The following is a 72,089-nucleotide window of genomic DNA, read 5'->3' on the forward strand; positions in this document are numbered from 1 at the left end:
AAAGGCTCCCACCCTGTATGAGAATAGTAAAATGAAGGCTATTCTGGCACTAAGTGAGATTGGAAAGAGGTTGAAACTCGGGATAATGCCGATTCCTTCTGAGCTGGCTACCTCAACACGGCTCCTTTCTGAAAATACATCTGGCTTTTAAGGAAAGCTTCTGGGTAGAGATTTAGGATATACATTCTCTCTCATAAAGTCATTGAGAGACACACAGTAGTGTCAGTGACTAGGGCATGTTTAGGATCGCAAGCCATGCGATTTCTATGTACCCCGTGTGAATCTTTGTGGTGATCGGTGTTGGGTGTGACGGTTTGCTAGCTACCACACGTCTGTTGGATTAAATGTGTAGAACCATTGGGTAAGGTACAGGGAAGTTGTGTGCTCACTGTTCCTTTTATTTCTACACTATAGAGCGGGGCCTTATACTCCCGAGCGGTTGCCGGGTGAGGTGAGGCCATCACCCACACAAAGCTGGGTGAGTATCACTTAGAGGAAATGCCTCAATGTGATCAAGCTAATATGCTTTTCAGAATGCAGAATGTAAATTATTCTTGCAGGTGTGTCTGCACGGTCTCTGTGTGTGTACGTAGGTGGGTGTGTTTGACAGTGGTATTGTTTGACATATTGTCTTTCTGTTTTTGTCTCTTGATAGGAAGAAGACATTTTCTTTCCCTCCAGTGGACATTTAAGTATTCTAGTTCCTGGTATATATGTAACTTTGTATCAGTACATTTTTGTTTTTCTACATTGAAACACATTATATGTAGTTGCAGTAGCCTAAGTTTTACCATAGGTCCTGAAGAAAGCTGGCTAGATGCCTTTAAAGCTGAAACATGTCGACCACACTACACAGCGCCAAAGAGTAGTATTACTACTCGGCGTGTTTTTAATCTTTGACACTTGGACTTCTATTCTAATGCTCTTTGGAGTCTTGGTAGTCAATTTTACCTATCACATTTTTTTGAGCACTGCACTGTTTTCATTTACACAACTTTAGGGTGTCACATTAAGACTATGTCACTGACAACCTTTCCCGCATCGACACTATATGGTCGGAATTGGGAAGGTAAGATCAGTAATTCCCACGTGACGTGAAATCCACCACATGGGTGGTCTGATGGGAATTTCTTCAGCCTTTTGTGACTAACAGTCTTTACAATTTTGCAATCCTTTGTCTTATGCACTCACCATTAGTGCCTCATGGTTGCCTTTGCAGTTACACACCGTCTACAGACCTGGTCTGCTCTTTTGTGTGTTTTGAGCAGCATTTGTTACCACTAAAATTAACTCGAAAATTAGTTTAAAGTTGATTTTTTTTACCGGAGTGAACTGTTTGGGTAAGTTATGAGTGCAAACTGCATCTATTTTATTTTTTGTTTACAGAGGAAATGCCATAGAGAGTGTCTATGTTTAAGACTCTAACAGCTAGATTCATGAAGCCAAATTGTGATCGCAATAGCTGCGAAAATGCTATTGCGATCGCAATATGATGAAAAGGGATTCAAGAAAGTAAATAGCGAAATCGCAACTTTATTTTTGCGAAATCGCTATTAAAATTGCAGAATCCAGGAAGAAGTACATTAGCGAATCTGTAATAGCGAGAAACCATGGATTCTGCAAATAAAATTGTGAAATCGCAAATAAATCGCTATCGCAATTCATGAAAAATCGCAAATAGCGAAAATACCCAAAATCGCATTTTGCACCGCGCAAATTAAGGAGAACCCAAACCAGGTGGTAACCAGTAAAAAAAAAAATTCACATATGAAAAAACTCTTGCAAACTACCAACAGGTGCTGGCTTGACCAAACACACTTAAGGACATGCAGCTGAAGCCTGAGGACTCACACAATGCCAGGACTCTACATGGTGGTCAGGCGGCGAAGGCTACAGCGAGCAGCACCGAACAGACGACGTATCCAGGAGCGGATATTCCGTCAGCGGGTCACCCTACTGGGCCAAACCAGAGAGCAAATCTACACCAAGTACCGGCTAAATGGGGCAATGATTATCAAGCTGATCCGGGACCTAGACCCCCTCCTGCAGCACCCAACAAGGAGGACCAATGCCGTTCCCACCCATGTGCAGGTATTGTGCAGCCTGCACCTACTGGCCTCCGGAAGCTTCCAGGGTATAGTTGCTGTTGCAGGGGGAATATCCCAGCCCACCATGTCCCGCTCCCTAAGGAGTTTCCTGGAGGCCATGCTGACCCGCCTACCCCACTACATATCATTCCCCACCAGCCAACAGGACTTGGACGACACCAAACTGCAATTTTACAATGTAGCACAATTTCCACTGATCATAGGATGCATTGACTGTACCCACATCCACATCTGCCCACCAGCACAAACGGAATACATGTATCGCAACCGCAAGTCCTACCACTCCCTCAATATACAGATGGTATGCAATGCAAAGACAATAATCACGGACATAGTGGCACAGTACCCGGGGAGCACACATGACTCCTTCATATTCCGGCACAGTGGCATTCACACATGACTGTCCAGGGGAGACTTTGGTGAAGGACACCTACTGGGTAAGTACACATGCCACACAACAGTACATTGTGATAATGACGCTGCGCGGCACAGGCACTCACCCTCTGCTCCTATCATGCAGGTGACAGCGGCTACGCTCTCCGTGAGTACCTCCTCACCCCATACCGCAACCCTGCAACACCACAGCAACGCCGTTACAATGCAGCACACATACGCACAAGAAATTGCATTGAGAGGACATTTGGCCTTTTGAAGAGCAGATTCCGCATACTGCACAAGCCTGGTGGGGCCATCAAATACGAGCCTGAGGTCTGCTGCCGCATCGTGGCCGTGTGTGCTATCCTACACAACATTGCTACCAAGCGCAGGATACCTGTCGACATCTCTGGCAGTGAGTCAGAAGGGGACAATCGACCACCTGCACATGTGCGTCACGCACGCGACGAGAATCCAGCAGAAGGACACAGGCGCAGCAACAAAATCTGCATGAACTATTTCTAGTGCACCCACTCCCCACACCCATTACTCAACTCATGCATGACAACATAAATGATGACATGAGTCACTTTGCGTTAATCAGAATTTTTGTAATTGTTACTGCACAATAAACTGGGCATTCTGAAAACTTGGAAAAGTATGACATATTGCGTCATATGTCAATATGAGTCTGTATGGCATGCGTGTTACGTCAGCATGTGGCCTCATGTCAATGCACAACAGTTCAGTGGCGCCTCCGGGTAGTTGCCCCTGACCTCCTCTCAACGTCCTCCTCCAGATTCTGCTGTGCCGCAGCGGAGGGTCTGCTGCTGCGGCGGGGTGCTATGACCGGTGGTAGGGACTGGCTGCTATGGCTTGATGTTGCCTCACTGGTGCCGTCTGCCCCCCGCCTGGCAATGGCCAGTAGCCTGCATGCCCTGCATGGCTGTTGATATGTTCTCCAGGGCTGTTGCGACGTCCTGGCAGCACTGGACCATTTGGACCTGCATGGCCAGGAAGCGTAGCGAGAGCTGGGAGGTGGCGTTCCCAATAATATGGTTGGACCGCATGTATGCCATTGCCGACAGGCGGGTCAACAGTTGGCGGTGTCTGCGGCGATTGAGATGCCGCTGCCTGGTCATTGCCTGTGTGTTGGCCTCCACAGCTGCTGTCATTTGTGCCACATTACGTGCGGTCTTGTCCAGTTGGAGGTGGATGGAGGCTAGATGTCGGGCCTGTGTCTGGTGCACACTTAGCATCCTGCGCTCAATGTAGAGCCCACCTGCACGCACGATTCTGCCCCTGCCAGCGCGGGATGTGTTGGTGCGCGGCTCCCTAACCAGACCGCTTTTCTGGCTCATCACAGCCGCAGGGCGGCGGGTTGGTTGGCGACCTGCTGCTGGTGTTGCAGGCCCCACTGATGGCTGTGTGCAGCGTGGTGGTACAGCAGCACCTGTTGTCACGGGGGTGGCACGGGCCACAGGGGCGGGTGGTGGGATGACCGCTGTTGTGGCAGCTTGCCCTGATGGTCCGGGCTGTGGGATATGATGTGTATCCCCCTCCGTGTCCTCCGTGTTCTCCTCTATCACCAGGGCCTCGCTAACTGTGCTGGGGACATCAGCGCCACCTGTGATGTAAAGTGGACATTGATTAGTGACATGTTCCGTACACAGTTAGGCTTGCTACATGCATGCAGACTACCATTCCCTGATTTGCTGCAGGATTGACTCTCACTGGACAAGTTAGGCTTTATGGTACACGATGGTAATTGTGGCCAGACTAAATGTCCCAAAATGCAATTGCGCTATGGTGCTGTACTTTGGCTGCATGATTAGGGTTTGTTATGGGATGCACTGGAGTCATGGACATTGTTAGGGGACAGAGGGTTGCAGTCGCATGGCACTTACCTGGTGTGTCTTGGGTGAGTCGGGAGGAGTCAAGCCGGGTCACACCCACGCAGGCCTGTGGATTGATGGTCTCCTCCACTTGGTCCTCCAGTAGTGTGTTCGGTGGGACAGTGGGCTCCCCTCCACCTGTCGCAACTTGCTCCCCCAGCCTCTCAGCAATCTTTTCCTTTGCCCGCCCTCTTAAGTCATACCTGCGCTTTTTGAGCTCGTCCACCGAGCGCTGGGTCACCCCCACGGCGTTCACTTTGGCGCGGATGCGCAGCCATATGCGCCTTTTGTCAGCCTCTGGAACCCTTCGGGAGTCTTTGCCAAATAGGCGGTTGTGGTCCTTAGAAACTCCTTCGATGAGGTGTTCGAGCTCCTGCTCTGAAAACTTAATTTTGCGCTTCCTCCCACTGGTGGAACCGCCTGCTGCATCCTGTGACATGCTTGCCACTGTGGTGCCTTTGGGAACACTGGAGGGGAGCTCAGCAACTGCTGCCTGTACTTCAGCCTCTCACTGCTGAATGAGTGTGGAACCTGCCTACTTCCTGGTTGTGATGTCATCACTGTGCTCAGGATGCGACTTCCCGGTTTTGCGATCTCGCAGTTAGCGAGATCGCTATATGCGATTTCGGTAATTGCGAAATCGCAATTTCTACATGGGTTTCAGCGGATTCTGCGATTTTTTACCGATTTCTGGGGTCTCGCAATCGGAGTACAGCAGGAGACACCACAGTGGCAAGCATATCACAGGATGCAGCAGGAGGTTCCACCAGTGGGAGGAAGCGCAAAATTAAGTTTTCAGAGCAAGAGCTCGAACACCTCATCGAAGGAGTTTCTAAGGACCACAACCGCCTATTTGACAGAGACTCCCGAAGGGTTCCAGAGGCTGACTAAAGGCGCATATGGCTGCGCATCCGCACCAAAGTGAACGCTGTGGGGGTGACCCCGCGCTCAGTGGACGAGCTGAAAAAGGGCTGGTATGACTAAAGAGGGCAGGCAAAGGAAAAGATTGCTGAGAGGCTGGGGGAGCAAGTGGCGACAGATGGAGGGGAGCCCACTGTCCCACCGAACACACCACTGGAGGTCCAAGTGGAGGAGACCATCAATCCACAGGCCTGCGTGGGTGTAACCCGGCTTGATTCCTCCCGACCCACCCAAGACACACCAGGTAAGTGCCATGCGACTGCAACCCCCTGTCCCCTAACAATGTCCATGACTCCAGTGCATCCCATAACAAACCCCAATCATGCAGCAAAGAACAGCACCAAAGCGCAATTGCATTGTGGGACATGTAGTCTGGCCACAATTACCATCCTGTACCATTAAGCCTGATTTATCATACCCCACAGCTCGGACCATCAGGGCAAGCTGCCACAACAGCGGTCATCCCACCACCCTCCCCTGTGGCCCGTGCCACCACGTGACAACAGGCGCTGCTGTACCACCACGCAGCCACCAGTGGGGCCTGCAACACCAGCAGCAGGTCGCCAACCAACCAGCCGCCCTGCGGCTGTGAGGAGCCAGACAAGCGGTCTGGTCAGGGAGCCGCACACCAACACATCCCGCGCTGACAGGGGCAGAATCGTGCGTGCAGGTGGGCTCTCCATTGAGCGCAGGATGCTAAGTGTGCACCAGACACAGGCCCGACATCTAGCCACCATCCACCTCCAACTGGACAAGACCGCACGTAATGTGGCACAAATGACAGCAGCTGTGGAGGCCAACACACAGGCAATGACCAGGCAGCGGCATCTCAATCGCCGCAGACACCGCCAACTGTTGACCCGCCTGTCGCGGTCCAACCATATTATTGGGAACGCCACCTCCCAGCTCTTACGACGCTCCCTGGCCATGCAGGTCCAAATGGTCCAGTGCTGCCAGGACGTCGCGACAACCCTGGAGAACATGTCAACAGCCATGCAGGGCATGCAGGCTACTGGCCATGGCCAGGCGGGGGGGGGGGGGCAGACGACACCAGTGAGGCAACATCAAGCCATAGCAGCCAGTCCCTACCACCGGTCGTAGCACCCCGCCGCAGCAGCAGGCCCTCTGCTGCCGCACAGCATAATCTGGAGGAGGACGTTGAGAGGAGGACAGGGGCAACTACCCGGAGGCGCCACTGAACTGTTGTGCATTGCCATGAGGCAACAGACTGACGCGACAAGCATGCCATACAGACTTATATTGACATATGACACAATATGTCATACTTTTCCAAGTTTTCAGAATGCCCAGTTTATTGTGCAGTGACAATTACTAAAATTCTGATTAACGCAAAGTGACTCATGTCATCATTTATGTTGTCATGCATGAGTTGAGTAATGGGTGTGGGGAGTGGGTGCACTAGAAATAGTTCATGCAGATTTTGTTGCGGTGCCTGTGTCCTTCTGCTGGATTCTCGCCGCGTGCATGACGCACAAGTGCAGGTGGTTGATTGTCCCCTTCTGACTCACTGCCAGAGATGTCTACAGGTATTCTGCGCTTGGTAGCAATGTTGTGTAGGATAGCACACACGGCCACGATGTGGCAGCAGACCTCAGGCTCGTATTTGATGGCCCCACCAGTCTTGTGCAGTATGCAGAATCTGCTCTTCAAAGGGCCAAATGTCCTCTCAATGCAATTTCCTGTGCATATGTGTGCTGCATTGTAACGGCGTTGCTGTGGTGCTGCAGGGTTGAGGTATGGGGTGAGGAGGTACTCACGGAGAGCGTAGCCGCTGTCACCTGCATGATAAGAGCAGAGGGTGAGTGCCTGTGCCGCGCAGCGTCATTATCACATTGTACTGTTGTGTGGCATGTGTACTTACCCAGTAGGTGTCCTTCACCAAAGTCTCCCCTGGACAGTCGTGTGTGAATGCCACTGTGCCGGAATATGAAGGAGTCATGTGTGCTCCCCGGGTACTGTGCCACTATGTCCGTGATGATTGTCTTTGCATTGCATACCATCTGTATATTGAGGGAGTGGTAGGACTTGCGGTTGATACATGTATTCCGTTTGTGCTGGTGGGCAGATGTGGATGTGGGTACAGTCAATGCATCCTATGATGTGTGGAAATTGTGCTACATTGTAAAATTGCAGTTTGGTGTCGTCCAAGTCCTGTTGCCTTGTGGGGAATGATATGTAGTGGTGTAGGCGGGTCAGCATGGCCTCCAGGAAACTCCTTAGGCAGCGGGACTTGGTGGGCTGGGATATTCCCCCTGCAACAGCAACTATACCCTGGAAGCTTCTGGAGGCCAGTAGGTGCAGGCTGCACAATACCTGCACATGGTTGGGAACGGCATTGGCCCTCCTTGTTGGGTGCTGCAGGAGGGGGTCTAGGTCCCGGATCAGCTTGATAATCATTGCCCCATTTAGCCGGTACTTGGCGTAGATTTGCTCCCTGGTTTGGTCCAGTAGGGTGACCCGCTGACGGAATATCCGCTCCTGGATACGTCGTCTGTTCCGTGCTGCTCGCTGTAGCCTTCGCCGCCTGACCACCATGTAGAGTCCTGGCATTGTGTGAGTCCTCAGGCTTCAGCTGCATGTCCTTAAGTGTGTTTGGTCAAGCCAGCACCTGTTGGTAGTTTGCAAGAGTTTTTTCATATGTGAATTTTTTTTTTACTGGTTACCACCTGGTTTGGGTTCTCCTTAACTTGCGAAGCGCAAAATGCGATTTGGGGTATTTTTGCTATTTGCGATTTTTCATGAATTGCGATAGCGATTTATTTGCGATTTCGCAATTTTATTTGCAGAATCCATGGTTTCTCGCTATTACAGATTTGCTAATGGACTTCTTCCTCGATTCTGCAATTTTAGTAGCGATTTCGCAAAAATAAAGTTGCGATTTCGCTATTTACTTTCTTGAATCCCTTTTCATCAAATTGCGATCGCAATAGCATTTTCGCAGCTATTGAGATTGCAATTTGGCTTCATGAATCTAGCTGTATGCCTATTCCAGTCCTGTTCTCCATGGGGCATATTATCAAGATCGGCGTTAAAATTATCGCCGCTTTAGCGGCAGAAAACTGCCACCAAAGCAGCGATAATGGGCTTGATAATATGCCCTTGAGATTCCAATAGAAGCCCATGTTCACACCAGAACACAGGTGTTGGACCCGGCCCGTTGGGCAGGTTCACCCCTAGACTTTTTGCTTTTTCCTAGCCTGTTTATGGAACCTGGTGTTGGTGATTTTAGGCCTCTGCGCACTTTTTCACTGTGGTACAGTGTAAAGTGCTTGAGCTCTCTGTGAATGTGTGGTGAGTGACCTGCCCTCCCATAGGAATGAATGGGGAATATGTATGCCCATGGTAGTTCCTGATGTGTGGGGAGTGCAGGGGCGATTTTGGTATGTATGAACCCGTGAGAGTGAATGCTGCAAAATGATGTATGCGGCATGACTGTGTCTAGTCTAGAAGTACTACTTTTGGAAGTTGGCATATTTGTGTAAGTTGGTGCTAGCGTGTGATTGGCTGGGGAGCCTGGCCCAGAGTGCCTGGGCCTGCTTTTGGATTGACTGTCTGGTTTGAGGATGACAGGGGCTGGAGAGCCCAGGAGGTTGTCTGAGTCAGCCCATGAATGAAAGGCAGCATCTGCTGCCAGGGAAGTGGGAGGAGATGGCACCTGATAAGTGAAGGGCTGTTCCTGCCTGACTACAAAGCTGGCTCCACCTCCCGCTGGGTGACTGACACCTCTGTCCCTGATACTGAAGGGGACTTCCCTCTAAACCAGTCTAGCTGGTTCTCGCACTGCCTGCTTCAAAGGACTTCAAAGGCTTTTTCTGTGTATAAGAAGGGGCTGTGTCCCCTTCCAAAATGTTCTTGTTTCTGACTTGAATCTACCAGGGGCGGGCGCTGCCCAGCCCCTGGATGCCTGGAGGACTTCTGGGGGGACCCCTCTGCCTTGCCTGGGCTGAGGGGGGGACTTTGCTGAACTTTCTGCCCCCCTAAGCACCTTGAAGTGCTTTTTCTTGGCTATAGCGCTTGGGAGCGCTGGATTCGTCTTTCTTGGCGCAGGGAGTGCTTTGGATTTCCTTTGGCGCTTAAGAGCGCTTTATTCCTGCTCCTGGGAGCGCTGTGGGTCGTCATGTAGCGCTGGGAGCGCTTTATTTACATTGCGAGTGCCCACCTCGCTTATTTGTACTTTTATTTCATTTCGGTATTGCCGATATTCTAAATGCCTCCCCGCCTGCCTAGCTAGAGAGGGGCCGCCGCGCTGCCCGCGGCGACCCGGAAGCGCTTGGCCGGCCGACCAATCCGGTCGCGGCCGGCCGGAAGTCCCGCCCCCGCAGCCCGGGTGCCGAGAAATGGCGACCGCGAGCCCGGGGAAGGAGAGAGAAGAAGAAGGACGAGTGATGGCGGCTGGTCTGCAGGGCTCCCGTGAGCGGAGGGAGCCCTGCAGCGAGAGGAGCGGCCTGCAGACACGAGCGGAGGGGGCGCGAGGCGCATTGCCGGTGCCTGCCCCCACCGCGAGGCTCCCCGAATGGAGGGAGAGCCTCGAGTGCAGCTGAACTTGCAGGCGGGGCTCCGTGGTGGAAGAGGAGCCCCGCGCTGCCCAGAAGAAGAAGAAGCAGCCCGGAGGAGCCCCGCCCAGGAGAGCCCGGTGAGTTGAAGGGCTGGGGGGCTCCGTGTGGACCGGGGGAGACGGGGCAGTGCTGTTGCTGCTCTGTGAGGGGGCAGATGGAGTTTTGTGGTGTCGGGGCACATTACCGGTGCCCGCCCCGCCCCAGTGGGCTGCTAACATGTAGGGCGGCCCCAGATGGCAGCGGGCCGCCCCACCGAAGAGAGCACTGTTGGTGTTGAGCCCTGAGAGAAGCTCGTGGGGGCATTTTGGTCTGTTTGGAGCCCGAGGGGCTCCCTGCTGCATTTCTTTTGCTCGAGTCCCCGGTGAGGGACTCCAACGACCCCCGCAGTTGAGAGAGCCTGTGTGGCTCAGAGGGGCCATATTTTGTCCAGAGCCTGTGTGGCTCCAGCGTGGCGCAGTTTGCGCCTGAGGGCTAGTGAGAGCCCTGCCGCAGTTCTGCATCTCAGCTGCCCAGCAATTAGTGGGCGGCTGCACCGTTTAGGCGCAATTTCAAGAGAGTCCCTGTGTGGGACAGAGAGGGCACAGTGGTGCCCGGCCTTCACAGTTGCCCAGCACTTTGTGGGCAGCTGCCACGTTTAGGCTTTTTGTACTCTGTGACTGGCGCTGCATGGCAGCGCGCCCTGACATTGGACACAGGGCATCTGAGCCCCAACAAGGCCAGTTGGCCTAGGGACTGCCACAGGTAGTGGCTTATGTAGTGTTGGCGCAATGTGATTTCTATGCTTTTTAATAGTCATTGCTAATGTGAGTTTTTGCGCTATTGATTTATTATGCACCTCTGAATGTGTTATTACATCATGTGTGTTTTCTTTCCCTTATTACTCCTCTGAATGTAGGTTTATTGCATCATGAGTAATGTATTCTTTCTTAGACCCCTAAATGTGGTTATTCTTAGGTGGTTGTCTTTTCTACTCCTCTGAATGTAGGTTTATTGCATCATGAGTAATGTATTCTTTCTTAGACCCCTAAATGCTGTGTGATACTTAGGTGGTTCTGCTTTCTTAGTACAGGTGGTCCTAGTAAGGTCCTGGTTCCTGTTACCAGTGGTTACTGGTTGTTATCTTTGATTATTACTTGATATTCTACATTTTATCTAGAAGTGCTATATCTGAATATGACAGTGGCCCTTGTGGCCCTGTCTTGTGTACATAGGGCCCGATTCACAGAATGAACTTAAGACTCAATCCTAAACTTACTACTATTTTGGTATTCACAGAATGCACTTACTACTTTTAGCATTCACAGAATGAACTTACTACTTTTGGTATTCACAGAAGTTAGGATTTTGTCTTAAGTCTGTCTTAAGTCTGTCTTAAGTTTGTCTTAAGACAAACTTAAGACAAAATCCTAACTTCTGTGAATATCAAAAGTAGTAAGTTCATTCTGTGAATGCCAAAAGTAGTAAGTGCATTCTGTGAATACCCAAATAGTAGTAAGTTTAGGATTGAGTCTTAAGTTCATTCTGTGAATCGGACCCATTATCCCTGTGAATATTGCCCGTGCCAGTTGGCACCATGTATATGTGTGATTTTATCTGATGTGTTTTTACAATACAAAAGTTATTTTTATAATAACCTTGTGTGGAGTCTCTTCTGTGGTGTGCCTAGTATGTTGTTGCTGTTGTGCGCTGGTGCAAATGCTTTACACATTGCCTCCGAGTTTAGCCTTACTGCTTGAGCCAAGCTACCAAGGGGGTGAGCAGAGGTTATCTTGGCGTGTGACTTCCTTGCCCTGACTAGAATGGTGGTTTCTGCCTGGCTTTGGCGTCAGCCTTAGCCTACCAGAAATAGCCATTTCTAACAACAGGCTTCTATGAGAATTCACAAGGTCATATTATCAAGCCCATTATCGCAGCACTAGCGGCAGTTTTCTGCCGCTAAAACGGCAACATGTTCTTTGTTCAGCCCATGGTTATTTTGTATTTGGGTTCTGGGGGGAATGTGTCACTCTTCCTTTGTTTGATATAACTCCATGGCATCATCTAGCATTGAAATTTTAACTTTTTGGGGAACATTAAGTTCAGCACAGTATTTGCAAAATGGTTGTTGTCCAAGGTGACATGCCCCACTATTTTTGTTTCTTTTTTGTTTATGTTTTTCATTGTGTTTTCTTTGTTGCTGGATGGCTCCAAATTTGGACTGAAGGGTCTAAACAGGCCAATGTGGATGTGAATAAAGGAAATAAGGACAATTTACATTGGGGTTGTTGCAGTTATATATATTTCTCCCTTTTCCTTGTGCTTTTGTGAATTTGTAGTCCAGATTTGTCATTATACTGTAGTGATTTACTCTTTAGGTCTTGTCTGCTGAATACCATTGATTAATTTACTAATACATTGTTCACATTCTCATTGCTATTGTACTAGAGATCTTTTTTATTTTAGGGGCTTTTGTGGGGCATTGAATGTATTCCAAAATGAGGCTATTTTTTTTGTCTGCATGTTCCTGTTAGTGGCTAGGTTAGGGGTGGCTTCCGGAGTCCAGATCCATGTAGCCAGATATTTTATTTTGTCACGTTTTCCCTATGCGGTTGTCCGCTATTTTTTGTGTCAGTTTGTGTCTGTGGGAGGTGGTTATTTAATGTTTTTCTACAGCTTTTAAGAAGTATACCAGGATCAAGTGCCAATGACGTATTGGCATGGGAAAAAGGAGGAGTGGGCAAAACTAAGCAGACTGGCAATAAAGTATATAGTATGTCCTGTTCAGAGTGCATATCTGAAGCAGGTGTTCAGTGCATCTGGGCAAATGGTCACTGTCAGAAGGACCAAGTTGGGCATCCTTCCTGTCAGTAAACAGGAGTCAGTGCTCCTCTGCCCTAAACAAGGAATTGGTCCTGTTTATATTATAAGCAGCACCCATGTGGCAATGTCACAACCCTCCTCAGACCACAATTGTTTATTCTAATTTGACAGTATTATTACCTCCCTGTCAATAACAATAACGGCATTGGCACATTGAACTTTATCACTTGTACTGAATGTTCAAGGCGTTGTGATAGTGTACCTACGAAGTAGAAATGTAAGCAATGACAATTCCGAAAATGTTATCCTGCTTTGTCACACAAGCAAATGTATGTCAAAAATCATTGTATGTGAAGAGAAGGCAACTTGAGAAACATAAACATGTAAATGGTGGTGTTCCTTACCAGGCCCATCCTGCCCATATGACACCCACTGCTTGCACTTGAGTCGATAAAAGCTATCCCTAGACCACAAACTAAAATATAACATAACATAGGCTTGCTTTACCTACGAGGGTTGTAGGTATGATAGTAGTAATGATGGTTCATAAGATTCTAAGCTATTTTGCAGTTACTATCATAGCTTTAATGCTATACCTGTTTATAGAGCAATGTGTACAAAAGAAGCTTGAGTAATGTCATTAGTGATGTTATCAATGCTTGCTAATAAAACCTACCTGTGAGAGCATCTCGCCCAGTGGACACCTCTTCTTTTTCACAAAAATATGGCCGGTCCGGCTGTGAGATGGCTCCACCGCAGGATCAAAGCAGGCCTGCTGCTGTTTACTTGGGCGGTGTACAGCGGGATAGGGGGTGCATTGAGCACATGATAATGACTTTCTGAACATTGTCTCACATAAAGACCTTTGTTTATTTGGCAGTGATGATAGCGACCCACATGGGGTTGTATCTGGAATTCCAGTCCCAGCATGCCAAGTGAACAGGAACTCACCTGAGAGTGATCATGCAGGATTTGGGGATATACTGGGCAGTACTTGCTTCTCGTCTCTCCTTGCAGTTCGCCTATGAAGAAGGGCGTAAAAAAAAGCCTGAAACGCGTCGGCAGAGAACTGATGGACTGTTTTGTTCACTAAGCAATTATGTGCTTTGCTAATAAAACCTACCTGTGAGAACATCTCGCCTGGATTTAAACTCCTAAATTTACCTGTGATGTAATGTCTTTGTGTAAGACTTTCTGTGTATGTACTACATGGGTCTTGCTTATGGATTCATGTTAACTGAGTATTCCTGTTAAGAATGTTATGATGTGGGGCTCATAGAATGTTTTGTTATGAGATAGGAGTTGAACTGATGTTGGCAGCGGACAAGCTCCTGCATGTTCATCCTCTGGTATTGTGTAGCTCTAATGGTGAAATATATAAATACATTTGTCTGAGTGTGACTCTGGTTTTGTCTCCCAAAAACTATTAGTGATGACTATAGTTACTGTGCATTTCAGCAGCCTCCAAGCTTATGGCTATCTTGTAGTCCAGCTACACGGAGTACCTATTTTCTTACCGCTGTTCCAGGTTCAAGCGGTGATTGATGTCCGCATTTTAATTCTTTTCCTCTGGTGCAGGGGTGAGTGCACCATGCTTATTTGATTATCCATTGCCGTGGATTTCATGCTGCTTATCATCCAATTCAAATTCTGATGCCGATTGACAGAGTGCCGTTGTCCTGGTATGTACTTTAGTGATTTGTTTGATGGTGAGACTGTTTTATGACCTTGACTCTGAATGAGCAAAGTTGTTTCCTCTCTGTTCAACTCAGAGTGTAGTCTGTCCCTGCATCTTTTTAAAGGGTTGGAAGGGCCACCATCTCTTGGAAGAGGATTTGCTCTGTTTCCTCCATCTTGTTAAGTCTGACACAAATATCAAACGTTCTACACTTCGTCACCTCGCAGCCACTGCTTGCCTTTACCATTGATTATCTGCAGGGGACCATATTTGCTGAGGACAATCAGCGTGCTAGTTTGGCTGGCAGAGGTGGCTATGGTAATCTCTTAGAATTTTGTGCACGTATTGATCTGCACACCCATTTTAATCTGTAATTTATATATTTTTTTCTATTTGATGCACATACTTATTTTTATGCTCAGACAGCTGGCGTCGACTTACGGTGTTAATGTACACTGCGAACCCATGAGGAATCAAATCCATGTTTAAGTGGTATTCTCAAAGTAGGCTTCCCCGATAGGCAAGTCACAATTTAATGGTCACTGCCAGAGTACGGAGGAAGAGATGGGGAGGCAGAGCTTTTTCGTTTGCAGGGGCCAAGTTCAGGAACACCCTACCCCTCCATCTGACCAGTATGACGCTCCATATACCATTTAGGAAGGCCTTGACAACCTGACTGTTTATCTTGTGACTGACCCCATCATCTGGTCATGCTCAGGCAAACTATAGGTAGTGGCAAAAAGCGCATTGACGCCTTTTGGGCAACTGTTGCGCTATACAATTCCATATAATATCATATCATACGCACACCGGTCCTTAGAGGATATTTAGTGACTCTCACTCTTGCTCTGTAACAAGTGTATAGCACAGTCAGAAAACCCTTCAGTTTGTACACACCTATTATATAGCATTTATGCACAGCCTTGCAGAAATTCATATAATTCATTATGCATGTTATATAGGTGATATGCATACTTGTTCTATGAACAAGTTAGTCTAACACACGGAAATTGTATAACAGATGGTATAACCGAGGTGTCGTTGCTAAGTATTTCTCAATCATTTCATAAGTTTCTAATGACTGTCGTGTTTCCTTGTTGAGTATTTAACAAACGTTTTTGCCGTCAGTACTGCTCAGTTTTACTGCTCATATACATTAAAAGCTACTACTCCTTCTCCCTAATTTTTGGAAACACCATGTGAGCCACCAGTGTCCGGTGTCCGGTGGGAAGTGTGGTTTGATGCTTTTGAGACTTATCTGTGAGCCATTGGTGCCTCAAGGTTCAGGGCTCAGAGGAAACAATTTTACTGTTACACTTATTGGGGTTTGAGGGAATATCTGTTTGCAAGCACTCACCAGAATTTCCACAGAATGAGGATGAAGATCTCGATTAATACTCCAAAGTGGTCAAGAAACTTAAATTACGTTTAGATAAACAGCCTAGCTAAATAGTTTTGTGGCACAAATTTTTCAAGCGTAAGCAAAGTGCTGAGGAGGATGCTGATGCTTATATTTCTGTGCTTTGGAGTTTTAATGCTAAGTTTCAATGCAACAATTTTTGTGATAAACTCATTAGAGATCTGTTTGTGTGTTATTGTAAGGACAAACAAATTTGACAGAAACTACTGGCACTAGGGTCACTCAATGAGACCATCATGGTGGCCAAAAGCATCGAGATTTCACACATTTCTGTTAGAGAATTTGACGCTAAGCCCATTGAATATGTAGGTGCTGTAAAAGTGGAAAGATCCAGACAGTCAGCTACCTATAGCAAAAAGAATGGGAACTGTTAAAGTTATGAGATATGAGAATTTGCCTGCAATGAATGTCAAGTACTGTTTAAGGTGTGGAAGTCCTCCACATCTTAAGGGAAGTAGATGACCTGCTGCAAAAAAGTTGGTCATTTTCCTAAAGTTTGGCAGAAGAAAAAGAATAGCAAGAAGTTAGTTGCATCTGTAGTTGATTTTGATGCAGATATGTGGGGCATGCAAGGTCTGGTACTAGCAATTGATGATACTGTATCTAACTCATCAGGGCATACCATATGGGGGGACCACAGGTTGATGGTCCTGCCATGTGTGTTGATCTGGTGGCTGACATTCATGTGGGAGATAAGTTGTGGAAGTTCCAAGTGGATTCTGGAGGTAGGATCCCCATGCTAACACATCACCTGTTCACAGAAGTGTGGGGTGATAAATCTTTACTCCCTCCTGACCAGTCTCTTGTTTCATATGAAGGCCGGACAATTGAGCTAAACGGCTATATTGAAGACAGTAATAAATTTAAAGGGAGGAAGATCACAGGCATTGTATATGTGGCTGTAAAGGGTCTTAACATTTTAGGTTGGGTCTAAAAGGGACAATTTGGTATGATCCTCAAACCAGGTGCTAAAGAAAAGGTTCTAGTACTTGAATGTGAGGATGTGGCGCTTTAATGGAGATGTAAATTTCCCACAGTGTTTGGAGAGGAGCTTGGTAAAATATCTTGTTTTAAACAAAAAAACAGGTAGAAAAAAGGTGTTGAGCTGGTTTAACACAAGCTTAGAGGGGGTCCTTTCAGTGTCAGGGATGATCTTGAAAAATAACTCAGAAATCTGTGTGAAAGGGGGATCATTGAGATGGCAGAATCATTACTCTGGCTTCCTCCTATAGTTGTGGCACGTAAAAGGTGTGGCCAATTTAGTGTATGTGTGGATCTTAGATCCTCTCATAGAGAATTTCCGGTAGATTCTCCATCCCTTACCCAGAATTTCTGATTTATATGCATGTACTGCAGGTGCTACCATTTTCTCCAAACTTGATCTAGCAAGTGCCTTTCATCAGGTGGAACTCCATCCATCTACAAGACACTTGACTGTAGGCGTGGGCGGAAAATCCGTTCCGCTCGCGGATTTTGCGGATTTTCGGGAAATCCGCAATCCGCGAGATTTGCGAATTTCCCGCAAAATCCGCAAATCCGCGAGCAGCGGATTTTGCTCGCACTGCTCGCACTGTTAGCGTGAGTTCGCGCCCCGCGAATAAGTGCGAAATTGCAGAAATACGATCTTGACAAAACTGAAAGTAACTACTTACCAGGTTCAAAAGTTCAGGCACATCATTAGTAGCCATTTCCTGCAGTGCTTCCTGAGGGGCCCCTCCAGAGTTCAGTTGCCAGTTGAAACTATTATGTGACCCTGCTCTGAACCTCAGAATAGTTACACATATGCCACAAAGGTCCTGAATTACAGCTAAGGGAGACAAGCAGGAGCCAGGCTGGAAGTTAAAATCCATTAATCAGCCCCTAATTCATTATTGTCAGTTGGGGCAGGGCAGGTGTTGTAACTAATTTTGCAACAATGAAAGCACTTAGCAAGTGCAAAAGATCACTAATCAGGGCGCACTAAGGAAGCAGGTGCCAGCTAAAAAAATATTCTGTGACACATTAATCAGCCCCAAATTAATTCAGGTCACTTGAGGCAGGGAAGGTGTGCTTTGCTTTGCCGAAAATAATGTACACTGGACAACCAGAGGGTGTAGTGATGAAACAGAGGGTGGCATGGGTGGGCCAGAGGGTGGCATGAGTAGTCAGAGAGTGGCAGTGGTGACAGAGAGTGGCAGTGATGAAGAAGAGTGTCCCAAACAGGCTGGACACGTAGAAACAACAAGTTCGCAAAACTTGCGACCCGACAGGTAAGTTCGCAAATTGCGAAATTGTAAAAACCCTCGCGAACTGGCAGAAACACGGGCGAACACAAAAAAAAAAAAATCCGCAAATTCGCGGGAATTCGCGGATTTTGCGGATTGCGAATCCGCAAATCCGCAAAATTCGCGGATTGCCAATCCGCAAAATCCGCTCATGCTTACTTGACTGCATTAATTTCCTACATTGGTACATGTCAGTACCGTAGAATGTCTTTTGGTCTGGCCTCTACAGCCTCTGTCTTTCAGAGAGTCATGTACAACCTGTTGAATATTTGTGAGGGGGGTCCTGGTATTCCAAAATGACGTGTTGGTGTTTGCTAAGAACGTTGAAGCACACAATGCCATTTCCCAACATGGAATAGAGATTTTCAAAGATCTTGGAGTGGTGTTAAAGATGGAAAAATTTATCTGCAAAGAGGTGGGGCATCTGGATCATGCCATTTATGAGGACAGTTTTAGACCCAGTCCCGGTTCATTGTTGGAGCTCCACCTTCTACTGACAAAGTGGGGGTCAAGTCGTTCCTGGGCCTGTGTGAGTTTTATTTAGGTTTTATTCTTGATTTTACCACCATAGTAATGCCGGTTTGTGACTTTCTAAAATAGGTACCACATTTGTATGGTATGAGAAGTGTGATCTGGCGTTTCAACAGATTAAGATCTTATTGAGCCAAAGTGAAGCTCTCAAGTCTTTTGCCCCAAGGTTTCCTTGCTACCAAGTTGGAATTTGGGCTACCCTTACGCAGAAGGATGAAAGCAAGGAAGAACATACGTTACTTACCTGTAAACTGTGGTTCTCCAGTATTGGTGTCTTTCATAGATTCACATGCTTGAATATTCCCCGTCGTCGAAGTGGGAGCCCCACTGTACATAAAATAGCAGTAATATATGCATATATTAATAAAATTATTATAATTATAAAAAATACATATATATATAAATACAGTAAATTCAAAAGTACCATAGAACTGCATAGGCCCATAGAAAGCCTAGGGGAGAAAACTCAACTTGGTAACATATCAGTGTCCTTATGTTTTGGTCCAAATTCCAGCCAATCAGGCTGCAGTTCCCTCTAGAACCTTCTCCTCAGAAGCCCAAGACCTCAGATTTTTGTAGCACAGAGTAACCAAAGTGCCTGAGGAGAAGAGAGCCTCTGAGGGGAGGATGGGAGGGTCGCATGTGAATCTATGAAAGACACCAATACTGGAGAACCACAGTTTACAGGTAAGTGACGTATGTTCTTCTCCAGTATTAGGGGTGTCTTTCATAGATTCACATGCTTGAATAAGAGTAGAAAGCAGTAAACATAATATAAGTCATAAAGGTAACAGTAATTTCAAGCATATAATAGACATATCATATTAAAGAGAGATAACCTTTATGACAGGATGGGGGTAGCAACAGAGGCTCACCTTTAATGGAAAAGATTTCGCAGCACCGCTTGTCCTACTGCTGCATATGCGGCATCTGTTGACTGCAGACAGTAGTGCTTCGTAAAAGTATGGCTGCTCGACCACGTAGCAGCTCTGCAGATGTGTCGCAGAGGTACCCCGGCAAAAAGGGCAGTAGAAGCTGACACAGCTCTAGTTGAATGAGCACGTACTGGAGCTGGAAGAGGCTTGCCAACACGCTGATGACAGAAGGCAATAGTGGAAGAAATCCACCTAGTAATAATTTGTTTGGTAACAGGTTGTCCTTTAGAAGCCGGGCCATAGGCCACGAACAGTTGATCAGATTTCCTGAAGGATGCAGTGCGCTGAGTATAAACCTTGAGGCAACGTTTTATATCCAGAGAATGTAATGAACATTCCCCAGGAGTTTGTGGATCCGGAAAGAAAGTCTTTAAAATGACCGGTTCATTGAGATGAAAATCACTGGGAACATTCGGAAAAAAAGTAGGATTAGTACGTAGTGTAACAGCCTCCTTTGAGAACTGGAGAAAAGGAGGTTGAATTGTGAATGCCTGAATGTCACTGACACGCCTAGATGACGTCAAGGCGAGCAATAGGGCAACTTTCCACGTGAGGAATTTCAAGCTTGCTGAATGGATGGGTTCAAAGGAGGTAGGAGGAGCCGAGACAAGACCAGGTTTAAGCGCCAAGTAGTCGGAGGATGTCAAATGGGTGGAAACATTCGGAAGAGACCTTTGAAAAACTGTTTAATAATTCTAGACGAATATTGTGAGGAAGAGCCATCATGACGGAAGCGGGATAGAGCCGCTAGAAAGACCTTCAGAGTGGAGTGGGAAAGTCCTGATTTTGCAGGGGATAAGAAGAAAGGCAGAATCTGTTCTGGTTTAGCGGTCATCGGATCCAAGGCCTTGGTATGGCACCAGACACAGAAACGCTTCCATTTCAACTGATAGGTTTTAATGGTGGAAGGAGCACGGGCGTGCGCTAACACCTTTCGACAGTCTGCGTCGATGTTCAAACGCGCAAATTCATGGTGCTCAGGTTCCAGGCATGAAGTTGGAGGTATGCTGGATCCGGATGGCAAATCCGCCCCTGCTGCATCGTGAGGAGGTGAGGCAACGGATGAAGCGGAATTGGCTCGCTCTGGGAGAACAAGAGAAGGTCCGGGAACCATGGGAGCCTCGGCCATTTGGGTGCAATCAAGATGACTTGACAGGGTTGAAGCCACATCCTGTGCAACAAGCGTGGAATCAGAGGAAGCGGAGGAAAAGCGTAGCTGAATGCGTTCAACCAGCTGATCGAAAATGCATTCCTGCTCGACTCTCTGTGGGGATGAAGACTTGCAAAGCGTTGGCATTTCTTGTTGGTGATAGTCGCAAAAAGATCTATCTGCGGATGGACCCACTGGCGAAAAATGAACTCCAGAGTTGGTTGATTGACTTCCCACTCGTGGTTGTCCGAGAAAGACCTGCTGAGTGTGTCCGCCAGAACATTGGAAACACCTGGCACATGTATGGCAGTGAGATGAATCTGGTGATGAATTGCCCAATTCCATATCTCCTGTGCTTGTTGGGAAAGCAAAAGGGACCTGGTGCCGCCCTGCTTGTTCAGGTAATGCGTGTTGTCTGTTCTCACCAGCAGAGACTGACCTTGAACGATCCGTTGAAAAGACTTCAGAGCCAGGAAGATCGCCAGAAGCTCCAGGCGATTTATATGTCAAGTGCGTTGGACCGCAGTCCATTTTCCTTGTACCTTCGAGATGTGCTCCCGAGCCCTCCAGGGATGCATCGGTTATAAGCATCAGAGTTGGGGTAGTGTCTTGAAAAGACCGACCTTTTGAAATGTTTGGAGGGTGAGCCCACCACTCCAGAGCCTTTTGGATGCGGGGTGTAAGAAGGATCTTGTCGTTGAACGATCCTGAAATCTGCTTCCACTGCTTGTCTAACTCCTCTTGGATGACCCTCATATGAAGTCTGCAGTGGGGAATCATCTGTATGGCAGAAGAAGCCATGCCGAGGAATGATTTCAACATCCGGACTGAAACGTACAGTTTTGACTGGAGGGATCGTACCATCTGGAGCATATGGTCTTGTCGTTCCTGGGAGACAAAAACCATTGCCAGATGAGAATCTAGAGAGGCTCCTAGAAAATCTCGCCATTGAGATGGGTGAAAGTGTGACTTCTGGCAATTGATGGAAAGGCCCAAGTCTTGAAACAGGGAGAGGCAAGACTGTGTATGCTGGATTGCCAGTTGAAGATTCAGAGCCTTTATGAGACAATCGTCCAGGTATGGATAAAAATGTATGCCTCGTAGGCGTAGAAAGGCAGTTACCGGGGCCATGATCTTGGTAAAGACCCTCGGTGCTGAACGGAGGCCGAATGGTAGGACCTTGAATTGGAAGTGCAGGTGTCCGACTGTGAAGCGTAGATACTTCCTGTGTCTGGGGTGAAGTGGCACATGGAAATATGCGTCCTGGAGGTCGATCGTTGAGAAGAATTCCCCTGGATTGAGGTAATGCAGGATTTGAAGCATGGTTAACATCTGAAAGGTTTTGCAAATGAAGAATTTGTTCAGGGCCCGTAAATCCAAGATTGGACGCCATTCTCCCGACTTTTTCTTTACTAAGAAAAACCGGGAATATAATCCCTTGCCGCGTTGATCTAGCGGCACTACCTCGATGGCCCCTTTTTGGATCATTAATTTTACCTGGGCCAAAAGTTCTTTGAGGTGGGGGGAGGGTGGCCCTGAAGGTAGATGAGTGAGAGTGAATTTTGTGAACTCCAGGGTATGGCCTTTGGAGATAACGTCCAGGACCCATTGGTCGGAGGTGATTTCGGACCATTTGCATCAGTATTTTGAGATTTGACCTCCAAGATGCACAGTTGGCAGACAAAAGGAACTGAGACTGTCACTGTTTTTTGTTGTTTGCGCCACCTCTATAAGTTGTTTTCCGTTGGTATGGTCTGGAGGAAGACTGACGATTCTGGTTTTGGTAAGAACCTCTCTGCCGGTTATCACCGTAGGTATTGTATGAGCGATACTGGCCTGATCCACGAAAAGTAGAGGAGGCACCGCCTCTACCTCGTGCCCCCCGAAAGGGCCGCTTTTTGTATTGGAGAGTAGCCAAGGACTTTGCGGTATCAGTGTCCTTTTTGATCGCCTCAAGAGCATCGTCTACATGCTTGCCAAATAAAGACTCTCCATCGTAAGGCAAGTCGAGGACTTTTGCTAGTACTTCTAGGCGAAATGTTGTAGATTTCAGCCAGCCTTTGGAGCCTCAAGACTGCAGCCCCAGCTAATTGGTGAAAGCCTGTGGATGAAATGTCAAGCACACATTCGATAATTTCAGACTAAATTACCTCTCCCTCTTGGATAATAGCCTGCGCTTCTGCACGGATGGCCTCAGACATTTGAGGAATCAGTGCGGCAATCTCGGACCACATTTGGCGGTCGTAACGGCCCAGAATTGCCAAGGTGCTTGCCGCTCTGACAGTAGTGGCCGCCATTGTAGTAAACTTTTTTCCTATAGAGTCCAACTTGCGGCCTTCCTGATCAGGAGGAGACGTGAGTGGTGTAGCTGGATTACGAGATCTTTTCTGTGCTGCCTGAGTAATAACAGACTCTGCTTTTGGCTGTGACACTAAACAGGCTGGAGCGGACGCTGAAGCCTTATATTTTTTGTCTAATCTGGGCAAGACTGCAGGTACTGAGTTGGGATGTTCCATGAGTTTAAGACCCTCTGACCAAATAAAGTCAATAATTGGAATTGCGTGGGATTGTCTTTGTGAAACGTCCTTAAAATCATACAGGAAGCATTCACTTTCATGTTGCTGTTTCTCGACAGTGAGATGAAAGCGTTTCGCTGCACGCACCATTAAATTATGGAAGTTTGCAATGTCCACTGGAGGCGATGCAAGAGGTGAGGTGGGCGGAGTGGAAGGTGTTTGAGCCCTGTAATTGTCCCACTCATTCATATCGACATCATCGTCGTCATCAGTGTCGTGAGGAGCAGGATCCTCATTGCCAGTGTCAGGTCGAGTTCTCTCCGGTGATGCGGGTGGAACCGGATCTGGTGCCTGTAGGGGTTGAGGTTGAGGCTGGGGAGGAGGTTGTGATGCTGGGGGGGCAGGTGTAGATGGAGGAAGCCTGCGGTTATAGTCATCAAGCATGTGCTGTAAATTTTTGACTAAAGATAAAGGTATTTGTGTAACAGGTTCTGAAGTTACTGTCTCTGCTTTGTCAACAGGAAATAAATCATTCCCACTTTCGACGTATTCCTTTTCGTCACCCTCATCACTGTACTCCTGGCACTTAATGTGCAAGTCAGATGGACTAGATGCCTGTCCAAACAGTTGTTCCACCTCCGATTCATGGCCGGATTCTTCTCCACCTGATTGAAACAATTTTTCAGGAAGACGTGCTCCACTCCTTATTGGACTTATTTGATTGAGAGGCAAAGTCTTCAAGGCAGAAGCAGTAATCACTGTAAAAGTGGTAGCTGAGGCCGGAGGAGGATGAGATGCCGGCGAGCCTGTTGATGTAACAGCAGTAGTCGTATGGCCAACCTGAGGCGCAGAATTTGAAGATTTTTTCGTCGCCGACGAGCTAGCCGTAGACGGAGACGTCGTCGCTGATGGGATGGCCGTTGATGAGGTTGTCGTCGACGTTGATGGGCCCGTCGACGAGCTTCTTTTAGATGATTTCGTCTTCGTCGTCGGTATTTGCTTCGACGACTAAACCGTCGACGGAGTTCGCGTCAACAAGGATTTCTTCGTCGACGGCATCAACTTGACACTCGTCGACGAGATCTTAACAATCGACGTAATGGGTCTCGTCTCCTGGGCTGTCGTCGACGAGGAGATCGTCGCTGATGCAGCAGTGGAAGACATAGAACATGTCGTCGTCGACGTAGAGGTTACAGATTTCGTCGTCGCTGAAGATGTCGACGGGCGCGTCAACAAGCCCGTCGATGAGCCTATGCCGGATTTCTGAGAGGAAGGCAAGGCTTTGGGCGCAGACGTCAGAGAACTAGGTCCAGTAGACGTGCCCTGAAGCAAATCCTGTGGGGAAACAGTCCTGGAGGATTCCAACAGTCTACTCTTCTTAAGAAAAGGAGATGGAACCTCAGTTTCAGACCCACGCTTCTGAGAGGATCTAGAAATGCCTGAAGAAAAACTTTCCACATCAGAAACCACAGACTCTGATGTCTTCAACTTCTGTAGCCACAGAAGGAGACGGGCCTCTCTATCCCTCAGAGTCGTGGGAGGAAAAGTGCGACAGTACTTACAGTTCTTAACCTCGTGGTCTGGGTAGAGACAGTAAATGCATTTACTGTGAGGATCCTCATGGAAAAGGCGCAGTTTACCACAGGAAGGGCAAGCTTTAAACAAAGATTTCTTATTTGAAGACATTTTGAAGAAATAACAGGTAAATTTGAAGAAAAAAACTGAGCAGAGCTCAGGGAGACTCCCTTCACACGACGTGCGGTAGAAAATCTGAGGTCTTGGGCTTCTGAGGAGAAGGTTCTAGAGGGAACTGCAGCCTGATTGGCTGGAATTTGGACCAAAACATAATGACACTGATATGTTACCAAGTTGAGTTTTCTCCCTTAGGCTTTCCATGGGCCTATGCAGTTCTATGGTACTTTTGAGTTTACTGTATTTATATATATATGTATTTTTCATAATTATAATAATTTTACTTATATATGCATATATTACTGCTATTTTATGTACCGTGGGACTCCCACTTCGATGACGGGGAATATTCAAGCATGTGAATCTATGAAAGACACCCCTAATACTGGAGAACTTACTATAGCTTTTGCATCTAGGGTGGGACTGGAGGCAGAATTGCAGTATTCAGTTATTGAGAGAGTGTTGCTGGCCTGCTGCCAGACCACTGAGAAATTCTGCTTGTTTATGTGGGGGGAGAGGTTTTGAGTTGCAAACAGATCACAAGCCTAACACATTCTGAGTGTGGGTGGAAGCAAGTGTTGCTCACCTCGTATTTTAAGGTTGTCTACAAATTTGATACAATTCCAGTTCAATGTAATTCATATTCCTGAGGGAAGGAACATCACAGGGGATTCTTGCTCCCGCTTTCCTTGAAAGACTGAGGATGACAGTGATGTAAAAGTGAAATTTTCACATTTTTTGGGCGAAGATTTTAAAAATTGTCTAGTGGTTTGCCTAGAAATTCTGGAGTTAAAGGTTTGTTCTGAGGAAGAATGGAGGAAAACGATGTCATATGAACAAACTTTGCTGCAAATTATAGACCTAGCCAAGGTAGGTTGGCCTAGGGAGAAGGTCCTTTCACAGTTGTTACAGCCATACTGTAAAGTGAGTGATGACATTTCTGTTGTAGATGGTCTTGTATTACGGTCAGACAGTTAATCCCTCCGCACAGCATGAGAGGGAGTATAATCAGAAATTCTCATTAGGGTTATCTTGGGTCTTCACTTACCAACAGACGCATATGCAATTTGTTTTAATAGCCAAGAATGGACACTGATGTAGATGGCTTTGTCATTTTCAAGTCAGCCGACAAAAGATTAAAGGTGTCAAACCCTCCCCTTATGCACATTGAATGTCCATTTGGATCATGGGTTTAGCTGGTTACAGAAATCAATGACCTTGTAGAGAGGATAAACTGGATGGTGGGTGAGTGCACCAGGTGTGCCAAAAGTGTCAATCTTGACATGGTGAAACCTGTGCGCAGGATGCTGTGGTTCAACAGAAGTACCCCTCACTCCGCCACCATATTCTCTCCTTTTGAATATCCAAGAGGTGGGAAGGCTAATTCCAGTATGCGTCCTGCATGGATGTCAAGATGGATAAGATAGGAGGCTGATGTGGAGTGGTTGATCGGTTTGGTGAAGAGAATTGTGGAAAAACTGGTATGACAAAAGGAAAGGTGTCAAATTGTTTCCAGTCAAAGTTGGTAACTTGGTTCATATTAAGTCTGATGTCCATGTCCAGATAGGAAGAAGTACATTCAGCAGTCCTGCCAGGGTGTAGAAAATTAGTGGGAATGTCATTAAAATTAGTGGTAGACATTGATGTAATCAAACAAAGGTTGTTAAGGTTGGAAACGTGCCGGATGAGTGTGATAAGTGTCAAAATTGATCAGATAAAATGGTTCTAAAGAAAATGTGTCAACCACCCGATGGAGGTCAAAAATATGGTGATCCATCTCAGGATGTTAGTAAACAAAATGGACTTCAAAATGTTGATGATTCATCTCAAGTCATTACTACAAGCAAGAGTTTTATAACCATTGTCAAGCCAAGCAGGTTTGTTTGTGCACATATATGTGTTGTTTCTGCTATACACGTTGCGTGTGTCTGTGTATTTCTTTGCTTTCGGTGTTTTGTGTAGCTGTTTGTGTTGTTCTGGTAGAAGGGAAGATGTGTAATACTTTCTATGTATGTACTACTTGGATTTTACTTCTTAACTCTTTAACTGAGTATTCCAGTTAAGAATTAGGCATGGGCGGAGTTTGCGGAGTTCTGCTAAACGTAACTCTGCGAAGTCAAGAAAATTCTGCAGCGATACGCAGATCTCCACAAGCAGCAGAGTGTGTTACATCGCAGTTCACACTGACTTTTAGCACTGGATGATTGTACCATGCTGTAAAATTAGCGCAAACTGCACCACGCACAGCTCATGAGGGGTCTCCTTCTTTCTGCTGCTCTAGTAGATGTTCTACTCGAGCAACAGCTTTCTCAACGTGAACACGGAGGTTTCTCAACATGAGCAGTAGCAACCATACATGACCGCCTGTGTTGAGAAATCTCACAGAGAAGTGGTTTGGAGTAAGTTTTCCCTCGCTTTTGCTTGAAAAACCTAACATTGGTGAGTGTGACTGAGGAAAAAACTCCTCCTCTGAATTTTTCAGAACTTCACGCGCTAATGCAGAACGTGGAGTGAGAAAAACTCTGAGCGGAGTGGAATTTCATGCCCAGGCCTGTTAAGAATGCTATGATGTGCGGCTCATAGAATGTTTTCTTATGAAATGTGACAGTTGAACTGGTGTTGGCAGCGGAGGAGCGCATGCTTGTTTGTCATCCTTTACAATGTAGCTCGATTGGTGAAATAAGAACATAAATATTTTTAAGAGTGGTACTGGTTTGGTCACCACACTTTTGCAAAGAAATAAATATAAAATGTAAATAATACTAAACATAACTTACCAGTCACCATCACTTACACACTGAGCAGGGTGAACAGCTACAGCTCCATGTCCAGAATTTCAGCCCAACCTGTCTCAGAATGTGACACATACTGCACCTCTCTCTGCTCCACAACAGGTTCCACTCCGCCACACTATATCCCTTGCAGGACCTGCTATCTGCTGCCAATATGAGGGGGAGGTGGTGCAGTACAAAAGGAAGGTCTGCCACCTTCTCCTCACAAGAAGTGTTGCAGGGAGCCTTCAGGAGATGTTGGTGTGTCCGAGGACCCATTGACATCTTCCGTCATGACTTGGGAGAGAAGAGAGGCAAGGAAAACATAACGCTAGCAGGAAGGGGAAAAATAGAAAAAATAAAAGCACAAGGGCAGGTTAAGTAGACAAAAAGTGAAAACAAATTTGAAAAAATGGGAGAGGTAGATAGTAAAAGGGTCAATTCAGAGTGGGGTGGTAAGGAAACACAAGGAAACAGCTTGGAGGAAGCAGGCTGGAGTCAGGAGTATCACATCCATATAAAAATCACCACTCGCATGCATCGCATGTCATGCACTTTCACACTATGTTTAGGATGAAATACACCTTTACAGAATTTTTGTGAGTGAGATGCTTGTGCCACATTCCATGCAATAATGCATAATTCTGTATGCATTTGTGGAATGTCTGAAAAAATGTGCAAGTTACACCCACCCCTAATGAGAAGGTGATGGCTTAACTGTGTCAGAAAATCATTGATTGTATTAATACAGGCTCCACAAGCTCACTTAAGGGGGAATACTATAAAAAAGCATTTTAGTGACCTTAAGAGGAGGGTGAAGGACCACATTTCCAAACACAGATATAACAACATATCACAACAATCATAAATCCTGCAAACCTGGAAGGAATGGATGGTTGTGTAAAAGCAGGAGGGGACCTGGCAAGCTAATTTCCATATTGTACACAAAATCATTAGACATATAATTGATGACCAGCATTTTTTCTAACGTTTCAGACCTAAGCATCTTATGTGATTTTTGCAATGCCAGGTGTGATGTGCATTAATCTTAAATATTATGCCCATGTTGCAAAGTCATCCTGTGCCCTGGTCAACCCCCAACACTTTTGCTGAATGGTACTGGTGGTAACTGACTCTGACTGACCCTGGGCTCTGTCTAAATAGGCTCAGGGCCAGTGCTATTCTGAGAGAGACACATTGAATACAGTTAAAACACCTACATACACTAGTGTATACAATGGTATGGTGGGGCACCCCTGTGATTGGCATGGCCTGTCCTATAGGCCCCTAGTATATAATAGGGCAGGGGGATTGAAACTACCTAGAAGTCCCTGGTACCCTAGGGAATGGCAGTTTAAAGGCCAGCAGCTCTTTTTGCACTTGCATGTGTGCCCTGCTGAAGGCTGGGGTCAGTTTAAAAGCAGCACTGGGTGCCAGGACTGGTTTTAAAAAGTAAATTGTGCCCAAACTCGACGTTGGTGTTTGAGGCACTTAAAAATGGATAACCTACACTGTTTTGGCATATCAGGGACCCCCACTGTCTCCCCTAGGTATCCCAGGGGTGGGAGGTCAGGTATGTATAAGGCACACCCTTATAAAATGAGTTTCTATATGCCTGGGTAAAGTGAAATTGCACATTTCACTCCCCCCATTGTGGTAAAGTGCTGCTCAAGTTCGACTTTGATGCTAGGAGCACTGTGGAGGGAGAATCTGCAATATTTCTACAGATTCAAAACCCCTAAAGTCTCCCCTAGTTGCACCTGGGGTGGGGTTCCTGTAGATAAAAGGCAAGTACCTATAAAATATGTTTTTGTAAGTCCTGGTGCTGGAGAAATGGTCCAAGTCATTTTTCCCATTGCAAATCCCCTGTTACATAGGTTAACATGGTAGGAAGTTGTTGGTTAATAACTCTTGATAGGAAAGGGCTAGAAATGCCATTCAAAGACTTCCCAGATTGGTATTCATAAATCCAACAATATCATACTGTTGAATTTCTCCTAAAGTGTACATACAAGAAGTTATAAGACTTTCTTGTTTGTGAGTCCAAATTCAGCCTTCCAGTGGTCTGCCCTGATTTGTCAGAGTTAAGTGGATTAGCCAGGCTGCCTTGTAGAGGTGCTAAAGAGCCCCTGGGGTTGACCAGCTCTAGTGTGTTGTTCCATAGGAATGCCAGGCCAGGTGGAGGAGTCATAAACTATGTTCCTCAAAGATGAGAGCAGAGGACAGTGTCATTTGCAACTCTGAATTTCCACCTTAGGCAGATGGCAGAATTAAGGAAGGTATGAGCAGATGCAGGGGGGAGAGTCTAAGTAAATTAACCATCCTAGGGGTGTGCTTAGCCAACTCTTACCCCCTTGCTGGAAAATCAGCCAATATGGATTTGGAAGATTTGATGCACTCTGGGACAAAATAATGCCAAAATCTACAGGATGTGGTCATATCTTGGAGGAGTTACCCTGCTCCCATTGGTCAGAAGTGACCTCCAGTTTGACCCAGAGAACTTGGAATAAGTATCTGAGAGGGACAGAGCCCTCCAGATCTGCTGCTTGAAACTTACTGAAGCAAGAAGAGTCCTATTGAGAAGTTTTGCTGGGCAAAGATTTCTAAAGCCTGACCTCTGAAGACTGAACCATCTGAAACTACAGCCCTGTGGATTTTTTCTAGCTGGAAAAGAACTAAAGAGTGGTGTCCCTGAAAGCTACAGGTTAAAAGAGCTCATCTGGAAAATCACCAACTAAATCTACACCTTGGAGAACCATCAGTGGATTTGCAAGGGTTTTGTACCAGTGGATTGTGGGAACTGTGGGAACTGACGTCCTCAACTTTCAAGTACCATCATGGAGCTTCCAGACCCTTGTTTGATTCAATCGGGGTGAAGGGCGGGTCCACGGCGAGGGTCAGTTTGGTGCGGTTAGCTACACGCCGCCTCGCCGCCTCGCTTCCCCGGGACTCAGCCTCCTGCCAGCTGCCAAGATCCATTCAGGCGCTGTTACCCTCGCCCTGGACCGGCCTTTCACCCCGATTGAATTGAACGAGTTACAGATCGTTTAACTGGACCGCGCCCCTGGACCCGCCTGGATTCACGTCCTTACTTCACCCAAATCAAGTTCTTCAGACACGGGTGCGCCGATCGGCTCTCCAAGCACCTGACACCCAGGGTGCTGCCATTTAGCACTCTACTAATTTGACAACCCCGTCCTGAAGACGATCCCTAATAAAGAGGATCGAAACGCCGTCGACTCCACAGCACAACCCTTTGGCGTATTTCTGCTGTATGGCTCATTACAAAAATGGAAAATAATGAATGCGATTGATGTAATTTGTTATTCTTTTGAGCCACCATTGTATATATATATTCACTTTGCGCCGCTCACGCTGTTCACCTTGATCTCCTGCGTCGTCACATATTTTCACTTTGTAAATAACACTAGACACCAAGTGCCTTCGGGTTGTCACATGATTTTCTCTATACAGTGCAGCTATAACTGTATATTCCTATGTAACTGTATGTGATACAATTTGGTGATTAACAACCGTAATATAAACCAATTGAGTCTCCTTGATTCCTGCTTCTGTAATGCTTCCTACATACATGAATACCTGTCTTTGAATTAATACCTGTTGGGATATTGTTTCTTACATATATCAGATAGAACCAAGGCACCCTAAGGCAAAAAAAGGCTGGATCCAACCGGCACCCAAGATGAGTTCTTTCTGGGGAGCCGGCAGGGGCCTGCTGGGGCTTTTGGGCTTCCTTCATTGCCCCCAACTATGCATAAGCTATGGGTGCCTAGGTGGGAGCGGAATACCCAAAAATAATGGAAAAAATTATAATAAAGGAAGAGCAGGAGTCACTTATTATAAACTGCTCCCAGCCAGGAGTGCCTCAATCATGTCCGTCAAAGCCTCATTTGCCTATTTGTTCCTGTTTTGTGGTGTCCCAACTTGGCCATAGGCACCACCAGCATGTTGCAAAAGTGTTCTGGGGGACTGCAGAGAGTAGGGCATCCCCCATCCTGGAAAGTTTTTAAAACAAAACTATAATTCTCCTGGGTCATTAAAGCATGACCCCCAGAGACTTTACCATTATTTTTTAAAGCACTTTGAACTGGCATTGTGTGTTTTTCAGCTGGAGTGCAGGGATCTCTTGGGGTTGGTTCTATGGCTGTATTTTGTGGCTTGAAGAGTATTAAAACGTTCATATGCGCATTTAAAGTTATTTGGAATAGAAATGCTTTATTTTTAATATTTTTGAGAATAATTATTATGCATTGCCATGTACGTGTGTGTATTTATATATATTTTTTTCACAGAAATAAACAAAGGTTACTGGGACGTTATAGTTATGAAATAGAATTTTAAAAAAGTAGACATTCACTGAAAAAAAACAAAGGTTACAGGGACGTTAAAGTTAGGGTCAGAATTCACTTGAACAAAACCAGTGAAATTCGCCAGTTATAGTTACCTGAGCTAACTATAACTTATGCTCTGCAATGCACTGATTATGACCTAACATATTGCATCACTCTTTGACATGGTCAGTGACATCACTAATGACCACTGATGACATCTCAAATGACATTGCTGATGACATCACTGATGGCACCATCCAGTGAGTGTAAGTATTTAGTTTATGATTATTAAACATATATCCTAATGTACGATAAAACTTAACATAGTATACTAGGTGTAATACTAATTAGTGATACTAACTGTAATATATATCATGTGAGTGGCTGTGTGACTGTATGTATCCTTGTGCGCATCAGTGTATGAGTGGCTGTATAAGTGGTTGTGTAAGTAGCTGTGTGGGTCAGTGAGATGTTGTGTGAGTGACTGTATTAGTGAGTGAGTAGGTGTGCCTGTGGATTCATGGGTGGGTGAGTGATGGAGTAAGTGGCTCTATAAGTGTGTAAGTGGGTGTGTAGTGACTGGGGGTGTGAGTGAGTGGATGTCTGAATGGCTGTATGAGTAAATGAATGGGTGTGTAAGTGGTTGTATGGGTGAGTGAGTGGCTGTTTGAGTAGGTGTTTTGTTTATTGACTGTGTGTGAGTGACTGTATTAGATAGTGAGGGTCTGCGTGAATTGCTGTATGGGTGTGTACAGGAATGTGTGAGAGCTTGTATGGATCCGTCAATGAGTATGTAAGTGGTTGTGTGAATGAGTGAGTGAGAAAGTGTATGAGTGCTTCTAAAGGTGAGTGAGTGGCTGTGTTGAGAGGAATTAGATGAGTGAGTGGGTGTGTGACTCTGAAGGTAAATTCATGGGCGTGTGAGTAGCTCTATAGGTGAGTGTGTGGTTATGTGGCTGGCTGTACAGGTGAGTAACTGGTTGTATGAGTTGCTGTATGGGTGAGTGAATGGTTGTGTGAGTGGGTGTACGAGTGAGTGAGTGGATCTGGGAGTGGCTCTATGGAGGAGTAAGTGGGTGTGTGAGTACTGGTATAGGTCTGTGAATGGGTATGTCAGTATTATCGGTTTGTGAGTGGGCAGACAGGAGGTTGTATGGGGATGTGAGTAGGTGTGTGACTGGTTCTGTGGATGATGTCATTAGTGTAGTCATTTGAGATGTCATCAGTGATGTCATAAGTGATGTCACTGGCCATGACATGAGTGATGTAATATGTGAGGTCATAAGTGCATTTCAGGGGCATAAGTTATAGTTAGCTCAAGTAACTATAACTGCTGAATTTTGCTAATTGTGTACAAGTAAAATCTGACACTAACTATAATGTCCCTGTAACTTTTGTTTTTTTTCAGTGAATTTCTATGGTGATTTAACCAGTAATCTCTTTTGCAGAGTGGTAAAGAATGGGGGCTGGGTCTCGAACCAGCTCTTAGGAATCCCGCTGTGTATGACTTACAGGAGGTACCAGAAGGGCTTCTTAGCCCCCAAGGTCCCTCAGGTGTAAAGGGGACTTCACTCCACAATCAGTAGTACTACATGAGCTGCATTTGCAGAGTAGTAGAGAAAGGCAACATGTCTTTCGAACACTTCTTGCCAATCCTGCTGTGTGGGGCTTACTGGAGGTAACAGTAGGGTTAGTTGGCCCCCAAGGACGTACTTGGGACCCAACTACCCCTCCTGTTACCTCCAGTAAGTTCCATACAGCAGGATTGCTGAGACATTGTAGGAGGCCACGCCCCCTTTCACCACCACTCTACAAGCAGGCATTGCGGCACACTACTAGTAGGTGGATGAAGTCCCCTTGGCTATTGAGGCTCTGTGGGGGTCAACTACACCTCCTGTTGCCTCTAGCTGGTCTCACACAGTCGACTTGCTGGGAGGTGTTTGGTGGCCTCACCCTCTTTCTCTACCACTCTGCAAACGCACCTCCTGGTGCACGACTGGTTGGGGGATGAAGTCCCCTGGCTCTTGAGGGTTCTTGGTGACCAAGTACACCACCAGTTACCTCCAGCAAGCTCCAGTGGGTTTGCTGAGAGGTTTTTGGTGGTGACGCCCCCTTCCTCCACCACTCTTCAAACACACCTCCAGACGCACTGCTGCTTGGGGGTCTACTATAGTCCTGAGACCCTCAGGAGGCATGGGTACATCATCCGGCCACCAGCAGTGCACTGAGAGGTGTGTTTGCAGAGTGTTGGAGAAAGGGGCATGGCCTCTGACCACCGCTCTGAAACCCAGCTGTGTGGGCCTTATTGGAGGTAACAGGAGGGCTGTGCACCCCCCAAACCAATTTTGGCCCCGTGGACCTCATCTCCTTGGGCCCAGCATTTATTTTTATTTTTTTTCATTTTTAAAGGGAGGGGGACAGAGGGAACCCTCCCCTGAGGCCTTTTGCAGCCCTCGGGCACCCCATTTTTTTTAAATGGGGAGGGGGCCAGCTCAGCCCCCCTCCCTGGGCCAATATTTCCCGGGGACCTCATCCACTGGGGCTTGGCCAGCTCCTTGTGGACCACGGGGAGCCTCAAGGTCCCCGCGGTCCCTGCCGGCTCCCCACCTCCTGCAGGAGCTGGCATTGCTTTTCGACAGAGGCAGCTGCTAACATGCAGCGCCCTCTGTCCAAAAGCAATGCTGCTCTGCTTCATGGAAGCAAGAGCCTTTTCAATGCTCTAGCTTCCATGAAGTGGACCAGAGTTTGCTATGGCATGGCCGAAGAGTTGCTCGCACCAAGCCAAAGCAAACTGCAATTTCCAAGGGGTAGGCACCCCAGGACATTGCTAAAGCTATCCATGGGGGTTGGTGATACCCAGGGACATACAAGGCTCCTGGAGGGGGGGGGGGCATGTGGCACCCTGCCATCCATCTTGTAGATAGCCCTTGGGGAGTTGGTGGTTCTGGGGCCCGCAACAGACCCCCGTCATTACTTCATTTTTGCACCAGGAAGGTGGTGATTCTCAGGGCTGAGTGGGGGGGCTGTAGGGCCTCCCCGCATTTAAAACAATAAATAATTTGTGGTTGTGCCCCGGGGAGGTGGCAGTCCCTTATTCTGCATTTAAAAAACAAAACACAGTTTGCCCCAGGGAGGTGGCAGTCCCCGGGGCAACCGGGGGTTTCTAGTGGGCCCCCGCATCTGTAAGTAAAATTGCCCAAGGGAGTTGGTGGTCTCCAGGGCTGTGGCGGCTGAGTTGGCCCCAATAAGTAAGGAAAGGGGACCCCCTCTGGGAATTGCTTTCAGGTCAGGGAGTAGAGGGGAAGGCAATAACAAGAACAAGAAAAGAACTCCCTCTTGACCTATAACTACTTAAACCATAGGAGTAACCTCTCAAACATAGGGCATATACCAACAATGTCTACACAAGATGAAAAGTTTTTTTCATTTTATTTCATTTTAGCAGTTTAAAAAGACGGCTTGTTCTGATGAAGGTGTTACAACATCGAGTAATATAACACCGAAACGCGTCAACGCAATTGTTACTAGAATCCACACAAGGCAAAGGAAGTAACAGATATTCATGTATTTTTGATACTGTTTACTATACCACCAACATCAAAGAAAGACCAGTGGATCTACACTAGTAGTGGCGGGAGAATATTAAGGCCACAATGTTAGGGGGTTTGTGAAAAGGATCCAATTGCTTTTGTGTAATGTATTTGTGTTGATCATATTTTCTCCTTTGTTGCATAATTCTTATGATTGTGTTATTGTTTTCTCATATGTGTAATGATTTGTTATTAATTGTTCATTGAAATTGTATTGTACTTGTTCAAAGAGTATTCTTTGAATTTTTAATTTATTTCTCTGTGATAAGAGGTTTTACTTTTATAAAAATATTAAAGAGATTGTGAACGTTCACTTTTAGTGTGGAAATCCATTTCTAATGTTTTATTTCCATATGTGAATTTTCCCCTTAATGTACCTAGAAGGAATGTTTGGATGTTTGGTTAGAACCCATATAGCCACATAACACGCACCTGCTTTAGTGTTCACCCAGGGATTTCCCTTTGACTAAGTATGACATTGGATTGGACAATCAGATTCAGGGTGTGGGGATCAAAAAGTCCTAGAACAGGCTTTAAGCCACATAAAAATTTGAAGCAGGTACCTGCTACTGATTTAGCCTGGACCTCAAAGGAGAGGGTGCTAGCCACCCAAACTCCCAACTTCTTGACCATAGATTTATTTATTTATTTTATTTTAATTTCTTCTATAGCGCAGGAATCAATCCCGTAAGGGTATCTCCGCGCTTTGCCAGCTGAGGAATTGTCAGGTAGAGCAGCCTAGGAAGTTATATGGATAGAAATGCTTCTTGATAGAGAAGGGTTTTTAACGCCTTTCTGAAGGACAGGTGATTTAAGGTAGTTCTTAGGTCAATGGGGAGACTGTTCCAAAGAGCAGGACCAACAGAGGAGAAAGCACGGTTTCCTTGTCTATTTTTCTTTGTGATGGGAGGTTTTAACAGGGCTTGGTTGCATGAGCGGAGCAGCCTGCTAGGCTGGTACAGTTCCAGGGACTGGGATAGGTACTTAGGACTTGCTCCATACAGGCATTTGTGCACCGTGCAACAGATCTTAAAATTGATGCGCTGCCGTATGGGAAGCCAGTGCAGTTCTTTCAGCAAGGGCTTAGAAGGAGTCCTGGCAGGTACACCCATGACCAGTCTTGCTGCCGTATTCTGTACTACCTGCAAGCGGCCTACTGCATCTGCGTTAGCTAATGTTAGCAGGCCGTTACAGTAGTCCAGGCGACTGGTTACCAAGGCCTGTACAAGTGTCTTTCTACATGTGGCAGGAAGAAAAGGAAAGACGCGCCTGAGTAGACCAATGGTGTGAAAACACAGACCCGCAATGTAGTTTGTGTGTTCTTTCAGGGTCAATTTTTGATCCAGCTTCACTCCGAGATTTTTAACGTGAGGTTTGGGTGCAGGTACTGGGCCGAGATCGAGTGGCCACCAGTCAGGGGACCAAAGGATACTTGCTTTGCCAAAGAGCAAGACCTCTGTTTTTGTTACATTACACTGGAGGCAGTTCCTCGCCATCCAGTGTGACACCGCTCTCATACCCTCAGCAAAGTTCTCCTTGGTTTTGGGGCCAAGGGAGCTGAAAGGGTAGAGGAGCTGGGTGTCGTCAGCGTAGGAAACCGGTATGAACCCATATTTTCGCACAATCTCAGCAAGGGGGGCCACATAGACATTAAACAATGTGGGGCTAAGGCATGAGCCCTGTGGCACCCCCTTCGTGAGCCCCCTTGAGATGGAATGAAAGGGGCCCAGGCTGATAGATTGCGATCTCCCGGAAAGGAAACTCTCCAACCAAGATAGTACTACGCCTCCGATTCCTACTCCCTGCAACCGGTTCAGCAGGGTGTTATGAATTACGGTATCGAAGGCTGCGGACAGGTCCAACAGCACTAGAATCATGGAGCCCCCTCTATCTTGTGACATTTTGATCTGGTCTGTCACAGAGAGAAGGGCCGATTCAGTGCTGTGGTTGGGCCTGAATCCAGATTGGGATTGGTCCAGGCCCCCTGTTGCTTCGATGAAGTTGGAAAGAGTGGTGTTAACGTGCTTCTCTGCCAGCTTGCTGATGAAAGGAAGGAGAGAAATCGGGCGAAGGTTGGAGAGTGCTGACCAGGGCAAGGTGGAATTTTTACGTATGGGGTTCACTACCGCTTCCTTCCAGGCGAGTGGGAGCTGACCTTTGGCAAAAGACAGGTTGAGTAGTTTCTGAATATGAGGACCTAGTATCTCAATTAGCGGGGAGATGAATTTAGCTGGTATCAGATCCGTGGGAGAACCAGACTTAGTTTGGTTGATAAGTGTGGTCAGGTCCTTAGTAGTTATTTCTGGAATATCCAAAAGAGTTTTTCCAGAAATCAATTGTGGGGAAGTTTCCGGGACCTCAGTTCCCAAGGTGTCTGAGACTGTAGTGATCTTTTTATATATTCCCTCTATTTTGTCCTCAAATAACTGGGATATTTCGTCGCATAGTTCTTGGGTGAAGGTGTCAGGGCTTTCACATACTTCAGGGCTGGTGAAAGTTTGAATGATTTTAAATAACTCTCTAGTGGAGTTGCCAGCCTCTGCAATCTGAGTGGTCAGACTTGTTTTTCTTGCTTTTTTAATATTTTTATAATAGGAGGACATAGCCTCCAGATAGCGGCTCTTATCTTCCCTATTACCCGTACCTCTCCAGAATTTTTCCAGTTTTCTGCATCTCTTCTTTTCTGTTTTAAGAGCTTCCGTATACCATGTTTCCCTTTTCGCTATGGTGGGTTTTTTAGCAGTTTTCTGAGGGGCTAGAGAGCCAATAGCTGTCATCAGAGTGGAATTGAACATGGAGAGAGCAGTATCGATGTTGTCGAGATTGGTGAGTAGAGGCTGTTCCCATGTTTGAGTACGTTTGGGAAGAGTGATTTTGTGCCATGACCTACGTTTAATAGAGTGAGTAGCCGGGCGGTTTATGGAATTAGATAAGTGTGGTATGGAGAAGTCAATCAGTTTATGGTCCGACCAATTAATATGCCTGGGGGGATGGCAGTGGACATTAGGTTGTGTAGTAAGGATCAGGTCCAAAGTGTGACCACCCGAATGAGTGGGGCCACTATTTCTAGGATGTAACCCTAGCAAGGCAAGATCTGTAAGGAATGCATTGGTATCCTGATGATCAACAGTGTCAATATGAAAATTAAAATCTCCAAGTAAAATGAAGTTTTCATTGGCTTTCAAATGGGGGGCTAATAATTCAGTGAGGGCAAGGGAGAAACCAGCATTGGGTCCAGGTGGACGGTAGACTAGGGCTCCTTTCCATTGTGTTTTTGGATTTATTTTTAAATGAAAGATGAGTACTTCCATAGTAGGGAGCATCACTTTTTCTAGGACTCTAATGTTCAGAGTATCTCTGTATATGATAGCGATTCCGCCTCCCACCAGGGGAGTGCACCAAGTCCAGGGGGCCGCCACTGCCTGCCCCAAAGGTGGAAGTCCCTACCCCCCAGGAGGACTTCAGATTTGGTGGAATTCAATTGGAGGTAATTGGCAGCCATCCAATCAGAGATAGCAGTTAGGTCTTCTTGACATTTTGCTGAATCCTGGCTGGGATTGCTAGAGAAGGAAAGCACCAGCTGTGTGTCGGCAGCATATGACACCAAGGAGATGTTATAGGCTTTTGCTATTAGAGCCAGAGGTTGGATGTAGACATTGAATAAGGTAGGACTCAATGCTGAGCCCTGGGGGCGCCACAGCATAGCGGTGAGTGAGGGAGTGGAAAGGAGGGGAGATGATCTGGAAGCCCAGTCGACCAGGAAAGACGAGAACCAAGAGAGTGCCTTGCCATCAATGCCGATCTCTTTTAGCCAGTGTAACAAGATCTTGTGGGAGACCATGTCGAAGGCTGTGCTCAGGTCAAGCAGAATCAGCGCCGAGGTTCTGCCTTAGTCCAGAGAAGCCCGAAGCAGCTCTGTAACCGCAAGCAGAGCAGACTCAGTACTGTGCTGAGGCCGGAAACCATTTTGAGATGAGTCCAGTATAGAATTAACTTCCAGGTGTTGCGTTAAAATGGTATTGACGTGTGATACCGTAATTTTGGAAAGGAATGGGAACAGGGAAATTGGTCAGACGTTTTCAGGCTTGGAAACTTCCAGTGTCCGTTTTTTCAGCAGAGGAGAAACTTTGCCATGTTTCCACGATTTGGATATGGACGCAGAGGATAGACAGATTGATCAGCTCCAAACACCTAGATAGGAGGCATTGTTGGAACTTTATAAAAAGGTCAGGTTTCAGAGGATCATAAGGGACTCTGACTTTACCTTGACAAACAAAGCGTCCAGGGCTTTGGGGGAAATAGGAGAAAAGGAGGCAAGAGAGTAGGGCTCAAGGACTGAGGGAGGACTCCTCTGGGGATCAGGAGCGACCCTTGACCCTGCCACCAGGTAGGACGCCCCCATCAGGCGCCGCACGGTCCTCCTGTGCCGCAGTCCGGCTGCCGCTACCCACTGTGCCTGTGTCCTGACCGCTTCTTCAGCTCCGCGGTCCGGCCTGCCTGATTTGCTTGTGCTTGTTTATTTTTGCCTCCTGGTGCCTCCTATTTGTGCCCTCTTGTTGCCCCTTATTTGTTTATCTCGCCCCAAGGGTTCCCTCTCGTGCCCTCTCCACCCCTGCCCCCTTTTGCCTTCTGTGTCACCCTCCCACCCGCTCCATTCCCTTGCGCTCTCCCGCCGCTGCGTCCCTTGCGTCCCTGCCCCCCTGGTGCCCCATTCGCCGCCCCGCCTCCCAGCTGCTCCTCCCTCCCACAGCCACTCATATGGAGGCTGCTCAGCGGCTGCGCCGCTGGCGCACCAAAGGTGCGCCAAAGGCAAGCCCGTCTGCGCCTGTCCGTGCCCGGACCGCGCCCAGCGCCAGAACCCTTGGCCACCGCTGAAACCAAGAAACCCGACTGAGATACGACACTGCCACCCTCCACACACTCAACACCGGCCGACTATCCGCCTGCTACTGAGCCACCCCGAAGCGCACCCACGGACCCTTCACCTGCCAAGCCTGCAAATTCACCTGCCTCTGAACCTGCACCCCACCCTCCGGACCAGGCAACAACAACAACCACCTCAAGTGCATCCTACTCAACACCCGCTCCGTCCACAAGCACGCCATCAAACTCTGGGACCTCCTCGATACAACAGCGCCGGACGTCGTCTTCCTCAAAGAAACCTGAATGAAAGCCTCCTCAGCCCCCGACATCACCATAGCCATCCCAGACGGCTACAAGATCACCCGGAAGGACTGCGTCAACCAAACCGGAGGAGAAATCGTCATCATCTACAGGAACACCATCACTGTCACGACCAACTCCAAAAACACCCTCCCTGCCGCCGAACTCCTACATTTCCAGATCCACACCTACCCAAGACCACCCTCAGAAGAACCCTCATCTACAGACCCCCGGGCCCACGCACACAATTCAGTGAAGCCATCGCCGACTTCATCAGCCCGCATGCCCTCGCCTCATCAGACTACATCCTCCTAGGGGACCTGAACTTCCACCTGGAGAACAACAACGACAACAACACCACCGCCCTGCTGGACAACCTCGCCAACCTCGGACTCAAGCAACTGGTGAACACCCCCACCCACTACGCCGGCCACACGCTCGACCCTATGTTCTCTGCCAATGGCCACGTTGCCTTCAGCCACTCCACCGAACTACACTGGACCGACCACAGCTGCATCCATTTCACCTTTGAGAAGACCACTTCCCACCACCGCCCGCAACAGATCCCCCACAGATGCTGGAGCAAAGTCACCACAGACCAGCTAGCCACATCACTGAGCCAGAACCCACCAATCGACACCGCTGACACCAACTATGCAGCCCGCAACCTCACACAGTGGATCACAAACTGCGCCGACGCCCTCGCACCACTGAAGAACCCTCCAGGCAAGCCCGGCAACAGGAAAGCCACATGGTTCACCGACGACCTCATAGAATTAAAGAAATCCTGCTGAACCCTCAGGAAAATCTGGTGCCGCGAACAGACGACAGAAAACCTGACAGCCCTCAAGAACGCCATTCGCAAACACCACCAGCTGATCCGTACCACCAAAAATACATCATTCAAAGAGCGGCTGGACAACAACATACACAACAGCAAGGAACTTTTCAGCATCGTAAAAGAGCTCTCCAACCCCAGCGTCAGCAGCAACGACATCACACCGTCACAAGACCTCTGCAACTACCTCACCACTTTCTTTCTCCGCAAAATTGCCGATATACACGACAGCTTCAGTGCCCAGACTCCGCCTCCAGCCACCGAACCAACGCCCCCTACCACCACCCTCAAAGTCTGGACTCCCATCAGAACTAAAGACACCACCCACGTTATGAAGACCATCCACTCCGGCTCTCCCTCTGACCCATGCCCTCACCACATTTTCAACAAAGCCGACACCACCATCGCACCCCACCTCTGGAACGTCACAAACAACTCCTTCACGTCCGCCACCTTCCCAGAGAGCTGGAAGCACGCAGAGATCAACACCCTACTGAAGAAACCCACAGTGGACCCTAAAGACCTCAAGAACTTCCGCCCCATCTCTCTTCTTTCCTTCCCCGCAAAAGTCATCGAGAAGACCGTCAATACGCAGCTGACCGCATTCCTTGAGGCAAATGGCTCCCTCAACCCATCCCAGTCTGGATTCCGAACAAACCACAGCACCGAGACCCCCCTCATTGCAGCAACCGACGACATCAGGACCCTATTTGACAACGAGGAAACAACTGCTCTCATCCTCCTAGACCTCTCAGCTGCCGTTGATACCGTCTGCCATTGCACCCTAAGAACCCACCTCCACAACGCTGGGATCCAAGGTAAAGCCCTGGACTGGATCACCTCGTTCCTCTCCAACCCAACCCAGAGAGTCTGCCTCCCTCCCTTCCGCTCCACGGCCACCGAGATCATCTGCGGCGTACTCCAAGGCTCTTCGCTCAGCCCAACCCTTTTCCATATCTACATGAGCCCCCTCATCGCATTCGCACGCAAACGCAACCTCAACATCATCTCCTACGCTGACGACACCCAGCTGATACTCTCCCTAACCAAAGACCCAGCCACCGCAAAGATCAACCTCCAGGAAGGAATAAAAGACGTTGCGGAATGGATGAAGCTCAGCTGTCTGAAACCGAACTCAGACAAGAAGGAGGTCCTCATCCTCGTGCCATCCCCATCTGCCTGGGACAACTCCTGGTGGCCCACAGCGCTGGGCACCGTACCGACACCCACGGACCATGCATGCAACCTGGGATTCATCCTGAACTCCTCTCTCACAATGACCAAGCAAGTCAATGCCATCTCATCCTCATGCTTCAACACCCTGCGCATGCTCCAAAAGATCTTCAGGTGGATCCCGACCGGAACTAGAAAGACGGTCACCCAGGCCCTCGTCACCAGCCAACTGGATTACGGGAACGCCCTATACGCAGGAACCACAGCCAAACTTCAGAAAAGACTCCAGCGCATACAGAACGCATCCGCACGACTCATCCTCGACATCCCTCGCCACAGCCACATATCTGCCCACCTGAGAGACCTGCACCGGCTCCCCGCCAGCAAAAGGATCACGTTCAGGCTCCTCACCCACGCACACAAAGTGCTCCACGACATGGGCCCCAAATACTTCAACAACCACCTCACATTCTACACTCCAACCCGCCAGCTCCGCTCCGCTAGCCTCACCCTCGCCACCATCCCACGGATTTGCAGAACCTCCACCGGAGGAAAATCGTTCTCCTATGTGGCTGCCAAGATGTGGAACTCCCTCCCCGCCCTCCTACGACTGACCCAGGACCATCTCTCCATCAGGAAACACCTCAAGACCTGGCTATTCGAGCAGTCGCAGCGCCCCCCCCTTCCTTCAGCGCCTTGAGACCCTTACGGGTGAGTAGCGCGCTCTATAAATGTCTTGATTGATTGATTGAGGGGCTGTATTCCCAGGACAAAAACTTCTATAAATACGCTCAACCCTACTGATGAAGAATTTAGCCAATACCTCAGACTGCAAGTTGGAAGATAAGGTGCTGACAGGGGCAGAGTGGTATTTCGCCATATCTTTCTGCAGGGTAAAAGTAGTTTTAGTAGGGTTTATGATATGCTTTAATTGGGTTTCTATACCGTGATTTGGCTATGGGGTTGTAGGACTGTCTCCAGGTCTATTCTAGAACCTTACAGTCCTTCCTCGCTAATGTTAGTGACTCGTTAACCCAGGCGTTGGCCCGTGCACATTTAGGGTAGGTTAGTTTGACCGGGAGACACTTATCCAGTGCTTGAGTGGCCCACCCCAGGAAGGATTTGCTGGTAGCAGGCTGTTCCGGTCTCTGAGTGCTTAGGGCAACTTGGAAAGCGGCAGGGTCCAGTTTATGCCAAGGATGTTTATTCGAAGGGTTGCGACTGGGCTTTAGTTTGGAGACTGCTAGATGTTTCAATGAGGAAATGAGGGAATGATCGGTCCAAGTCATAGGAAGGGGTGCCTCCACCTCTTAGGACGAGGAATTTGAAAAATATGGGTCGAGGAGGTGACCAGCTAGGTGTGTCGGCCCCGGGACACGTTGCAACAATTGACAAGCTTCCATATCACCAAGAAAGTTAATGATGTCAGGGGCATCTTGTGACTCCAAATGCAAGTGTAGGTAACCTAAAATGTTAAAATTGGCTGTCTGAAGTACCAATGTCGTGACAGCATTGGCTAGGGCTTCTCTAAAGACTTTTAACGGGCTGGGCAGGTGGTAAATGAGTAGCCCTGAAAATGTTAATTGTCCGTCAGTGCAATTTTAAAAAGTGTGCTTTCACAGTCGGGGATACCTTCAGGGATGAGACTATAGGTGCAGGTAGCTTTGTATATAATTGCAATACCCCCTCTCTTGCGGCCGCTCTGTTCAAGTTCTTTATAGCGTAGCCGGCGGGAAGGGCATGGGCCAGTATAGCAACGGAATCCTTAGAGAGTCACGTCTCCGTAAGGAATAAAATATCAGGGGACCCTTCAAGTAGGAGGTCAAACACCTCCGCGTAGTGCTTGACCAGAGAGTGGCAAATTAGGCTATAAATGTTATATCCCTTCACATTGGGGTTGGGAGCTACAGAGCGCAAGCGAGGGCTAACCATAAAGTTGCACCGATTACAATAAGAGGGGCAAGCAGCAGGGGACCAGTTTTGGCTCCCACAAGGAGCTTCATAGTGTAAAGCAAACAGGGCCTCACCTGAATAGAACAAGCACTGGCGTTGCCGATAGGTCTTCCAGTAGGAAAGTTAGAGCTATTACAATTGCAAATAACAATGCCTTTTATTTTTGTTTTCATTTTAAAAACATAAAGGGCTTTGTCATTTACAAAACCAATAGCTCCAACTTTCCTACTGCGAGACCTATTGTGCACTGCACAGTGTGGGTGAAAGTGGCACTGCGTGTGTGTGAGTGGATTTGAGTGAGTTGCGTTGCGTGGGTGAGTGGCGTTGCATGTGTGAGTGTTGTTGCGTGGGTGAGTGGCGTTGCATGTGTGAGTGGCGTTGCATGTGTGAGTGGCGTTGCATGTGTGAGTAGCGTTGCATGTGTGAGTGGCGTTGCATGTGTGAGTGGTGTTGCGTGGATGAGTGGCGTTGCGTGGATGAGTGGCGTTGCGTGGATGAGTGGGGTTGCGTGGATGAGTGGGGTTGCGTGGGTGAGTTGTGTTGCGTGTGTGAGTGGTGTTGCTTGGGTGAGTGGCGTTGCTTGGGTGAGTGTGGCATTGCGTGGGTGATAGTGGGCTTGCATGGGTGTGAGTGGTGTTGCGTGTCTGAAAGTGGTGCTGTGTGGGTGAAAGTGGCACTGCGTGGGTGTGAGTGGCTTTGCGTGAGTGAGTGAGGGAGTGGCGTTGCGTGGGTGAGTGGCGTTGCATGTGTGAGTGGTGTTGCGTGGGTTAGTGGCGTTGCATGTGTGAGTGGCGTTGCATGGATGAGTGGCGTTGCGTGGATGAGTGGGGTTGCGTGGATGAGTGGGGTTGCGTGGATGAGTGGGGTTGCGTGGATGAGTTGCGTTGCGTGTGTGAGTGGTGTTGCTTGGGTGAGTGGCGTTGCATGTGTGAGTGGCGTTGCATGGATGAGTGGCGTTGCGTGGATGAGTGGGGTTGCGTGGATGAGTGGGGTTGCGTGGATGAGTGGGGTTGCGTGGATGAGTTGCGTTGCGTGTGTGAGTGGTGTTGCTTGGGTGAGTGGCGTTGCGTGGGTGAGTGTGGTGTTGCGTGGACGATAGTGGGCTTGCGTGGGTGTGAGTGGAGTTGCGTGTCTGTAAGTGTTGCTGTGTGGGTGAAAGTTTGCTACAAGTGGGGTTTTGTCCTGCACTGTGGCCGGGTAGGTGGGTGAAAGTGGCACAGAGCCTTTGATGTGGCCTGGCACAGGAGAAATGCTGCTGCTGCTAATTAAATATAAAAAGTGTTTAGGGACTCACGGCTGCCGAGAGTAACAAGGCAGTGCTGGGAAGGGGGCTGCGCACCAACTGAAGTGCTCTGGTTGCACGGCCTGCGGCCGGCCGTGTGAAGTGATAAGCCTTTGAAGTACACAGGCATGCTGTGACGGAGGTGTGAGAGGTCTGACAGGGAACAGATGGCCTGGCTGTGAAGCAGGGGGCGGGGCAGCGCTGGGGAAGCCTGTGGGAGGCTGATTGATGCCTTTGATGTGGGGAGGGAGGAGAGCCTTTTGCGAGCCTGCAGGAGAAATGCTGGCGATGCGCATGCATGTTTAATCACGTGATTCACGTGTACTTAAAGAAAACCTCGGCTGAAAGCCCGTGGTTTGAAGAGGATTTTGGCCACTTGAATTCTCGTTCCCTCAATGCGCTTGCGCGCATTGTAGGTCACGAGACCTAAAAACCTGTGGGGTGACAGCGAAGCAGAGCGCCTGGCTCCTGGCGATGTCCAGGCATGGAGGGTGCAGATGGGCTTGCCTTTGGCGTGCCTTCAGTGGCCAATCAGAGCAGAGCACATCCGGTGTTTAAAAACATAAAACAAAGTATCACAGAGTAAACAAAGCAGCGTGCAAAATAGCTTTTCAGTGTAATCAGGCAGTTTTCCTCTCACTAAAACCACTCGTACCAACAGCACGTCCGCGATGCGGCATGCTTTTAATACCTGGGGGGCACAACTGGCTCCTGCCAGGCTCGTTCTGGATTGGCTAAAACTGGCCAATCAGAGCAGAGCACAGCAGGTGTGTAAAAACATAAAACAACGCATCACAGATTAAACGAAGCAGCATGCAAAATAGCTTTTCAGTGCAAAATAGCTTTTCAGTTCAATCAGGCAGTTTTCCTCTCACTAAAACCACTTGTTACTACAATATTTAACAATATTAAATGTTTGAGACACTTAGTTGCAACATCTTCTACTTAAACAGGGAACTCTGAACCACCTCTATTTAGGTACTCTAATCCCAGTTCCAGGTGTTCAGTGTCTCTAATTATAACTCTGCAGATCCTCCTCACTCTTATTTTGCTGTACCCCAGGGGGATAAGAGGAAGGAGATGATATAAGAGATATGCAAATAAAGGATTCCACATTGACATCAGAAAAACACGTGTAAGTCTTTTATAGAGAGGTACTACAGATGAAAGGGATGTGAGGAAGGGAACAGGAGGGATTAAGACTCTCAAAGGCCACTATCCCTTCACAAGACCTAGTATTATTAAATATTCCCCAAATTAAAACATTTTCAGTTCTAATGAATCACAACAAAATCTTTGTCAATACCATGGATCTGACACTGCTAACAAGAATTGGCAACTCCCATAGGTCTGGGTTGTTTCCGCCGGATGTTCTTTGTACTGTGATATGTGTGAATGCAGTTACAGAAAACTCAGTGTCACCTAAATACTGGTCATTGCTTTGATTTACTTGTGAGAAAAACCTTTTCCTTCCAACTGCTTCATGGCTGTAACAATAAAGCAGGAGCTAAGCATAGGTATGAGCTCACACATGCAGGACAACACTGGGCCAGTACACCCTGCCAGTTCACAAAAGTATCTCATTCTTTGCACACAAAGGGGCATTTTTACAAGCCCTTTGTGCCACGTCACTTTTAATATGGGAAAAAGTTATGTACGGGTGGCGCAAGGAACTTGTAAATAAGCTCCTAAGCATTTTAAAAAGTGGCGTAGAGTGCTTTACAGAATCTGTAAATAAACCAACATATGGCCTAGTGCTTTAAATGGGCCAGTACTCACAGGTACTGATTACCGGCACTTCTTAATTTTCTCCCATTGAGTACCGGAACTTCTTCTTGGCCTAGGAGAGTATCGGTACTTAGAGGGCTAGCCAGGCAGGCTCCGTGTTATTGGCAAGAACAGGTGCTGCTGACATTGAGTCAGAGTGAGCACATCTGTGCACCACGCCAACCTCCAAGCATCAGTGGAGGTCAGCACTGCGCAGCTGTTTTGCATTCTTGTCATGGCTTTTAGGGGGTGGTAGTGTCTGTCTTAACTTGGATTGTGAGGGCAGAGTACAATCAGGTCTAACGCTTCCAATTACTCTGTAGGTCTATTGCAGCCTGAAAGCCCTCCTTGCTAAATGCTGGCACCCTTTAAGTGGTATTCAAAGGGCCATGATAAGTATTTAAAAATATATATATACATTGTCTCTTCCTACTTACGGAGGCAACGCACATGTACGCTGAAGTGCCGCCAAGGTTATAAGTCGATTATGTATAAGCATCACTCAAGCCTTTCTGTAAACCAGAATGTACCAACAGCTATGTTTGTAGCGACAGCAAGACCAGTATTGCCTTCGTCTTTTGTCTGACTCTGTACTGTGATTGTAAAACATTTCTTTCTAATAAAATCTTTACGGAATCTGTAAATAAACCAACATATGGCATAGTGCTTTAAATGGGCCAGTACTCACAGGTACTGAGTACCGGCACTTCTTATTTTTCTCCCATTGAGTACCGGAAGTTCTTCTTGGCCTAGGAGAGTACCGGTACTTAGAGGGCTAGCCAGGCAGGCTCAGTGTTATTTGCAAAAACAGGTGCTGCTGACATTGAGTCAGAGTGGAGCACATCTGTGCACCACGCCAACCTCCAAGTATCAGTGGAGGACAGCACTGCGCAGCTGTTTTGCATTCTTGTCATGGCTTTCAGGGGTTGTAGCGTCTGTCTTAACTTGGATTGTGAGGGCAGAGTACAATCAGGTCTAACGCTTCCAATTACTCTGTAGGTCTATTGCAGCCTGAAAGCCCTCCTTGCTAAATGCAGGCACCCTTTAAGAGGTATTTAAAGGACCATGATAACTATTTAAAAATATATATATATATATTGTCTCTTCCTACTTACGGAGGCAACGCACATGTACGCTGAAGTGCCGTCAAGGTTATAAGTCGATTTATGTATAAGCATCACTCAAGCGTCTCTGTAAACCAGAATGTACCAACAGCTATGTTTGTAGCGACAGCAAGACCAGTATTGCCTTCGTCTTTTGTCTGACTCTGTGCTGTGATTGTAAGAAATTTCTGTCTAATAAAATCTTTTGAAATAAAAAAAATAAAAAAATAAAAAAAAAAAAATATATATATATATATATATATATATATATATATATATATATATATATATATATATATATATATATATATATATATATATATATATATATATATATATATATATATATATATTACCTACTGGCGGTCGCCAGTAGGTATATATAGTTAGGATTTTTTCCCTATGGGATTTTTGAAAATTCTATGTCTAATAACTTTGGCGTTTGTGGACGGAATCGGCTGAAATTTTCAGGAAAATGGCACATTTTGTTTCTGAGCAGCCCCCGAAAATTTGGGGGGGTTTCGTCAAGGGGGGGCTGAGAAAAAAGGGGGGTCCCAAAACGCGTTTTTCCCATTCATTTTTCCATAGGGCAGTTGGACTCACTTTTAGCTCGAACGGCTGAATGGATTTGCACGAAACTTGGCAAAATTGTAGGGACTGTTAGCCCGATGTGCCTTTGCTAGGTCTCAATATATGTGCTCCAGTAGTTTTTGAGAAATTAACGTTCAAAACAAGATATATATCTGTAACAGCGCTCCGGGCAGCGATCCGGTCCGCTTACTTTTCGCGAAACGGAACTTTGCGCGCAGAAAGCTGATTGGCTCTCCGGTGTCTGTCAACATTCTAAACAGTCCGGAGCGGCCGCCATCTTATCTCTCGGTAGGATCGAGAGAGAAGAAGAGGTGAAAAACGAAGGGGGAATTTATTGAAAGGGGGCAAGGTATACCCCTCTTGACCCCCTAGGAATGTTGTTGGGGTTATTAAAGGGTCCCGTGGGGAAAATAAAAAAAAAAAGATTTTTCACGGTAGAAGCGCTTCACGGGCCGCGAACTGGGCCGCAAACTGGTAGCGAAACGGGAATTCGCCATTTTGTGCTTCGTTTTAATTGTTTAGAGACAAAAATTATCGCCGCACATCGGCCACAATGCATGAATATCGCTGAAAAGTCAGCGATATTCATGCATTATCCAGCAAATGCTCTTAGCCATGTTATCCACCTTCCATTGGATAACATGGCTAAAAACTGCTCTGTGCGTGAGCTTTTTTTTTTTTTTTGCTGCGTGACGTTTGTTACCGTTCGATTCGATGGAAATCAGGAAGTGTTGACCACCATTTTGTCACTGCGAGTAAATATTTTGTTATAAATGAATCCTTATTGATAAACATTGTCTGCGCCATCTTGCGTTTTTGTCCAATGCCTCAATTTTGTCGTGCACGGCAGCCATTTTAGATGCCTTGACCAGGGCCACTCTCTGCACGCCGCCGATCCTCAGCATGGCTCCCCACCCTCGCAAGCATCTCCCCCACGCACTGGTCACCCCCGCTCTTTCTCTCATGCATGGGCCATATACTTCCACCCATCTGCGCTGCTCTTCTCTGAGAATCACACCCTGTGCCCGCCCGACACCTCCCTTTCACCCTATTCACTACCGCACCCTCTGACACTCCTCTTCCTCTGTGTCCGATTGTCCAGGCCGGACCTAGGCTATCACCTAGCCCTGTGGATGTAGTTTATGGCCCCAGCTGTAGAGTATCCAGATATGCCAACCCTCCCGATTCAGGCGTGAGACTACTGATTTCAGTGCTAGTCTTTCGCTTCCCGATTCCTGCAAGGAAAAACCCGGGGGCATATTACCAACAACTAGCGATAATTTTTGTCTCTAACTTGTTTAGAGACAAAAATTATCGCCGCACATCGGCGAATTTTATCGCACATAAACCTTGCTATTAGCAAGGTTTATCACAAATGCGATAAAAAACGGCCGCAATGCATGAATATCGTTGAAAAGTCAGCGATATTCATGCATTATCCAGCAAATGCTCTTAGCCATGTTATCCACTTCCCATTGGATAACATGGCTAAAACTGCTCAGGGCAGGTGTTAGGTTTTGGAGATTTTCGCGCTTAGCGCGAATATCTCCAAAAGTTGGTAATAGGAGATAGCGATGGTTAGGGACTGTTTCCAGTCGCTAAAATCTTGGCACGCCCACTTTGCATGTCATTAGTGATAAATATCACTGATATGCAAAGCGGGGCCCAAGATGGTCGCTATCTCCTTTTAGCTGTCACTAACTGGTGTTAGCGACAGCTTGGTAATAGGGAGATAATTTTATCTCTTTTTTTTTTGGCTTTTAAAGCCAAAAAAGCGGAAATAAACCCCCTTGATAATATGCCCCATGATTTCTCGGGGGTTTCAGCTGACAGGGCTTGGTATTGTGTTACGTGCTAATTCTTCCAGGAAACGTCAGAGGGTCGATGCAGGGGTTCTAGAAGGGGTGATAAACCATTTAAGCCTCATGAACAAGCGCATGGTCTTTTAAAGATTTGTGAAGTACTCGGGGCGGCGGTGTGTGTGTGCCCTCTTTCAGGAGCGGGCGGGGGGGGCACTGCCAGCAACTTGCCAGGCCAGGCAGTGTTCAACACGTGCATCACCCTTTCTCTGCCTGCTATTGCGCTCCATGCTTCGGAAAGGTAAGAAAAAGAACGTGCATTTGAGTTTGAAATGTCCGATCTTGTAGCAGTACACTTGCAAAGCCCACACATGACAATAACCCGATTCAAGGCCCCATTCACCCGATTTTTTAAACATATATAGCACTCCAACAAAGTTAGATTTTAAAACTTTATTAACTTTTAACTATAATGAACGGAACAAAAACTGTAAAAACATTTAAACATTTTTCACCCAAAAAAGCAACAATGGTCAGAAGCTGTCTTTTGTGCGAATAGTCCCAAGGCAGCACAACGTGCAGAGTTCTGGACGGCACCCAGGTGATGTCGCCTGGGTGCCGCACTGGTTTTGGGATCCTACAATGCTACTCCGAAAATTGGCGTGGGGCGTCCCGGGTGGTGCGGGGGGAGGCCTCGTCAGTAGCGGTCTGTTGTGCGAATAGTCCCAAGGCAGCAGAACGCGCTGAGATGTTGATGGCACCCAGGTGATGTCCAGTAAACTGCCGCACTGGTTTTGGTATCCTACAATGCTGCTCCGAAAATTGGCATGCGGCGGCCCGGGGGGGGGGCGTGGGGGAGGCGGCGTGAACGGGCCTCCCCAGGTGGCGGCCATCCAGCTGAGTTGCGCCCTCTCTTGCGGCTACAGCGTCTCGCTCACCATGTTGTTGAGTTGCTCCCACTCTTGCAGTGCAGCGATAGGCGGCTGCCACATGACTCTTAAAATGGCGGACGGCTCTTCGGTTTTGGGCCTGGTCCACTGAAATGGCCCTGGGACACCTTGGAACTCGGACGCTTGCCTGCTAGGGCTTGGGCTCCATTCTCGAAAAGCGTCCCCTCAGCCGTGAAGATTCTACAAAAGTCTTGGGGGCCCCCGACTCCCGCAGGCTTCCGGTGGGGAGCGGCTGCCATGATTGCTCGCGGAATGACCACGACGGAGCCACGAGATGGTGGTGCTCTCATGCTGACGCCAGCTTCAGTCTGAATGATCCAGAAACAAGGTGGGGCTTTCATCGTTTGGGAAAAAAAAATGTTCTAAACCGATGAAAAGTGTTATTTTTAGGTCATATGACCAAGCCTTCCATCTTTAGGAAACCAAAAGTAAAATGAACCAATGAAAAGTTTTATAAACAAGTCACATGACCTGTTATGCGGCATAGGGCTACAAAAAGCGTAGAAAATCCGTTGGCACGTGAGGCGGCGTCAGTAGCGGACCGATGTGCGAATAGGCCGAAGGCAGCACAACGCACCGAGATCCGGATGGCACCGAGGTGGTGTCCAGCAAATTGCTGCACTGGTGTGGCCATCCTACAATGCTGCGCCGAAAGACGGCGTGTCCAGCTGAGTTGCGGTCACTGTTGCGGTACAGTGACTCGAACGCGCCGAGATCCGGATGGCACCGAGGTGGTGTCCAGCAAATTGCCGCACTGGTGTGGCCATCCTACAATGCTGCGCCGAAAGACGGCGTGTCCAGCTGAGTTGCGGTCACTGTTGCGGTACAGTGACTCGAACGCGCCGAGATCCGGATGGCACCGAGGTGGTGTCCAGCAAATTGCCGCACTGGTGTGGCCATCCTACAATGCTGCGCCGAAAGACGGCGTGTCCAGCTGAGTTGCGGTCACTCTTGCGGTACAGTGAGTCGAATGCGCCGAGATCCGGATGGCACCGAGGTTGTGTCTAGCAAGTTGCCGCACTGGTGTGGCCATCCTACAATGCTGCGCCGAAAGTCGGCGTGGGGTGCCCCGTTGGCTTATGAGGTGATGTCAGTAGTGGACCGATGTGTGAATAGGTCGGAACCAGCACAAGGCGCCAAGATCCGAATGGCAAGTCCTGGATGTTGAGTGCCTCAGTTGAGAGTTCTGAGCAGTGCTTGTAAGACTGTCTAAAGCTTATTTGCACCTGCTGCAGCTTCACTATTGCCCTGGTGTGGCCAAAGGTCGCACATGACATAGGCGGCCGGCTCCCGAGGTCCGGCGGAACTTTTTTCCTTTTCCTTTCTGCTTCTTTTCCTACAATCCGTTTCATCTGAAGACACGACCAGGTCCCTGAATGTGTGCAGGGGGACGCTATTGATTGAATGAAAATGGCGGCTTGACACAAAGCTGACTCAAGCGTTGCTGTTGATGCTATACAGACAAAAATTGGTTTTCAGTTTGTACATTCTTCAGGATTTTTTTTTCCATCCAAGTCTGATTGAGAGTTTGTAGAAAAATGGCTTCAGATTTTCCACATACTACTCTTCAACATTCTTCCTAAATGTAACAATGTGAAACTCACTAGGAGAACGGCTGTTTCTGTTTCCTTTCAAAATGCTGCCAACAATATTTTCTGAATGGAAGACACCATCTTGTAGCATAAAGGGCCGAAAGGGGTTCTGGTCTGGCCGATGGTTGGTGGAGACATTTTGACTATATCTTGGACCTGCCCGGCCTCGCCCAAAATGGCGCCGGTATAAATGGGACTCGTAACTCCTTGCCCGCAAATGTATATCTAGAAAATGTTGTTGTAAGTGGCCCTGTCTTATTTTAATTACAAAATGTACGTCCACCGATTCCGCAACTGTTAGACACCTTTGTTCTTGCAACCTAATGGCCCGCTCGTTACGTTCCTCTACAGTGTAAATGTCTCCTCATCATATACGATTTCAGTTTGCTCCGTGGCCGGCCCACGTGGTTATAGGCCCGTATTTGTATACTGACATTTTCACAATAAAGGTTTTTAAAACAAAACACGGTAGTAGTATTTACATTGGTAAAGTTTTTACTTTTAGTCACTGTTTTCGAATCAGTAAAAGGCAAGTGAAATAAAGCAGTCCAATTACATGACGGATAAAAGGTATAATATGTAGGAACGCAGTAAAGATAAATGGTCAAGGGCAGTTGTGTTTTTCATTTCTGCAACATAAAGTGATCGATAAGAATCTGATAATCAGGCGTATCGGCGACTAAGACAGCAGGCCGAATCTCTTTTACTCAACGGCTCCGTCATGGAAGGAAGAAACGCCCTTTTTCTCGAAAAAGGAATATATTTTACTTGCAGGACAGTTGTAAATTTTCCGGGAAAGTACATTAGCCTGGAATATTATAACATATGATTAAAAAAAAATAATGTTCGAAAACAATAAAAAGCGTAATTTTTAGGTCATATGACCAAGCTTTTCATCATTAAATTAACAAAAGTAAAATGAACCAATGAAAAGTTTTATTAACAAGTCACATGACCTGTTATGCTTACGTTACGCGCTGCGCGCCGCGCCTCGGATCACTTCCGGGTGCGCTAACGCGGCGTGTCATATAACGCATTACGCGACAACGTAGGTCAAGAATATAGTCAAAATGTCTCCACCAACCAGCGTTCGGAACACAACCCCTTTCAGCAGTCCAAAAAGTTCTGTTAAATGACAACAGAGGGGACAGGCAACAAGAACCATCAGTCAAAGAGGGGAGGGCAAGTTCTTCTCTTCCGGGTCATGTTGGGGCGCTACTGGAACTGATCGAATTGGTAGTCTACAGTGTTTCTGGATGTTTCAGACTAAAGCTGGCGTCAGCATGAGAGCACTACCATCTCGTAGCTCCGTCGTGGCCATTCCATGAGCAATCATGGCAGCCGCTCCCCACCAGAAGCCTGCGGGAGTCGGAGGCCCCCAAGACTTTTGTAGAATCTTCACGGCTGAGGGGACGCTTTCGAGAATGGGACCCAAGCCCTATCAGGGAAGCGTCCGAGTTCAAAGGTGTCCCAGGGCCATTTTAGTGGACCAGGCCCAAAACCGAAGAGCCGGCCGCCATTTTGAGAGTCCTGTGGCAGCCGCCTATCGCTGCACCGCAAGAGCGGGAGCAACTCAACTACATGATGAGCGAGACGCTGTAGTCGCAAGAGCGGGCGGTAAACAGCTGAATGGCGGAAGAGGCACAGTGTAGCAAAAGCGGGCGGAATGGCAACTGAAACGGTAAAGGGGCGCCCCACTACAGCGTGTCTTCAGGTCAAACGGATTGTGGGACAAGGTCCAGAATTGAAGAGTCATCAAAAGGCAAAAAGTTCCGCCGGACCCCGGGAGCCGGCCGCCTATGTCGGGGGCGATCTCAGGCTACACCAGTGCTATAAGACTTGGGGAGGGTGTCGGAGCCAAGCGTCTTCTCCGAGTCCATGGCCATCACACCGCCCCTCAGGGGCCTCCGTCAAGCTGTTTAGAAAGGTAACATATCACATTGTTTTCTAATGCAGTCAGGTCCACAAACGACACTCACTTACTTTGAGAATAGTGAAGCTGCAGTAGGTGGAAATAAGCTTCAGACAGTGTTACAAGCACTGCTCAGAACTCTTAACTATGGCACCCAACATCCAGAACTTATGCCATTTGAGAATGGCAGTGACATTGAAGCCACTCAGGGACCAAAACCATTAACGTACTTTCACGTATGAAAATCTTACTTGGGGAGGGGGCAGGAGCGAAGCGCCCCCTCCCAGTCCGCGCCACCACACCGTATGTTGAAAATCTGAAGCCATCGTTCTACAAAGTCAACCAACCTTGGATTGAAAAATCTAGAAAAATGTACAAACTGAAAACCAGTTTTGGTCTGCATAGCATCAGTAGCAACGCTTGCTATCAGAGTGCATGAGTTTCATGCTCGATCGATTGAGCTAGCCGGATCGGGCAATAAAAAGTATAAAATAGTTATGTAAATAGTTATTTAATAAAATGTTTTACCCTGTTTCTTTGCTGGTGTGTTGTCTATATTTTTAATATTTGCATAGGGTTTGTCGTTATTTTGGGCGGGGTGGGTGACGGAGTCGAGCTGTCTTGCAGCCCTCATGGTGTGGAGCTCAGTTCATCTCACTATTTTCGTATTTCTCATGAAGGGTTGTTCCTAATATTTCTATTTTAGCGAGGTCAAAAAGAGATCCAATTAGTGGCCTACTGATTTTGCTCGATTACCTTTATTTTTTTACACAATTTTTCACTATCTGCAAAGACTAAACAGAGTATTGCGACTTTGTGCTTGTTTGTAAATAGAGAATGATCCAAAGAGAACCAATTCTAAAACAGTAAATGCTTGGATAACAATCAATCAAATGGAGAGACAAGCAGGCACGACGGATTACAACGGGGGCAACGGCCTGCGTTAACTACCGTTCACTATCTGCAAAGAGAGAGTACTACTAAGACAAAAGAGGGGAGGGGGGGGGTGCAGCGTTCAAAGCACATCAGCGTGCATAAATACGAAAATGTTTTTATCTATCACGTACTTGACATTTTAAAGCTTTTCATATTTGCTATTAAAAAACCAATGAAATTCACAGAAAAAACCATAGGTTATAGTGGATATATAGTTAGGAATTTGCATTTACAAAACCTTGAAAATTCAATGAAAAAACCATTGGTTTTAGGCCATATATAGTTAGGGATTTGCATTTACAAAACCTTATTTTACTCGCATAAAACCATTGAAATTCCATATATAGTTAGATGCGCTAACTATATATCGCGCACCCGCAATCCACTGCTGATGATGCCACATATTACATCATTCATGACATGGTCAGTGACATCACTGATGACATCACTGATGACAACTCAAATGACATCACTGATGACATCACAAATGACATCACTGATGACATCACTGATGACAACTCAAATGACATCACTGACAACATCACAGATGACATCATTCATGTGTTAATACGATGAACCTCTACAGACTCTGATATATCCTTAGATACACTCAGTGAAAACAGACACTCACAGACTGTCACTCATCCATGGAGTTACTCACACAACTAGTCAGTCATGCAAACAATCAATCACACCTCCATTTCCTCAACTATACAGTTATACAAACTTTACTTATTCAAACATATACTAACACATATTTTCTCTCTTCTACAATCCCTGATACAAGTTCACAATGATCCATACAGCCACTCACACATTCACTAGCTCTTATGCACAGTTATTTATATATGTCAACTCTCACATGTACTGTGTTTTTCATATGTACTTACTTTGACATGTAGCACTGAGATATCCATTCACTCACCAATACACTCATGCACACAGTTAACCTCCCATAGAGCTGTTTCCACATGCACTTTTGAAACCATACATCTAGTGAATCCACTGCTCACACATCTATGCACAGAGTCAACACCTCCCAGCCACCCACACACACACTCAGTGTCCCATACAAATACTTGGGCAACCAATGAATAACCCATATAGTTACTCATATAGCTACTGATCAACATATGCAGCAGTTTGTAGAACAACGGACATAATGATGCACAAATTAAGACAGTTTAGTCACTAACCCATGCACTCAGTGAGACACATTTAATCACTCACTCATACAGTCAGTCATGCACCTACTAAATCCTTCATCCAGACACTTATACATCCACTCATTCTTCAATATGTAAGACATATTTTAACTTTACAGAAACATACAGTCACTGGATGTTGTGATCAGTAATGTCATCAGTGATGTCACTGACCATGTCATGAATGATGTAATATGTGACATCATCAGCAGTGGATTGCGGGTGCGCGATATATAGTTAGCGCATCTAACTATATATGGAATTTCAATGGTTTTATGCGAGTAAAATAAGGTTTTGTAAATGCAAATCCCTAACTATATATGGCCTAAAACCAATGGTTTTTTCATTGAATATAGATATATATATATATATATATATATATATATATATATATATATATATATATATATGAAGTGGTTTGTGTGCAAGTGTGTATGTCTTTAGTGTGTGTCTGTTTCTTGTTTTTGAGTGTGTTTGTTTTTGCAGGCGCGAATGTCTCCAGCGTCCACCCTCTCAATTCCTTCGGTAAAATAATGACAAGGGAACGTTCACAAAACCCTTCTGTAGCCTCAACTAGGACCAGCCACCCACCCTTCCCAGCTTGTAAACACACACTTATGTCAGTGTCTGAAAACCAACTGACAGGGATTAAACAAGGCCAATCAGAAAAAATAATGTTATTATGAGTAACGTTTGCACCAGACTTCTTTCGGAGCAAGACCATTTTTGCAGCCTTGACATTTACAACGAAAAAACTGTTGAGCACTCACTGCAACCTAAGTATATACCATTGAAAGGTTATCTTTCATGCCCAATAGACACTTGCTTTCTTTTTTTGTGGACGGAAATTCTAATCCTGATGTGTTCCACTGAAGCAGAGCAATATCAATGAGTGCATCTTTCCCTGAAAGGATCTAGCAACATAGCTCCAAAGATAACTCTACTTTCAACCAGAGGCCAATCCAGCTTTATTTTTGTTAAAGTGTATAATTTACAATCTTACCTTCGCTTACTCACTGCTAGTAAGTGGAATCACATATTTTGCAGAGAATAATGGAGCCTAACTGACTATTCGTGTATCAGTTCTTCTTTTGGTATATTAATGGGATGCTCCTGACTGGATTATGCTCATTTCACCGGGGTTTTAAAGAGCGATATTATTTGGAATATTATGGGAGGGAATGGGTCTGACTGTGCTTTTTTAAAAAGTATGCTTCATGAGCAATTCGTAAAACCCTTATAATTAATGTATCACCCCAGCATGACAAAAATGTACTAATCATGTGTTGAATTGTAAATTGACTATTCTACAAAAATAATCCTTCTCAGTGCTTACTCAAGAAGAACCTGATGCAGGACAATTCAAAGTACCAATAATAATTTTCTATGCACAGAACTATCAGAATATGCTGTGATACAAATTTTTATGATTTAAATTAAATCTACACAAAAAGCATTTGGGGCCTCATTTATGAAAAGTGACGCATAGCTGCGTGAAAACAGCGATGCGTCACTTTTTACTGCGCTCCGTTCTCCCTGCGATACTAACGGTGCGTCATATTTACAGTATGACGCATCATGTCGCAAGGAGTTAGAGATACGTCAGTATTTCTGATGTATCTGTATGCGCAAAAGTGACGCATTGCTGGAGTGTGTCACAAAAGTGGCGCAACTCTAGCAATGTGTACTTTCACATGGGCAAGTCCCATGTTGTTAGTGCCTTCGTCAGTCTTATGCCTGCCATGAGGCACGCGTAAGATTTTGACTCATTAGCATCCAAGAAATGGCGCAGTGAAATCTTATAGATTTCACTGCGTCACTTCTATGACTCTTTCTTGCGTCAAAACACCCCCCTTGAATACATTATACCTGGGGCAGGTATAATGCGGCCCAGGGGTTTACAAAGTGACGCATCTACCTAGATGCGTCACTTTGTAAATATGGTGCAACAAGGCACATTTTTTACTCCGCTGGTGCGTCACAAAAAGTGACCCACCAGCGGCGTAAAAGTGACGCAAGGGCTCATAAATGAGCCCCCCGGTGTAGAGAAGGAAATGTGGTCTCACATTTAGCTTGTCAGTTCTGGCTACAAGAGACCCGAGTTTCAATCTCGCTCTCTTCCCTTAAACTACATAATGCAGGACAACAGCACCTCAGCACCGAGGCTAAATATCTATATACTGCACGTAAAGCACATTAAGCATCAAAATTGAATGGCATACACAAGCACAACACACATTGTGGAAAACAAGTTGTTCGATTTCAGAAATCAAAAGCAACAAAGACAGATGTCTAAACTTCAATCAAGCAATAAATTAAGGACTTGTAAAGAGTGGCAAATCACCAGTGGGGTCTCAAGGTGCTGGAGGAGCTATGTGCTTCGTCGTGATCTGTCTATTTGAACAGCGAGGTTTTGAGTTCTTTCTTGAATTGCACATAGCGATGAAGCAGTCCAGAGGCGAAGGGGAAGGCTGTTCCAAGCATGGCCTCCCAGGTGTTAGAAGGAGCATCATCCACTGCTGTGTCGGTGTATCCGGGGGGAGGGGGGGGGGGGGTGTCTGTGAGGAAGATGGAGGCAAATCCTAGGTGTCTGGTCAGTTGGTGGAAGGTCATGTATTTGTTGATGTATGTTGGTCCCTCTATGTGCAGGGCTTTGTATGCTTGGGTCAACATCTTAAACTGGCATCTCTACTGGATCGGGAGCCAGTGTAGCTTCTTGAGGTAGGGTGTGATGTGGGATCATCTGGGGAGGTCGTGGATGAGTCTGGCTGCTGAGTTTTGTATTGTCTGTAGTCTCTTCAGGAGGCGTGCAGTGATTCCTGCCTAGAGTGTGTTCCTGTAGTCGTGCCTGTGGGTAATGAGGGTCTGCATGACGATCCTTCCGGTGTTGATTTGCAGCCGCCTGAAGATCTTGGGAAGTATTCGTAGGGTGTAGAAGCAAGCGGATGAGACTGCATTTACCTGTTTCTTATGGAAAGCGTGCTGTCCAAGATGAAGCTGAGGTTTAACCATGGTCTGTCGGGGCGGGGGATGGCCGAGTTTAGCAGGCCACCATGCGTTGTTCCATGGAGAAGTGTTGTTCCCAAAGATGAGGATTGCCATTGTGTCCTTGTTGAGCTTGAGACAGTTGTGTTTCATCCAGTCGGCGATATACATTATTCATCTGTGGACGTTGGCTCTGGTGGTAGTGGGATCTTCTGACTGCAAGAGGATGAGCTGGGTGTTGTCGGCATTGGAGATGACGTTCAGTCTGTGGGATATGACAATGTTGGCCAGGGGAGTCATGTATGTGTTGAAGAGCGTGGGGCTGAGAAATGATCCTTGGGGGAAGCTGTAAACTTAAAATATTGTGACTTGTAATCATCTGCTTCTTGGTATAGAATGCAAACCGAACATTAGGCAAAAGAATAGTTCTCATTATTGGAGCAGCAAAGTGTGTGCTTTAGATTAAGCAGGTTGATTTAGCAATCACTAACCAACCTGCGAGCACGAGTTAATAGTAATCAATATAGGACTTTCTAAGAGTGTAACTTTGTACCATGTAGTCTTTGCCTTTTTAAAAAATATACTGACAGTGCAAGGCTCACTTTAATGATATGGATCTCAAAACTAGCTTAGAAACATACTGAAAATCATTCTGCGCGATGAAGTGTGAAGCGCTAGCAGATTGTAGCCCAATCTTCAAATTGTGGAGAAGACTTGGAGTGTGCTTGGTCTCAACTTCAGACATCCTGGAGCACCTAACAGGGTTTTAGGCAATTTTTTGTGGAATTGTGCTGAAGGTGCACCATTTTGCCACAACTTTTTCAAAATGTTCTTGAGTCAGGTGAAATATCAGTACTCTTGTGGAGGTATATAATGAAAGTACTGGAATATTCAACACATTCCCTTTCAGAACTAAAGCTTTTTCTTCAAATTTAAAAAATAAATGTGTATGTGGCTTTGCAAACATCACAGACCTCCTGGGGTAGACATTTCGCCTGTTGTTAGAGCTACAGTGGAGACCTGGGACAGAGTGCAGATCCTGAAAATGTATCCAACCACATATCCACACAAATGCCAATCATTGGCAATACAGCCTTTCCTCCAGCTTGTCAGGACTCCAGCTATGTACAATGACAGCAAGCTAACTGCAAACAAATATGCGACTTCTTCGATCACACAGTGCTACGGGACTCCAGATTCTTCATGGGAACAGTCCATCCAGAAGTGCCAGGCCAGGTCCTCCCTGGACCAAAACAAGCATCCTGGGACTGGTGTTAGGGGCTTTACCCCAATCTGCCAGTCTAGCTTGAATCCAGTGGCACAGCGAGCAAGGGGCCCATGTCTGGGCATGCCCTTGGCGACTTAGGGCGAACATAGCAAACACAAGATGATGGATAATGTGCTGAAACTTTTCAACAACTCACCCCCAGTCAAGAGATCCAATCTAACTTTCTCTTCCTCACTATGCCACCCCAGTTTGGACCCAACAATATGCAAGTTAGTCTTGACCCTGTTCTTTATGGGAACAGTTCAGCCTGAATTTCCAGGCCATGTCCTCCCTGGACCAGAAACAAGCATCCAGGGACCGCTTTTGGGGTTTCACCCCTCATCAGCCAGGATAGCTTGAATCCAGTGGCACAGCGAGTAAGGGACCCACATCTGGGCATACCCTTGGCCACTAAGGGTGAACATAGTAAATACAGCAAGATAAGGATGGAGTGCTGAAACTTTTCAAAAACATACTCCCAGTCAAGAGATCTGGGTTTATTCAATTGTTCTTTTGCTCACTATGCCACCCCAGTTTGGATCCAGCCATATGCAAATCAGTGATGACCCTGTTCTTCATGGGAACAGTTCAGCCAGAACTGCCAGGCCAGGTCCTCCCTGGACCAGAAACAAGCATCCTGGGACCGGTTTTAGGAGTTTTACCCTTCATGAGCCAGGCTAGCTTGAATCCAGTGGCACAGCGAGCAAGGGTATATGGCCGCTTAGGGCGAACATAGCAAACACAACAACTGCATCTGTCACTGGGTCACTCAGCCTGAAATCTGCTCCCACGCTAGCTATCCCTTATTGCCATTTGAGAAATGGCTTCTTACCAGAAGTATGGACAAAGTCTTTCTCTCTGATATTTATGCTTTTCTCAATGCTTCACAGGCCTTTGTTAAGTCTGCAGTGCAACTGCTTTGGAGAAAGGAATGTGAATGCCATTTCACGCCCAAAGAATGGCTGGACATTTACAAGCGAGCCCATTCTTCTACAAGTAGCACTTCAGGCTCCTCATAATAGTCTGTTACTAGTATTATAACCCTGCCTGCATAGCTCAGTGGAAATGGGAGGGAGACACACATTGCTGGATGGGTTGCGGACAAGTGGGCGCATTAACTCACCTTCTTTGGCAGTTTCCGAAGCTCCAGTCTTACTGGAGGGAATTCTTTGATTCCATTGACCAAGTGCACAACACTCAACTTCCGAGATTCCCAAGCTACATACTGCTAGGCCTCCCAAATGCACTGACATAATCCTTGAAATCCATATGTGGGACGAGCCATCACTCTAGCCTTATGCGCGGCAGTGCAAGCTTTGCTGTCCAGCTGAGGAACTACCAAAATTCCCACTCACATAGATTGGCTTTACAAAATCTGGGATATCCTCAGCATGGAAAAGCTAATGGCCACATTAGAGCAGAAAATGTCTCAAGTTGACAAGACATACGGACCTTGTCTACAGTTTCTTTCACTGGAGTTTCTAGAGCTGACATGCCCTGCCGTATTGCGTGTCCTTCATCTTGTGCTCACTGATCCGATTCTTGACTGACTCTGTCTGGTACTGACACTACATTAGTTATCAATTTCTGAGTATATGGCACTGTCTGTTCACCCATTCAAGTCCATCATTGCTTTTAGATATCTATATTTCCCTCATCCCCAGTAGTGTCCTTTACTCTTTGCCTATCTCCTTCTAGTCCCTCTGTTGCTCTAATTGCAGTTCCTCACTGGCTGGTGGATGTAGGTGAGATGTTGGTTGTATTGTTTCCTTACTATCAAAACCAATAAAGATTTAAACCATATATTACATGTGGATTTCTGAAAAGCAAATAAAGAATATATTCACCTCTACAGAACGTAGTATTAAATTAGCTAGTATAAACAAGCAACTAAATACATGAGTGATGAAGTCAATTTCTAAATATAGATGCGTGTGTGCCTGAGTGTGTCACTATGTCCAACATTGCTTGCCTGGGTGTGATACATATATATATATATATATATATATATATATATATATATATATATATATATATATATATATATATATATATATATATATATATATATATATATATATATATATATATATATATATATATATATATATACATATATATATATATATATATACACATATATATATATATATATATATATATATATATATATATATATATATATATATATATATATGTGTACCAACGCATTTTGCAGCACATTCGTGCAATCGTCAATAGTGATAGCAGTTACCCTGTCGCTAGACACTTCCGCTCAGTGCATGACAAAAAACTCAAGGATCTCGAATATACAGAATATACAGTTCTATGTTCGGTACCCCAACCCGGCCGGGGGGGTGATCGAATGAAGCTTCTTAGGCAGAAAGAATCACATTTGATTCTGGCCTTAGATACTAAGGCCCCTAATGGGCTGAACCTTACTGAAGATCTTAGTAATTTTCTATGAACTGTTTATGCATTACTATGATCTTGTTTCTTATTGATTTTCTTGATGTGATCATGGTTTTCACTTCTCAGTTGGCCGTTTGGTTGTCTCTACTGTATATATATTCTTTTCTGGTGTTGACCCTCTATCATTATAATCAGATGTTTGATTAGCTAATTTTGGTACGCCTGATACTTGGAATATATTAATGGTATGATTATTCTCTTGTCATTTCTATTTAGCTCTGCAGCTGTGGCTCTCTTATCTTTTTTCTATTCTATATTTTCTCTTGGCTTTTCATTTTTCTCACTATTTGTTTTCTGTTTGCTTTCTTTCATCATCTGGATTTTATGTTCAACTTGCTATCACTTGCTCCCTTTCATTATTACTGATTTTTTATCCATTTTGTAAATAGCAGCGTTTAGGATCATTGCGTCATATGTTTTCATAACACTAGTCATTGTATTCCCATCCACTTCAGTACATGGTAGTTTTTTTACGTTGTGAATAGTCATGTTTTTTTCGTTCATATGGCACTATGTCATTATTTGCTCAAATGAATTGCGGGCGTCTATTCTCAATATATTAAGTGGATTTGTATTCTATATATATATTACAATTTGTCCATGTCTAGAAATTCATCTTTTTCATTTAGAATGTACTTCTGTTGGTTACAATGATTATTGAATTTTCAATTTAATGAGCTCTGATTTATTAACTGCTTTACATGTCTTTTATATGGTTTGCACGTTAGTATCTTTTTGTGCACTGGTCAGCTAGTGAGTCTTTTCACTATGTTTACTATGAAGTATAGAGAAGGCGTTCACCATTGGTTATTTTCGCATTGTCCTATGTTTGTTGTCACTATTTAAATGCATTTTTTGTTCCTGACGCGCTATGTGAACAAGCTCTTGTGTGGAGCGAAACGCGTCATCCTTATTCAAATAAACCGTCTTCCCTGCTATCCACTCTTGGATTCCTGGTATTTTTGTGGCTGTATTGCATTGCTGGGCGTGAGGCTTCTGAGGTCTGGACCTGTTTGGTTCCGCCATTATCGGACGGGACTAGGACTGCTTCCTTATACTTTTCAGCCGGGATTGGCTGCTCCCGGCTTCTGGACCCTCCCACTGCTAAGAGGCACAGCGCCGGCGCGGCTCCTGGCGCTTGTCGGCGTCGTATAACTTTGGATCGTTTTGGATTCAGCTTTTGCTGTGCCCCCCATCTACGCGTTGGACACAACATCGCATACTACGCGTTCGGGCGGAGGAGTCGTTGTCCTTTCGGCGTGGTGAAGGTGAAGCTAACCGGTCGGCCGACTGGCTGGCAACCCGACACCGATTCCGGTAAGGCATTTCCCTCTCTCCTCTCTTTTCGTGTGGCTTGCTTTTGGATTACGCTGTAGTGGGTTTCGGGATTGCCTCCTTCATATTGCCCGCAGTGAGCCTTTCAAACTCGTGCAGGGTCTTGGGCTTGTATTCATCCAAGTTAGACGGATGTGTATTTATACACCAGACTATGATTTCCAGTGACACGCTCAGGAACAGAGAAGCCACAGCTGAGGCTCGATTTGACAGTCTCCCTGTTAATACTTCTAAATCTACTAATGAGGCACCAGGTGTTGCTGACAGTGATGTGAAAACCCTCCTGAAAACACTTGAGAAACTTTTACGTGGCGAAATTTCTAAATGGTGGGAGAAAAAATCCCTCGAGAAATATAGGGATGCTGACAGGATACCACGTGGCTTAAGGGTCCTTATTGTACCCACTTATGTGAACCCAGATCCCCAGATGCTCCAAGAATGGGCCGACAACAATCTCAAAAGTTCAATGAATATGCTCCATATTCTTATCAAGTATGCTGAGTCTGATCGCAACAAACTGCTACTTGAAATTGATCGTATAAACGGCCTGCTGGAGGCATGAGGTGAAACTGACATTATCACTAAAGCCAAAGCAGAAATTGATGTACGTATAAAAAAGTTGGAAGAATCTATCATCGAGCGTAAAATCACCAAATTTGCCCGTGATAAAAACGACTATGCCACTGGCAGGATTTTTACCTTTTCTAGGAAATACGACAACTTAAAACGCAAAGCGGTGGCTAATGACGGCAATGCTCAAAATCTCCAACCCTCAACTTCTGCCAGTACTGTATTGACTGATAACAGTGATAATATTTCTTTAAACTCTCTCACTTCTGTAAGTGATGACGAGAGTATACCAGTGAGACCCACAGAAGGACCTGCCAGTCGTGAGAACTTCTCATTGGTTGAAGAGCTGAATTTTGTCAGCGAGGACCGGCGTTATTCCCTGCGCTCCCGGCAACCTCAAACCAAATCAGGCAATCAAACAGCCAGCGCAGGCACGCAAGGAGGGGCATCTTCAAGCGCAAGTACCTCGCGAGGAAGAACAAAAAGGAATTGGAGAAGGTAACAAGTATGCTGGAAAATACTGTCATCAATCTTACTGACCTTCCTTTGACTCAAGCTGAACAACAACTACTCTCACTTGGGCTTTCATACTGTCCACCCAACAGGTTCTCATATAACCAAACACGCATTGATATCTACAAATTCATCCGCAAGATCAAATTGATTAAATATTTTAAACTTGAATCCAAACGGAATCAAACAAGTACTGCGGGAAATGAAGATACTGCGACATCCTCTCTACAAGTACGAGATATCACGGGGCTACAGAACCTGTTAGATCTAGCCTTTGACAATGATTCACAACCAACACCCACTGTGAGTCAGAGCATTGATGTTGGACGTGCAGCTGTTACTCCCTTTCGCCCTAAATCTACCTTTCTACCCATCATGCCCGTGATGCGGTGGATGTTTTCAGCGATAGGTTCATTACAGAATTGAAAGCCCTGAATAGAGAAATTATGAATCAGAGGAAACAGACTAATTACAATGACAACCAGTACCATCAACTTGTGAGTAGGCTCCAAAAGAACAAGGATGTCATAATTAAAATGCGGATAAAGGAGGAAATACAGTGCTTTGGCTTACCAAGGACTACATCATCGAAGCAGAAAGACATCTTAGTGACACTTCGTACTATCTCCTGTCAACTCAATTCGCTATGAACAAAAGCTATGACACAACACGCAAAACAATCCATTCATGGAAGCGAATTGGTCTGCTAACTAAAGATGAGTGCAACTTTCTGGTCAAAGACTACCCTATTACACCTGTCCTGTATTTTCTCCCGAAAGTACATAAGCAGGTGACTCCCACTCCGGGACGGCCTATCATTGCTGCAATCGGCAGCATGAATGAGAACCTCTCCAAATATGTGGACTTCTTTTTACAGCCCCATATGTACAATCTCCCATCCTTCTTGAAGGACACCACTGACTTTTTAAACAAGATCATGGAAGTGGAATGGAGTGACAATTTACTTTTCTTGGTTATGGACATCGAGTCACTTTATACGTCGATTCATCATCAGCACGGCATGCAGGCATGCAAATACTATTTGGACAAAAGAGACATTCGTTTCCGGGACCACAATGCCATGTTAATGGAAATGATAAAAATCTGCTTGAACACCAATTTTTTCAGATTTCAGGGCCAGATATACCAGCAATTGCGTGGAGTGGCGATGGGCTCGTGTTTTTCCCCCAGTTACTCATGTTTACATGTGGGCTGGTGGGAGGAACACGTGCTCAGGACCACACACCAACGCTGGCTATCTAATATTGTGCACTATTGGTGCTATATAGATGATGTCTGTATAATCTGGAATGGGTCATCAGATGAAGCTAATGCTTTTGTTACTGAGCTGAATGTTAATGTATACAATCTTAAATTCACTTCCACTGTCACCACTGATGCAGCAGAATTTTTGGATGTACATATTTTCATTAAGGACAATAGAATTGAAACCCGTCTGCACAGAAAGGCCACAGCGGGTAATGCAATTTTGCATGCCCGCAGTGCCCATCCTGTCCATACCATCCGCAGCATCCCCTATGGGGAGTTCATACGTATTTGCAGGATCTGTAGTGACAAAGATTCTCTCGACAAGTGCCTTTGTGAGTCTAAACAGCGTTTCACTAATAGGGGCTATTCTGAGTCCATTTTGGAAAAAGCCCTTCAAAAGGCTTGTACATTTGAGCGCAAGACACTACTAGCACCCAAGGTTCCTAACATTTCCACCTCAGAGTGTAGTGTGCGTCTTATAACTAACTACAGCATACAGGAGCGCAAAATCAGGCGCATCATCTGTTCTGAATGGCCCATTATTCGAACTGATGTTGTCCTTGGGCCATTGCTTCCTAGCACTCCCAACATCACATTCAGAAGGGCGCCCACAATGCGTGATGCACTTGACAGACCTATGCCAGAGGGACCGCCTAAAAAAAGCTTTATAACTAAAACTGGCTTTTTCAGATGTACATCCTGTCGTGCCTGCACCTTCGCCAAGAATAGCACACACTATGTTACTGCGTTCAGTACCACACCCATCCCTATCCGTGAACATCTCACGTGTAGATCGGAGTATGTTGTGTACAAATTGAAGTGTACGTGCAATCTTGAGTACATCGGAAGTACTAAACTTCCGGTGTACCAACGCATTTTGCAGCACACTCGTGCAATCGTCAATAGTGATAGCAGTTACCCTGTCGCTAGACACTTCCGCTCAGTGCATGACAAAAAACTCAAGGATCTCAAATATACAGTTCTATGTTCGGTACCCCAACCCGGCCGGGGGGTGATCGAATGAAGCTTCTTAGGCAGAAAGAATCACATTTGATTCTGGCCTTAGATACTAAGGCCCCTAATGGGCTGAACCTTACGGAAGATCTTAGTAATTTTCTATGAACTGTTTATGCATTACTATGATCTTGTTTCTTATTGATTTTCTTGATGTGATCATGGTTTTCACTTCTCAGTTGGCCGTTTGGTTGTCTCTACTGTATATATTTTCTTTTCTGGTGTTGACCCTCTATCATTATAATCAGATGTTTGATTAGCTAAATTTGGTACGCCAGATTCTTGGAATATATTAATTGTATGATTATTCTCTTGTCATTTCTATTTAGCTCTGCAGCTGTGGCTCTCTTATCTTTTTTTCTATTCTATATTTTCTCTTGGCTTTTCATTTTTCTCACTATTTGTTTTCTGTTTGCTTTCTTTCATCATCTAGATTTTATGTTCAACTTGCTATCACTTGCTCCCTTTCATTATTACTGATTTTTTATCCAGTTTTGTAAATAGCAGCGTTTAGGATCATTGCGTCATATGTTTTCATCACACTAGTCATTGTATTCCCATCCACTTCAGTACATGGTAGTTTTTTTACGTTGTGAATAGTCATGTTTTTTTCGTTTATATGGCACTATGTCATTATTTGCTCAAATGAATTGCGGGCGTCTATTCTCAATATATTAAGTGGATTTGTATTCTATATATATATTACAATTTGTCCATGTCTAGAAATTTATCTTTTTCATTTAGAATGTACTTCTGTTGGTTACAATGATTATTGAATTTTCAATTTAATGAGCTCTGATTTATTAACTGCTTTACATGTCTTTTATATGGTTTGCACGTTAGTATCTTTTTGTGCACTGGTCAGCTAGTGAGTCTTTTCACTATGTTTACTATGAAGTATAGAGAAGGCGTTCACCATTGGTTATTTTCGCATTGTCCTATGTTTGTTGTCACTATTTAAATACATTTTTTGTTCCTGACGCGCTATGTGAACAAGCTCTCGTGTAGAGCGAAACGCGTCATCCTTATTCAAATAAACCGTCTTCCCTGCTATCCACTCTTGGATTCCTGGTATTTTTGTGGCTGTATTGCATTGCTGGGCGTGAGGCTTCTGAGGTCTGGACCTGTTTGGTTCCGCCATTATCAGACGGGACTAGGACTGCTTCCATATATATATATATATATATATATATATATATATATATATATATATATATATATATATATATATATATATATATATATATATATATATATAACAGAAAGGATTGCCCCGCGTTTGAGACGCACCGCCAGGGGGCCAGAGGCACAGGGCCGGCATCAAGGTTGCCGCTGCTCCGACGCGTTTCGGGCCAACGCCCTTCATCAAAGGAGTGCTGCTGCAGCAAGGAACACCACCAAGAAAGGATTTCCAGTATCTTCCGCTTTTATTTATGCAAATCAGCAATCTCAGGTGAGTAAACCTTGCGGTGAATAAAAATTGCAACATCGGACTGGAAGTCCTAAAAGTAATCCCCATGTGGGCTGCTGGAGTCCTGAGCACACAGTAATTTTAAAACACGGTTTCCCAAATGCTGCACTGTCCCCGACCTCCTGTTCCACAGGCCGCCATCATTACAACAACAGCGGAACCGAATGTGCGGTGGCAGGAAATACAAGTAACTGGTAAGTACGGTTAAAATTACTTTTCAGGGTCAGTGCTGGGCTAAAAGATGCAGCACTCGGTTCTCTCCTGATAACAGATGAGTAAAATTGGAATTCCTTGTTCGGATGATTTTAGGTGAATAATTTAAAGTTCCAAAACTCCACACTTAGAAGAATTTCCAAGTGAAACCAGTCAATGTTAGGCTATGGAAGGAAATTCAAGTTACTGGTAAGCAGTGTTCCCCAGAAGCCGCTTGCCTGGGCGCCCGCGCACCTCCGTGCCCCGGAGCGCGCACTGCTGTGTCTGTGGCGCGCACATCCCTGAGAGCATTCATGCCACTGCTGCATTTAGCAAGTGCTCCCTCTTGCTAAATGTCTTTTGTTTTCTAGAGTGCGGCTGTGGGGTTCATTGTGTTAATTGCAGAGCCCGTCAGGAGCTGCGATTAAGCACAAATCTGCCCGCAGTCACACTCTAGAAAACAAAAGAAATGCAGCATCAAACATAGAGTGTGCTTTTAGAATAACTTAAAAGCACACGCTGTGTTTGTAAGCTTCTTGCCCATGAAGGACGCTGCCATTAACATGAAAACGTTAACAGTGGCGGCCAATCACCCTGCAGCTGCACTCTATTGTGAGCAGAAATGCAGCAAGCTTACAAACTGAAATACCTGGATTCAAATGCTAGTTTTCTGTGCTGTCTGCAGAATAGCTGTGTCTGGATAGGGCCCTCATTCCAGGCAGCTGCGGATGCTGCGTTACTGTTATTCATTCGGACCAATCAGAGTTAACAACACTGCCGGAGCCCTGCTCACACCTTATCATCGGTGCCTGGATCTAGTTTCACGTGGGTTGCAGCCGGTCGGTCACCCCTTTCTGTTTTGTGTTTAATCTGTGCTTTGTAAACACTGATGCTGAGAAGAAGGGATGGTGCACAGTGGGCTGCAGCATCACAATCATGTGCTTCATCTTGTTTTGGGGAATTATAGCATGGCTGCGGGCTCCAACATGCTCACGCGTCCACGTAGCAAGGCTAAAAACCTGGCCAATATATTTAATATCTAATGTCCGTCCGAGTACAGGAGCATCTAACCTGCCCGGTGTGCAGAAGGTAGCCGAGGTTATGATTCCTCGTTGTGCGCTTTGTTTTCCCACGCAGATTTTTTTTTTGCGTTAATAAAGATG

The sequence above is a fragment of the Lissotriton vulgaris genome, chromosome 8 (assembly GCF_964263255.1).
Source record: "Lissotriton vulgaris chromosome 8, aLisVul1.2, whole genome shotgun sequence".
NCBI lineage: Eukaryota > Metazoa > Chordata > Amphibia > Caudata > Salamandridae > Lissotriton > Lissotriton vulgaris.